Raw genomic sequence first — 72,089 nt, 5'->3', positions numbered from 1 at the left:
ATCAGTCTACTACCAGTACCGCACTGTCTGCTTTTAAAGCAGAGATGCATGATATCCCAGAATTTAATTTTAAACTTTTGCTTCTCCCTGAACAAACAGGATCCAAAGACAAACAGTCTATATAGACCAGATATAGCAGCTTTCGCAAAAACAAAAAAAAATTGACAAAGAAGAAAAATAAACCCTAAATGTTGTGATACTAAATTAGACCATAACTCTAAAAGCATATTGGAATTGAAATAAGAGATCCCAGTTGAGGAAGAAGGTTTTGACGCTGAGAAAAGAAGTAGAATTTGGCGTGGCGTGAGAATTGGATTCCCCTAATGAGTTGCACTTGCACCTGGAGGAGGGAGAGACAGTGGCATGGGTTGCTGCTGAGGTGGTGGACGCTTCCTTTTCTTCTTCTCATAGCTAATTCCTCTTGCTTTGGACTGCAGATCACGAACCTCACGAAGGTAGAGTCTCACAGCTCGAGCTCCAAAAGGGTTTGCCTCAGGCTTTCCTCCATTCTCTTCAAAAGCTGCACGCAGACGTCCAATCAGAGCGTCAAGGCTCCCCCAAGCTTGCCTAAGAGGACATGGACATGGTGCTGGAGGATTTGGGTGCCCATAAAAGGGGCAGATCGGTGTGTGCACTTTGGTCTTCCCAAATTGATCCAGGTACCTACACACACAACAGTAATTACAGAAAAAAAAAATAGAAAAAAAGGTTACATTCATTACAAACAAAGACCACATGTCCAATGGAAGGAAAACAATCTTGGTATGACCAGATGAAGAACTTTGTCATCTCTCGGTAATCTCTTATGCTATCTGGTTCGAGCAAGATTGATTCACCGGAAAGATACATGTGTTCTTCATCAGAAAAAGAAAAGAAAGAGAAAGAAGAGGTGCATGGTGTGTAAAACTAGTTAAGAGGGTGTGTATTGTATGTGTGTACCTTAGGAATTCAAGCACATGTGCACCGCTGCACCTTGAGAGGGAGAGAGGGGGTCGGTGATTCTTGAGGTATTGACCAAAGGTGTTCCAGTCACGGCGTTTCTGGTTCTCGTAGCGGCTGCTGCTGGTGATGGAGGTGGAACCAGCTGAGGAAGAGGTAGCACTAGTGGTTAGGCTGGTAGTGGTGCTATTGGCGATGAGGTTGCAGGTGTTGTCGGAGTTACATGTGTCTATAAAGTCTTGAATATTTGAATCCATGGCCCTCAGTGCTTGCTTTGCTTTGCAGATCCAAGGTTAATTGTTTTGATTTTCTCTGTGTGTCTGGGAACAGTTTATCTGGGTTGCTGTTCTAGGGTTCCCTAAGACAGTGACCAGAGTGAGGAGAGTGTGTGAGAGAGATGAAGGTTAATTGAGATAAACAATTACTATACTTATAGTTTGGATGTACAGTTGAGGAAATGTCCTTTTGTTTGAATAATTTCTTTTTTAATGTTTTTTTCCTTTTAGAAGTTACTGTAAATGAAAACAACAACCTTAAAGGGGAAAATTATTTTTAAAAAAATGAAAAAAGGAAAGGGAACAAAGTCTGATTAATTGTTGATTGGTGTTACAGACTTGATGGGGTTTTTTTTCTATTTTTTTATTCTATGGGAGAGAGGGAGAGAGAGAGAGAGAGAGAGAAATATTGGAGGAGAGAGGTGACACACATGTACCTGCAAATGGTGAAGCAAAAGAAGATTTATTGATGTTGAGAATGTGATGAGATTGATGGGAGTGAGTGGCCCGTTGGTCTTAGCTCTAGCAGCAAGTTGTAAGTATATGTGTTGAGCAAGGTCACAAGGGTAGGTGTTGGTGGTTTTTTTAGTAGCTTTGATTTCTGATAATGCTAAGGGATTGGGTTTTTTCCTTAAAAGGGTGGAGCAAACTCAAAATTTCATCGTGACTTGTTAATGGTAGTATTAATATTCTTTCTTGTGTTGTGTTAGGTAGGGGAGAGAGAGAGAGAGAAGAAGAAGAAGATGAAGTTATTAGGGCTTTGGAGGAAATTGGAAAGAAAGGTTGGACAGTAGGTTTGGATGGAGACAGGAAAAAGTTTGAAGGGGTAAAAATGAGGGAATAACATGATTCTGTTTCTTGACCCTGTAGCCTTGAATGACAGTTCCTTCTCAATTTACCCAAATACCCCTACCAGTTTACCCTTTTTAACCTTTTCTTTCTCTCAACAAAGATAAAACTTTAATTTCTGACACCACCTTTGTCCACTTCTCACCCTCATTTTATAAAACTTTTCAAACACAAACAAAAATTCAAATAAATGTTTTCAATTTACTCTTTAGCTATCTTACCAGCTAATCAAACACATCCTAATTGGTTCACACAAAAATCACGTTCGAACCCAACAAAAAATGCAGTCCAACCATCCACTCTTCTGCTTACTTTTAAATTTCATTCTGATACCATTTAGATGTCATGAGATGCATAAATCTCAACTAATTCAAAATGTTTAATCAAGTATTTTACTCCTCATTTCTAGCTTAAGAAAAAATATCACATATTTGAATATTTATCCATGTGTTGAAAAAAAATTACGAAATATAAAAGACTTAATAAAATATCAGAGGGTCTACTCTCAAAAATAATATTATAAAGTAAACTTGGATTCTATGAGATGATTAAGTTTCATATACTTGATACAATACTAAAGTAACTTACATTTTCTCCTTTGCTAGCAAACTTTTAATGACAGTTCTCTGAATGCATAATTGCTTTTCACATTCCCAATACAAATTAATTTCTTAACTCTAATATTTAGAATCAATTATAGTAAAATGTTGAAACTATAAATTTTTGTATTAAGAAAATGTGTTTCTTCTTAAAATATCAATGGTATTATTATATATAAGATTTAATGGTTTTTTTTCTTATTTAGATATATATATATATATATATATATATAATACCTTTAATTTTAAATAACCTTAATGTCGAGAATTGAAAAAAAAATAATCATAGTATGTTAGCTAGGTGAAGAACATAAGATAAGTAAACATGTACTTATTATATAAGACATATGCTTGTGTTAAAATTAAATAATGCAAAATTTAATTATTCACTATTGCCAGTGCTATTTTGATGCAATCACGTTTTCAGAAGTAAAAAGGAACATGCATGACAGTTGTTTTCTTCTTAGAAATTTATTTAAGAAGGGTGTATCTTGTGATATTAAAAGACAACAAATTTGATACATTATTTAGTGGAACGAATTTCGATAAGAGTCAAAATTTGGATTAATTTCATTGTCTTATAACCAAAATATTATATATTTTTATACATCATTTACTCTAATTACTCTCAAATGATATAAATATGTGTAGTCTTTTCATTTTTTTTTAAATTCTTATGATACATATTTTAAAATTCAAAGTAAAAAAATCTAGATATCAATTCTTTTTCTTTTTTTTTTTAAACCCTATAAGTAGTAATGTTAATTTGTACACAATTTTTAAAATCTATATTATTTTTTATGTAAATAATCATTTAAAATCCTCATTCAATTATATTCAAAACTTAAAATTATGTGAAGATTATTACTATTTTCTCCTTCACAAACACAAGTAAGTCTTGGTTAAATGAGATCGTGTTAATGTATTTGAAGAAAAACAAAGATGTTTTAATGTTTTTAGTTTTTTAACTTAATTAATGACGTGTTGAAAGAACCGCAAGAACTTTAGAAAGAATACAGGAGAGAAAGATTATTCATACTGTATTCTGTTTGGTGCAATAAATCTTAGAATTGGTATAAATATGAGAGCTAGACCCCTCATCCAAATGGGCCTGAATTAATGGGTTTGGCTTCAAAAATTCTCCAATATATCAGACAAAAAAAATTATAGACATAAAATAAAGTAATTTTTTTATACAAATGAACTTGTACAAACTTGATTTATAGGTTTAAAAAAATAATAATTATACTTTTAAAAATAAAAATATTTTAGCCATAAATATGTATTACAATTTATATATCAAAATATTATATCTAAATTTAAAATTAATTTAATTAATATAACTTAAATTTCAAACGGTTATATTTTATTTGTATTTATTTATTTATTTTTGTTCAGCATATCAAAATGACTAGTTGCACCAATACAGGATTAGATAAAAAAAAAGTTTTATTCTGAAAACCAACACAAATACATTGGATAATCCATCTTGTTGTTATATATTAGACATTAAAGAGATGAAATAACTATTCATAACAATATGTGGTTTAATTTTTTATAATAATTTTAATTTATCAATTTTACTCTTATTATTTTTTCATCATTACTTTTTTTAAAAAAAATTTTGTTATAAATTTTTTAGTATGACAACAATTATCACCTTGACACCTATATTAATAAGTTGTTTTGATGATATTTGTTAGTAATAATAAAAGTTAAGGATAACAAAATGGGTAGAATTCCACATTAGATTGAATTCCACAAAATGGGTAGAATTCCATATTTGTTATCATTACTGTTGTATTTTAGGTAAAGGAATGAATTATAGGTTTTGCATGAAGATTTTCAACCATGTAAAGAATACTTGAAATAGATGAGAATGATATACTTCATTATCTTTCTAAGATATTTAATACCAATAAGACTTCTATCATCATCAAATGACATGGTTTAAATCTGATTTCTCATAAAGACAAAAATTTATTTTAATTTTTGAAATACATAAGACAATTATAGATCAAAAACTTTAATGGTGCATAGAACACTTTAAACAAATTTCATGATTTTTAATAAAAATAAATTATTTTTAAAAATCATATTTATTTATAGATTATTATCCATGAATCTATATATGAAGATAAATTCACCATTATATACTAATTTTATCAATCTATTTATAAATAAATTCAATAATATATATATATATATATATTATTGTCAAAAATCTGTATTCACATATATATTCAATATTACAAAGGAATTATTACTCACATTTCTATTTGTCTATTCGTCGATAAATTCAATATTAGATAAATTATTACCAACTAACAATAAAAAATAATACTAATATAAATAATATTAATAATAATGATAATAATATTAATATTATTAAATATTACTATTCATAATCTTAATATTATAAATAATATTAATATTAATTTAATATAGATCTATATATCTGGAAATATTAATATTATTATTAGTATTAATGTTTTATTAATATTACTAATAATGTAATTAATATTAACAATATTCTTATATATTTATTAGTGTTATTAATATTATTTTTAATGTTATTAATATTATTTGTATTATTAATATTATTAATAATTTTCATATTATCCGATATAGATTTGTGTGAGTAAATTTACTCCCGAATATATCCATGAGTAGTATTAAAAATATTATTTTTATTAATTCATTAATTTTAATTAATATTAATATTATTTTAAATATTTTTATGAGTATTATTAATATTATTTTTGATATTTTTAATATTATTATAAAAAAATTAATATTATTATTAGTTCCAATAGTAATATTATTATTAATATTAATATTTTTAATATTATGAATATTATTATAAATAATATTATATTTATAATTATTATTAATATTATTTTGAATATAATTGATATTATTATTATCTATATTTATATTATTAATATTAAAATTATTATTAATATTATTGTAAATATTATTTTGAATATAATTGATATTATTAATATTATTATCTATATTTATATTATTAATATTAAAATTATTATTAATAGTAATGTAAATATTATTTTGAATATAATTGATATTATTAATATTATTATTATTATTTAATATTATTAATATGTTATCCTTTTTTTTCTTTTTTCTTATTTTATTTTTCAAGAGTATCCACGTATCTTATTTATGTTTCATCTCATTTTATTGTTTTTATTTTATATTTATCTTTTTATCTTTTTAATTTTTTTATCATCTATTATTTTATTATATTTTACTTTATTTTTAATTGTCGGAACAAAATTAAGTGCAGACATTTTACCTTTAAAAGTGGAAGTTACACTTTGAACTCATATTCTAAAAGTGATATATATATATATATATATATTTATTTATTTATTTATTTATTTATTTTTGAATTGTTAAGCTTTAAGTAAGTCATAATTAATTAGACTTGTTAAGGATTATCATAAACCACAAGCTTTTATGAACATAACATACACATTTATAGATTCAAGAAAATAGCTTCTTTTTTAAAAAAAATTATACCTTTCAAATTAAAACTATTATAGATTCTAAACACAACTTATTTAACAAAACAACTTCTTCTTCAAAAATATAACGAAAAAATTACTCTAACCATGATAAAAAAAAAGATAAAATTATTGAATTTTCTTTTTTATTGGGAAAGTATATTAAAATAAAATGAGATTTCATAACTATATTAAATAAAATTTTAAATGATACTTTTGTCTAACTCTTCACTTAAGAAAGGTTGTGCATTCTTTTTCCAAATGTAGGTACGTAAATAAAGAGTATAAGTGCCTTATTCAAACTCTATTCTTTGTCATCTTCAAGCTTGTGATTGGTTTGTTCAATGAATTCTTTGGTGATTAAAACAAATGGCTAAATAATTTGATTTATAAGTAGTCAACATATAGATCGTCTGCGTGAGGGTTTTATAAGAAGATATCTACTTTATTTAAGGATCTGAGAATCCGTGTACCTTATTATTATATTTTTCTCTTTTACTTATAAAAACAGTAATTTGATTTTTTTTAAAAACAAATTGAACCAGGCCAGATAATGAAAACAACATGTACTGCAATAATTTTTGAAAAAAAAAATTAACTATCTATAATGCGAAGCCATATATATTCTATCTGGAAAGAATATTTTATTTTAGTTTTTGAAAACATAATTTTGTATTATAAGCTAAAATATATTAAAATTTCCACCATCCCTGGCATTTTGATTTCTTATTAAAAAGGAAACAAGAAAGTCCAACTAACAAGCCACTGATTGATTGAATTATCCTTGCTATGACCACGTACTGTGTACTGTTACAGATTTATATTCATCACCATGCTCTCTGTTACTTCAATCACCACCATCTCTCTTATATTATTTCCAGTCAATACCCTAAATTTTACATGTTCATTATCCCTGTGAGTATCATCATATTCAGTAAAAAAAGATTAATGAACTCAGTATTGTATATTGTTAACAGTTAGATTGAATTGAGTGAGAGTAACTGGAAAAAAAAAATGAAGTACCTGTTAATAGTAATCACATTAACACAAGCATAACTTGTATGAAAACATTTGGCTGAATAAAGGGGCATTCATAGTTTCATATGATCCTTCTCATTTCATATTTTCTCCACTGCTTATAGTATTTTTTTTCTCTCTTTCCTTTGCATGTATTACAGTTCATCATGGTTTAATTGAGCAAATGGTTTTGTTTTGCCAGGACAAGCATCCTAGTGGGGCAATTAAATATTCCATAATGAGAGGGAATTCTTTGTCCTCGATTATTTTTTTAATTCGTCATGACAAAATCCGGTACTAGGATCTTAGACTGTTTTCTTGCCTTCCACACAATTTTATCAGAGTTATTATATAAATTCTTCTGTTCAATATTGTATTGGTTCATCTTCCTTCTCTTGTTCCCATCACAACAGTGCACTCACAATTTTTCTTTTCTTACTTACGTATATTCTTATCCTTCAAATGCAAAAATGTATGCCCTTGAGAAAAGAAAAACAACTAAGAAACATTATTTCAAAATTATGTGAGGGGACACCACATGTTTCATGATCATAGATTATCTCAATCACACCCGCCAAATAAGCTTTAGTGGGTGGACCATCCTAGTTAGTTGATATAAGAATTGGTATCTGATTTTTCAATTATATATATAAATTTAATGTCAAAGTAAATGTAACTTTCAAGCTTACTTGACAATTCATGAAGTGCCTTTCACATCATAAAATAGATAATCAATTCCATACAACACTTCATATAGTGTGTTGTTACTCGCACTTTTAAATTTAGTTCACATGGGATGAGAATCTGTGGTCAAATTACTAATGTTTTGAGTGGTACCAATCGTTATTGCTCAGCCACAAAAACCTACACGAATGCAATTTTATACAAACATTGCAGATACCCGCATCAATAGTTTTATCGGAGAGCGAGGGATTATTAGTAGAATCTTTTATATTTTGATATTTTTCTTCAGATTTTTCTACAAAAATTCATCAATGAGTTTTATGTATTTCTTTTTTTTTTTAAAGTTTCTTCAAAAATATTTACTGAAATTTTTTCATAAAATATGAAGCATTATAGTAATGGAGGAAGTTCTCTGGTGGTCAAACTTCAAGGCTGGATGACATTGTTCTGTCATGAATCTACTGTTATGAGTTGTGAGAAAATATAGCAGTAATTTGGTTGCAGCAAAAACAAAATTATATATTAAGAAACTATACAGTAACATCTATGTATGTTTGTCAATTTCACTCTTCTCGTGTTTGTGTGCGCCGAGATTATTGTTTGCTAAAGCAGAATTTCAAGCCCTATACATGTAGGGCATCACATTCATCCACTGTTTGGAATCTCCAATTTCCTTTGTTTCCTGTCTTTATAAGAGCTCAACATGATTTACTCACATCACTTACTTATATATATGAAAACTAAGCATCAAGGTAAAATATTATCTACTTCGTGTGGAGGTTATTGTCTCCATAAACTAAGCATCAACACACTTCTTTTAAGTCAATATTTGAATATCTAAAATATAAAGTTTACAAAACTCGATGACTATAAATAGGTTTAAGAAGTTAATAAACTTTAATATCATCGTAAGATTTAACTTTACATATTGTCAATATTGAAAAACTAGTCCATGAATTACCTCCAATTAGTCACGTAATTAAGTAATTGATATGTAATCCCCAACACTATTCTCTAACCTATGTCCCTTTGGAAATTTGGCACTGCTTCTGATGCAGCAATGGAGGATTGAAGAATGGATATCGATGTGCATTATGAGTGAAAGTATAAGTGACAGTTTAATTGTAAAGAGAGACGCATACATGGGATATGTATGGATTCAACATGAAACTAATGTCAACATAGTACAGATATGACTAAGTGACAACATAAATTTATCTAGTATTTATACTCCAATACGCAACTTTAGATGTTCGATAAGTATAAACATGATACAATATTATTATTTTATCGCATTTATATTGTCATAGAAATTGATATATATATGATATTGTTTTCATATCCAGAATATGTGTAGTTGGTACGTAGCAGGTGGAGGAAAGGTTCGTAAATTTGATGGCAATGAATAAGGGTTCAGTTTATTGATATTTTTGTCACAGTGGTGTTAGAATATGGTAGGTAAACCATTGATTATTCATAATTGAAGTAATCAGGGTGTTTGGTCATTCATTATTTGGAGGGGAAGCAGGATTTCATGATGTTGTGAGTTGAGATAACAGTGAACAGAATGAAGACCGTGTTTTCACTGCACTTGGCAGTACCAGTGATGGAACTTGAAGTACAATTTCAACCTAAGGACATGAATTTTTGCATATAAAGTTTAGTACCAATTTTTTGTAAATAATTTAGGTGAAGTAAATGAAGATTGTAATGGGTAACAGTTTGATTTGATTTGGAGACAGAGAAAGGGTTTTATGAGAAAAGGTAATGGGCTTGAGTGGACCCAATTTTAGTTATGTGATAGTACTAAGGATTCAGGGACTTAACTACAAATAGGACTCAGCTAGCCATGCTGTTGTGTACCCACAGAACAATAATACAGATCATAGACAGCTGGTTTATTCATGTTCCATAAGCAAGCAACAAGCACTCTAATTGCTGTCTAATTAAATGAATTCTTCGACTTCTTGCCACCTCCTTCACCTCTTCAACTATTGCAACATCACTCCCCAAAAGCTTATCAATTGGTTTTCCTTTTTCTTTCATATCTGGTGTACGGAATCTTTAGCATCTGGTTTCTTTAATAATTAATATTACTTTAAATGACTCACATTCAATACTTTGTACAACAATTAAAAATATTAAGTATTTTCAGTTCAAAATATATCCTTTAGAATATGTATGGTTGTTTATCTTAATCAGATATGCTTGTCTGAAAGATTTATTAGGAAAACTTTTGATATAAAGAAACTATATAAATTTAAGATTCTTCATTCACTCTCTAATTCCATCACTAAGATAAATCATCGCATCAGATATCATTGTTGAATATTTGGAGGGGATGCATAGAAGATTTTGACACTAATGAGCTATTAAGTCAATCCATATAAAAGACTATGATACCACCTTTTACCAAAATCCTAAAGACAATGACTTTGTGGGTTTTTCCTTATATGTTTATGAACTTTCTCATTTCTATTTAATGTGAAACTCAAACTCATGCTTAGATTCCTAACAATCTTCTCTTCTGCTCCATTTGGTTCTCAAAGTATACGTAGGTTCTTCTCTTGTGTTTAGTATAGTTTTACTTTATTAAAAAATTTCAAATTTACATGACATTTTACCTTAACATTATACTCTCTATAGTTTTTAAATATATTTTTATGGTATTGGAATAATGATTAGTTTGTTGAAAGTATTAGTATAGGATTTAGAGATATCCTGCCCCACTACTTTTGCGAAATTCGTATTTTAAGTATTATTCTACTGATATTTTGAAAAAATTATATGTAATTTTAAAATTATCAAACTCAAATGAGTTTCATCATCTCGTAAACTTGGAGGAGAACTTTATACTAAAAACTATATTATCCAAGATACTATGCTCGATGACCAAACATGGGAGTCCTCACGGTTGAATTTCATAAGTGTAAAGTACGATGAAGTAAAGAAGAACGTAATATCAGTCGATTCCTTTATAGTGTTATTAAAATTTATAATAAATATGTTTAAATGTTTAAGCTAAAATTAAGAAGATGGTCTTGGTGTTAAAGATTTAAAAACTATTTAGTATGAGTTTGGTAACTAAATGGAAATGGAGATTAGAAAATGAATTAAAGAGTTTATTGGAAGATATAATTGAATAAAAAATGGATAGGAGAAACATGATGAATACGAGTAAAATAAAAAAAGTAATCAAGATGATCGAAAGAGATTTGAAATATTATATAGGGAGGGAACTATAAGGGATTTTTTTAAAAGGAGAATATTGGTTGGAGTATAGGAGGGGAAATAATAAGGTTTTGAGAAGACAAGTAATGTGATGAAGTATCATTCTCCCAAAGATTTCCTCTAATATGTAGGAATACAAAATCCAAAAACATAAAACTCGATGAAGTAGGATATTGGCAAAACAAGTGATAATGATATCTTGAGTGGAGGAAGAATTGGTTTGAGTGAGAAATACCCCAAGTGAGTACATTTATGCAAGAATTCATGGGCAAAACTCTAAACATGAAGATAAAATATAAGGTTTTGGGAAGACAAGTGATGTGGTAAAGTATCATTCTCCCAAAGGTTTCCTCAAATGTATGGGAATAGAAAATCCAAAAACATAAAACTCAAGAAGTAGGATATTAACAAAACAAGTGGGAATGATATCTTGAGTGGAGGAAGAATTCGTTTGAGTGAGAAATATTCCTAGTGAGGATATTGATGCAAGAATTAATGGCACAACTCTAAACATGAAGAAAGAATATATGCGGGTATGGAAGAATTGTGAAACTCAAGTATACATGGTCAAATTAACATACAATTTTATTTTATTTTTGCATGGAGAGTAATTTTAGACCATGTGCTAAATAACTAAATGTGGGATATTTGGCCAATATGATCATAAACTAAGGAGTATGAGAGTAGGATCAAAGTCCAATTTCACAACTATATTACACTTGTTTAAAGGAACTCAAAAGGGACAATAATGATAGTAGCACAAGGAACAAGGAAGTGGGTAGACAAGTTTAGGAAAACAACAATGGTGGAACTCTTGGGAATTGAAAGTTGGTTTTATTACAAAGTGGACTTTAAGCCTAACTCAACCCCATAAAACCGGCTCAATGAGGTGAGGTTTGCACCCACTTATATACAATGAATTGTCCTCATCTCTAGTCGATGTGGAATCTCCAACACACTCCCCTCATGCCGAGAGTGACAACTCGTGTGTGGGATAACATATTATGGGTGGTCCGATAACAGCCCAATAGCGGGTGACACGATAGGCCCAACACAAACACTTGCTATGATAGGCTTGAAATGGATTTGATATCATATTAAGAAGTGGACTTTAAGCCTAACTCAACCCCATAAAACCGACTCAATGAGGTGAGGTTTGCACCCACTTATATACAATGAATTGTTCTCATCTCTAGTCGATGTGAGATCTCCAACATGTTTTTCTTTTTTTGTAGGAACAAGTTTATCAAACCTCAAAGGTAGAGATGATAAAGAACCTAATTATGATGACAAATTAATTCAATCCTATCAAGATAGAGTAGACAAAGAATGGAATGTTAAAGCATTGTTGGGTGCATCAAGTGCATGAAAAAATAGAACATTATAACACATTATTCCAATAGAAATAAGTGTTAATACAAAAGATGAGGTTGTTAAGGATAAAATGACATAAAAGAGGAGAAAAGACCATCATGCTAACTTGTCAGACAAAGATATTCGTAGTCATGGTCATCCACTACATGAAAATCATTAAAAGAAAACTAATTCTAGAGACCAAAACAAATAGTTATTATTTGAGTAAGTTAGAGACCATTTTATAAACTAAAAAAATTGTTGGTATCTAAATTAGTTTTTATTATTAATAAAATTTTATAAAATAGTTTATAAATTGGTATCTAACCCTTAACTACTAATATTTTAGCTATTACTACTTTATATTCTAAGTTAGTCTCTATTAGTTTTTTAGAGACCAATTTAGAATATAAAATACTAGTAACTATAACCTAGGTAGCTAATTTAGATACTAATTTATAAATTATTTTATAAATTTTTATTAATAATAGAAATCACTTTAGATACTAATAGTGAATATAATGATTAATTATTTTTTGTCTCTAAATTTGGTTGATATTTATTGATTTTTTTTGTAGTGCATCTTGTAATCATCACTGAAATGGAATTGGCAATGGAAGACTAGAAAGATCAAGACAATAATATACATTTGAGCTACATCATTTGAAAGATTGGGATTATAAAGGCATCATACCTACGAACACTATATGATATAACATATGAATAACAATGATAGGACAACAAGAACCCCTAACAACCAAAGCTGAACTATCTTTGCCTTGATGAAGATTTTCCCAATAGTTGTATTAGGAAAGGAAGAATAACAAGAATCAAGGAAAGAAGGGTGGTAAGATGTTTATGATAAGGTTTGATTTTGTTAGAGTATAGGACATATTTTGACTGGTATAAAATTAGACTGTCAATTCTTTTATTTTGTATTTTTAGGTTTGGTTATCTATTGGGATGTCCTACTTCATCTAATTTGTTGAACTCTGAACCAATTTGCATAAATTTATTGTAATATTGATGTGTTTATACATATACTACAAGAAAATTATTAAATAAAAACTAATTTTAGAAACAAAAAATAATCAGTTTGTCATGTAAAACCAATTTCGCGTAAAAGTACAAGATCGAAAAACATGTTTAATCCTTATTTTTATTTTTTTACTTCGTCCTCTTCTCCTTGGGAATTGATAAATATATTCTTTTAAGAGATATTTAGATTAGGAAATATTTTTTTATTGCTTTTAAATTTTTTCATAAAAAGTAAAAAATAAAATTTCACTGCAAGAAAATCACTAAATAGAAATCAATTTTAGAGACAAAAAATAATTAGTTGTTATAGTGACTAAATTAGAAACTATTTATGAGACTAAAAAAATTATTGATTTCTAAATTAGTTAATATTATTGATAAATAATTTCTAAATTGGTATCTAATTATCTATCAAAGTTTTAATTACCAATTATTTAGATTCTAAATTTGGTAGCAAAAACCTTGGTAGCTTACTAGATACCAATTTAGAAACTATTTATTAATAATAAAAATTAATTTAGAAACCAATGTTTTTTTAGTCCGTAAGATGTTCTTTAATTTAATTAATATAACAACTAATTATTTTTAGTTTCTAAAATTGATTTTTATTCAATGATTTTCTGATAGTGTTTTCTAATATTAAATAAGACATAAACTATTTCTTATTTTTTTTAACCAAATAAAGTTGAAGAAAGTTAGAAGAGGAAAAAGTAGTGGCTTAATTTAAAATTTTGAAACTTAAAACCTTAAATGTCATAGATATTTTGAAACAAGAAGTATCCAAAAGATTTTGAAGAAAGAAAGTAGGTAAGAAGAAGAAAAGATGAAAATGATATGTATAAAGATAATGGATTCAACTTTTCTCTGCTTTAAAACTTGTTTAAGTGGCTTCCCATCCCTCAAAAAAAAAACTTGTATAAGTGGAAATTTATATTTATATGCATCAAAGTCAAAAATTAAAAAAAAAATCTATGAATAGTTAATTTATTAGACACAAGATATTAAGAATAAACTCCACCTACAAGAAAAGTTTTTTGTTTGATAAAACACAACTATAAAATGGATATTATCTCTCTTAACGAATGATTATTTTAATAAACATCACTAAGATGAAGTCTTAGCAAGTTAAACAAACTCAACTATCAATAAATTATTAGAAAAAACTTTGTGGATGGAAATATTATATTTTACTTTTTAATTAACAAAGCTGACTTATATTTTTATGATTTTAATTAATAATAAAATATATTAAAAATGTCATTCTAACTTTTTACTAGTGGGAAATCTTGCTTTTCTTTTAGCATCAATGCCTTCATTGCTTGTAAAGTATAGTTAGTTTAAGTGCATTGAATGAGTAGATTTCTAATTTTTAATTGACCATACTTTAGGTAAATTCCCATCCAAATTGAATGATCAAAGCTTGTGCATATGAAGCAAATCCATACTCATTATTTTGATGTTTCTCTTTTATCAAAGAAAAGCAAAGAAGAATATGTTTGTTGTGATTTTCAACTGAGATTTTTCTTGAACATGTTTTTCAAAGATTTTCAAATAATACATGGAATATATTCCTAAGGTTAAGATTTGTGAAAACATTGTGCTTGTCAAAGCAAAGTGACACATTAATTTCTAATGAAAGCGATATACATAATGCTACAGTTTTTTTCTTTTTTCTTTTTTCCTTAGCTTTTACAGTGGCATTTAAATTTAAAGTAAAGTTTTGCATTAGTGTAAATTGTGTTTAACCATTAGATTTTTGTTTCCCCACATTAGGGAAGGATTGGTTGAACACATTGAATAACTTTAAAGTTCTTGGAACAAAATTTGCACATCTTGGTGACCTAGTAATTCACTTCAGAGTATTAATGGTGTCAATTTTATTTGTTTCCTTTTACTTAAATGATGCCTTATTGAACAAAAAATATCAGAAGTCCAATCAAGTTTTGATCGTAATCATAAATAATCCAATAGTTGATGCATATACATATAACATTATGTTAAAACTATCTTATCTGTTTTTTATAAGTTTTATTATTTTTTTATAGACAATTCATAGAAAATAAACTTTTGTTATATGTCAACATGTAAGAAATTAATAATGACTCACTGAAACTGTACATCCAAATCAAAATTTTATGCATTTTAGTTATGTTTAAAAAAAAATCTGTTAAAATATATAATAATATAATAGATCACTAAAAAAATTATAAAATAGAAACTAATTTTAGAGATAAAAAATAATTAGTTGTTATAGTGATTAAATTAAAGACTATTTTAGGTACTAAATAAATTTTTGAATTTTAAATTAATTTTTATTATTATTAAATAGTTTTTAAGTCAGGTATCTAATTAGCAATCAAAGTTTTTGCTACCAAATTTAGAATCTAAATAATTGGTAGTCAAAACTTTGGTAGCTAATTAGATACCAATTTAAAAACTATTTAACAATAATATAAATCACTTTTTTTTTATTTATAAAATGATATCTAATTTAGTTACTATTACAACTAATTATTTCTCTAAAAATTGGTTTCTATTGGATGATTTTCTTGTAGTGATCTCACTACACAAAAATTATTAAATAAAAATTAATTTTAAAAATAAAATAATTAATTATCATATTAAATAATATTTTATAAACTAAAAATTATTAATATTTAAATTAATTTTATTATTAATAAATTTATTAACTAATTTTTAAATTAATATCTAATTTTTAATAATTTTAAAATATTATTAATATTTTAGTTGTCCACTAACTACTCTATATTATAAAGTTAATAACTGAAAGTTTACTAATCTATAAATTAATTTATAAATTTTATTAATAATAAAAAATACATTAAATACTAATAATAACTTTTTATTTTTAAATAATATCTAATTTAATCATTATAGGATTATATATTAAATTAATACAAATCGGTCGTCTATTTTTAATGTAACGTCAAATTTATATATATAATAAAAAAATTTAAGAAAAAATAATTAAAACTATTATTTATTAAATAATATTATTTATTATTTCACAATAATAAATATTAAAAAATAACTAAAGGTACCAGCCTTCACGGGTCAGTTTTTTCTTTTTACAGTAAATTGCACTTCACGGATCTGTTGGTTTGGTAATTACATGCGTTGTAAAGGGTTAAATGGGTAATTAAAATGACAATACATAGTTCCACATCTTCTCTTCATTTCATGTTATATTTTAACTTTTCAAAATTTGTCTACAAATAATCTTAAATAACCTAAGTTAAATATATATTATCCTCATAAATCATCTCAAATTAATCCTCTAAATAATAATTTATAATTAATTTTTATAAATTAAATTAACTTACCATAAATTCAAAAAAAAATTGAGAATTTTATCACATAAATAATTATACCAATATTTTTAATTTATGCAAAAAATCTTTTACTTCTTTTATTAGCATTTTTGAAAAAAATTATCTTATGGAAACTGGTGCCAATGAATACCCAAATGGTCATGAATAAGGTGTCATTGATCTTCAACTCATTTTCAAGATTTGTCCGTGATGTCATTTATTTTTGTTATGAAGAAGATTCACAGAACTACCTAAACAATTATTTTTACAAAACTATTAATAACACACTCTTTTGATACACTCTTTCGAACCAATTAAAATAACATGTTGGAGAAATAATCTTATTATCTTGCATTATGACGTGGTTCAAGATTCACATCACACACAAATTTATATGAAAAAAAAAATTAGATTTTAAAATTAATGACTAAAATTTTAATAACTAATTATATTTAAAATTTATTTAATTAAAATAAAAGCTTCTTAATTTCTAAAAATATATATAATTTATTCAATATAATAATTAATAATTTTTTTATCTTTAAAATTAGTTTTTATTAAATTATTTTCTTATAATATATTTAAATATGATATCACATACAAATAATACATATGCTTTCAACAAGAAAAATAAGAAAAAAAAAATCTGAGAAAAAAAGAAAAACCTACTCAAAACTAAAAATTATCCGTTGAGATTGTCAAATAATCCTTTTGCTTTAATTTATGTGCTTTGATAAAAAAAGAATAAGATACGACTTTTAAAACTCCCGACAAAATATTTTAAATAAATGGAGAATGAGTTTGTTTTATATTATATACAAATTTGATAACATTTAATAATAAAATATTTTTTTTTTATCTTACAAAATAAATTTAATATCTATTTATTTTTTAATTATAATTTTTAAATTTATGAATATGTGAAAGTTTTTTATTTTAAAATAAAAACTCGTTAAATTTGTAAGGTAATATTTTACACCTTTAAAAAAATTCAAATTTTTCTAACAACCCTCTCATCACTTAAAAACTCTCCTAAACATTCTTCACATATCTACTCTAACATACTCTAATCCAAACATCATCACTTTCTTCTCACTTTCCTCTCACATCCTCTTACATTCAATTCCTCAAATCCCCCACACATTCCCTTCCTAATCCAAACACACCCTTAGATTGTATTTGAATTGTGAAAGAGATTTCAGTAAGTGGATTTGTAGTGATTTGATAGAAAAATGTAAAGAAAGTGAGGTTGTGAAATTTTTGTTTATTGAAGTTTGTGAGTGATATGATGATTGAAAAGATATTTTTAATTTTTTTAAAATTTGTAAAATATAAATTTACAAATTTACCCTTATCTTTAAAATATTTTAATAATAAAATATAAAATATTTTTTTATAAATCCGAACTAATTAAAATTTTATAATTTTTATTCAAAATACCATTAAATAATTATTTTCAAACAAATTACTTAACATATAAAAAATTATCATAAAAATAAAATTTTCAGTTTTAAAGTTAGGAATGCAATAAATTTTAAAAACTTTTATTTCAACTTCAAATAAATTTTGATGTACAGAACATAATTTTATTTTATTTAATAATTTTATTTTTATTATAAATACATATACGAAATATGCTCTTAAAATAAAATCAAAATTTATTTTTATTGTTATTGTTAATATTATTATTTAATAAATTTATTTTAATTATTATTAAATATTTTATTTATATTTATATTTATTTTATTATTATTTTTTATAATGTATTATTATTATTATTTAAAAGTGTATTTTAATTACTATTATTATTTATAACTTTATTATTATTTTTATATATTATTACTATTCTAACCTTATGTAAATTAAGGTAATTTGATCTTATGTAAATTTTGACTACAATAAAATCATAAAATAAAAATTTATTTTAGAGACAAAAAATAATTAGTTACTATAGTGATTAAATTAAAAACTAAAAAAAAATTGGTTTTTAAATTAGTTTTTATTATTGTTAAATGGTTTCTAAATTGGTATCTAATTAGTTACCAATGTTTTTGCTAATAAATTTAGAATCTAAATAATTGATAGTTAAAACCTTTGTAATTAATTAGATATCAATTTAGAAACTATTATATAAAAAGATTATAATAGACATATACAATGATATTATATTTTTCTTCGTCTCATTTTCTCCAAATAGACTCATTCATTTTTTAAAAATCCAACTCAAAATCAGTTTTAGCCTTGTTGGGCCCGTTTCTGTGTATTCATATGTTTTCGGCCCATGTTATTTCACAACCTTTTTCTCGTTTGCTATTAGCACCGTCTGCCTTTTTAAATGCAAGAAAACTAACAGTGTCCGAGTCTTTGCAAGTGCCTTTAATTCAGCCAGCTTAAGCATACTCAAATGCGCATGTTGTTCAACTTGCTGGTCCTCACCATGTTCATCGTTATAGAATTGTTCAGAATCAAGAGAATCATCATTTCACATGTCTGCAATCCCCACTTCGGAGAAGAAGAGTTGAGACTGATGTGAAGATCATTAAGAAGGTAGATCGGCCATTGTAATGCAGAAGTTATGGTGACAAGCATCTGATGCTTAACTTCAACGATAAGCGTGAAACTGTGCTATGTTTTTTGTTTTTTAAGATATTAAAGATTCTCTAAGAAAAATGTAGAACCCATTGAAACATTTTAGTTGAATAATAGAATCAACATGAAAGAATATAACTTGAGGTGATGATGCCTTAATGTATCTCAAACCCCTTTGAATAGCTTGATGATGGTGAATAGAAGGGGATTGAACAAACTGACAATGAAGATATCTGGTTTGATGTTGGTTAATTAGAGTAATATAATAATACGACTCTGATAAAGATTTTAGCATACTTTCTGTTAAGGTGTTTTAATGTATGTTATTCCAATCTTATCATAAAATTCTTGTCCGTTATTAGTTGTAATAATTTTGATAGTTTTATTAAATTGATTTTGAATTAGAATAACAAAATTATGCAAGAGATTTCTAGTTTCATTCTTGTTTTTCATAGTTTTATGAGATAGATCTATGTATATTTAGTATGATCATATTCAGTAGTAAGGAAATACTTGTGAGAATGTATACAAATAATGATAAAAGGTCCCTATATATTAACGTCTATTAAGTCAAACACAATTTTAGTAGATGGTTTGCATAATGGAAAATGCAATCTATATTGTTTTGCTAAATGACATAAATCACATATTTTGATTTCTATCTTTGGAGTTTTTATAAGTATATTCTAAAAATTTAATGAATCATTCATAGATTGAAAGTATTTATATATCTTAGAATAATCCAAAAATACTTTTGACTTATTGAATTGGAAACCAATTTTGTATTTTTAACTAAAAATATGAAGGTGCAGGAAAAAACTACGGAGGTGGAGAAAGAAATTGCCCAAAAGTATGCATAAGGCCCAAAAGATAAAAAAGATGAAGGTAAAAAAAGCCCAAGAGATCAGGATCTTTCTCTATAATCACATTACTCAAGGGGGGATGCATTTTCATCAGAAGAAAGAAGTTCATACTTTAACCCAGGATGTTTGTTTCTTGAGATTCATTATTTAGAGTACCATCCAAATCACAAAATTTGTTTTTAACACTTTCTCTATTTTTCCACTTCATTCAAATCATAAATTGTAGAGGATTTTTCCTTTAATTTAGAAAAGAGAAAAGTAAACGTAAGTTAACTTTTTTAATAAAAACACTAACTTATAAAAATAATTGACTTTTGATAAAATAATTTTTAATTCATAATTAGATGTTAGATAGTAAATTTATAACTTATAAATTCTGAACTTAGGCTAAAGATGTTTAACTGATCTAGTTACAAAAGAAAATAATTACACAGTTTTATTATAAAAGTAAAATTTTTGTTTTTAGATAAATATATATTATTATATAGTTATAATTTTATATTTTTTAAATAATTTTTTTTTTAAAAAGTTAGTGTTTCTATTTATTTTTCAAAATTGTATATGCTTTTTAATTTGGATAAATTATTTTATGATAAAATAGTCCTTTTCTAATTTGTATTTTTTATTCAAGTTAGTAGCACTATTTTTAAAGTTATCAATTAGGTCTCACATCTTTAGTTAAAAATAATCAATGTTTTTTTTAATTATTCTTAATGGCTTTAAGAAAGTGACCATATGGTACAACACGATAGGGACAAGACAATTAAAGAAATTTTCGTAGTGCATCTCCTCCTTAAGTAATTAGGTTTCGATACAAAATCATCCTCTAAGACAATTTTTTAATGTAATAATAGTAATATGTGTATATTTTTATCCAATATTATATATTATAAGTATCTCACATACAATAAGAAATTGATCAACTATGAAAAGATGACGAGAGTGTGAAAAAGGGATGAAGAAGAAAATTTATATCTTTGTAAAGTTGAAAACAATAATAATAGGTAAAATTTATAAATGATAAAAAATATATATTAAAATACAAATAATAAAATACCAAATAATACATTGAGTAAGGTATGTTGTGTATGATGTAATCCATAGATATGCAAAGTGAATACTTAAGTGACCTAGATTATCCTATTCACTCTTTTTTTAACATAAAAGAGAGGATTTTTTTTTTATGAAATAAGTATAATTTTTTTAAAATTTATCAAAATACACAAACTTTAAAAAAAATTATAAAAATAGAGAAGTCATATAACTTTAAAATAAGAAATCGTAATTTTAAAATATGATTTGTGCATTAAAATAGAGATGATATTTTAATTAGATAAATTTAATTTTTTATTTTTTATTTATTTGTTTTTAATGAAGTCGTATGCGTAGTGTATGAATTTTCTTTGTAAAAGTCGTGTATCTTTTCAATTTTTTTAAGGAATGATAAGAATGATTACGAGCCTTGTTATCATAAAGCAAAGAGGCAAATGAATTTCTCTGTTTTGTATTTTTTAAGTTTTAAGAACTTTATGTCCTTTATTTTTTACACTTTTTCTCATTCTTTTCAATAACTTTAATGTGTTTTTTATTCAAAATAAATTAATTTTAACAAATTTATACAAAAAGAAATTTTATTCTCATTTTAATTCTTAAACTAATTTTGTTTATTATTCACCTTAAGAATTTGATCTACACTCGAATATGTGAAATAGTATCCTTCTCTTTTTTAAAAAAAAAAATTTGAAAAGAAGGAAGAAAAATAAAACCTAGTACTATTTCGAAGGTATTTTTAGTTTATTTTCAGAATTAAAGTGAAAATACGTTTATTTGGGTTAACGGAGGGTTTATTTTGAGAAAAAAAATCCTTTATCTCATTTTCCTCTTTTATATTTGAAAACATAGATTCTACAGTGTTATTTTATAATTATATATATAATTTTTTATTATATATTATATAAAAACACTGCATTAAAATTATGTTGTAATAAAAAAGTTTGATCAAAGAGAATTGTGGGTAATTAATTTTTTAATTTTCTTTTCACACATGTTATCTTTGTTTTATTCTATTCTATTTTAAGTTGTTTTTGTTTATTTTATTTTTCATAGTGATATATTTTATTATGAATTTTTGTATTATTATTTAAAAATATTATTAAAAAGAAAAAAAAATTATAGAGACATGTGTCGTATGAATGAGATGATCTGAATGAAGAGCTAACGTATAAAGGAAGGCATTTAATGTTAAAAATGATAAGTAAATAGGAATTGATGTGACCCACAAATCCGAGTGTAGGGCATTGAAAAAGTATGTGAGGGAGCAGTGGAAGCAAATTCAACCCTTTCTTTCAATCACTGTATTCAGAACACCACACACCCTCCTTTTCTCTCTCGTCTCTTCTGCACTTTATAATCATCATCTTTTCACTCTCCACATCCATTCTAGGGTTCCCAAAACCAACAAAAAAGGCATAATTAATCCATGGAGCGCTTGAAGCTGGCGCAACTGGGGGAGAGGCTCAAGACGGGTGGGGCCCAGATGGGGCGAATGGTCAGCGGCAAGGTCAAGGAAATGCTGCAGGCTCCCACGCCGGAGTCCAAGATGGTCGACGAGGCCACGCTTGAAACCATGGAGGCTCCTAATTGGGGCATCAATCTCAGGATATGTGCCATGATCAACGCCGACCAATTTAACGGCTCCGAGGTCGTTAAGGCCATCAAGAGGAAGATCAACCACAAGAGCCCTGTCGTTCAGACTCTTAGCCTCGACCTCTTGGAAGCCTGCGCCATGAACTGCGACAAGGTCTTCTCCGAAATCGCTTCCGAGAAGCTTCTTGATGACCTTGTTCGCTTCATTGATAACCCGCAGGCCCACCACGACACTCGACGTCGGGCTTTCCAGTTGATTCGGGCCTGGGGCGACTCCGAGGATCTTGCTTATCTTCCCGTCTTTCGTCAAACTTATATGGTCAGTTCCTTTTTCCTTCTTTTGACTACCCCTAAATAAATCATCACTTTCGTTCCTGAAATTTTCTTATTTATCTTAGTTAGGCCCTTAAGTTACACAGGTAATATTTAAGAATTAGAAATTCTGCTGTATAGTATCCATGTATTGAATAATCCTTCTTTCAAATTGGTTTCTGAAAGGCACTCAAATATATCAACACGGAGACTGAATTATTATTAAGTTTATGGATATTCAATACTGTTGGAATTGTGGTTTTCTTGGATTTCATAAATAAATTACACTGATGTCTTGAACTTGTTGAGATGGTATATAATCCTGTTTTTTTTATCACTTACAACAATCTTCCTTGTAAGATACACTGTATACAGTATCTTTTTTAACAATTAAGATTAGTTGGTGTAATAGCAGGAAAAAAAATATTGGCCAAAATTTGACAAAATTTAAGTGTGATTTATTTATTTTTATTGTTTTTTTGTTGTCTTGTTTCATTTGACACTCTTGTCTTTCCGCTCTCTATTATGTTTTGTCTTTTTCATTATTTGTTTTTGGTACTCACTTGATTTTTATTGCTGTATTTAGCTTCTAGACATTGTTTGCAAAAGTGTATGATGCAAAAAATACCCAAGTGAAAGTGGAAATTTTGTCTTTTACGAACTACTGATTTTGATATGCGATACTGTATTGGGGTTTCATGTTCTCACTTATTTTCTACGCTTTTAATCAAATGCTTTCCATTTTACACTTTTTCTGTGATAGATTCTTTCGTTTCCTTCACTTTTCACATTAATTTGAATTCTATATCCTCTCTGGTTGATGGCAGAGTTTGAAAGGAAGGGATGGTCCACTTGACATGGCGGGAGGAAATTCACCACCTATTCCGTATGCCTCAGAGTCACATGCAAATCAATATCCTGTAGATCCCCCTGAAAGATACCCAATTCCTGAAGCTGAACTAGATATGGATGATCCCGCGGCTTTCTCTTCGACTTACCAACACATATCAGTTGAGGAGAAGAAAGAGCATCTTGTGGTTGCTCGGAATAGTCTCGAATTGCTCTCTAGCATATTGAATTCTGAGGCTGAGCCAAAACCTTTGAAGGTATTTTGATAATAAATAAAAGGCAACATTACCAAAATAATGAATTGGTGTTTGTATAATTTTATTAATTGAGCTAATGAGAGTACTGCACTTCTTCTTTACTCCTCAATGCTATCCATTTACCGTTAGATAATTGCCTGCAGGAAGATTTAACTGTGAGCTTGTTGGGTAAGTGCAAGCAATCACTCTCTATCATCAAGGGGATTGTGGAAAGCACTACAAATGATGAAGCAACGCTTTTTGAGGCTTTATATCTCAATGATGAGCTTCAGCAGGTAGTTTCTAACTATGAGGAGTTAGAAGCTGCTCAAATGTCTGGGACACAACAACCTCAAAATGCTGAACCCGCCAAGCATGATGCGGAAGCTGTTCAAAATCCCAATGAAGTACCTGCAAAGTTTGAAATTGATGAATCAGAAGAATCTGAAGCTGATCAGAATCTGGATCGAAAGGTGCCCCAAAAATCTAACACTCTTGAAGTCAATGCAACTGAGGCTGAGGGGAATGATGTTGCTGAAACTAAAATAGTTAATGACACAAAGGACAAGAACGGTGAATCTAGCTTCAAGCGAGATGCTGAATGAGGGAAGCATTGTTGGCACGAATCTTCTAGCATTTTATTGTTGTCTTTGTTCATATCGTGTAATAAGCTGTAGTCCAATCTTGTGAGGGTGATTTACATTGCTCAGATATGTAATGGGCAGGAGTTTCATCCCGAGGATTGTGATATTTAATCCTTGTGAGATCAGGCTAGTTCATAATGTTAATGTAGTTTGCACATTTTGATTCGCTTCATATTAGTTAATGGTGGATCTGTGTGTCTTTATTTTATTCGACACGTTGATTACATAGAAACAATATTGGAAAAAATTATTCTAATCGAGCACACTTATAAACAGATGCATTTTTCTTTGGGACGTATAGCAACGGATTTTGGAAGTTATATTATCATATTTGTCTTTCAGGATCATGACTAAAACAAAACATAGCTGTTGTTATTTTTTTGAAGATTCACAAGATAGATTTAGTCGCTTGAGAATTGAAAATTTGAAACTATTATGAAGAATTTAATCGTTTGGGTTTTGTCACTTGCAAATTTATTTTTAACACTGAATCCTATTTCTAACTTCTTAGCATGGGGGCAAGAGAGGTCCCATTAGCCAAGAATATTTACTATATCCCCTAACGAGTGAGTGTGTGTATGTGTGTTTAGTTATACTTCACAGGGCCAAATTTGAATTGCTTTTCTGATGGTACTCGGTAGATGCCTTCCTTATCCACAGTCCATGTTTTAATTGTACCTTGACTAACTGATATAGAAATCATGTTTTCTCATTCGGTGCTTTTGAGTAGCATGTTCTGTTCGGTGGATTCACTTGGCGCAATCACATTAAAAGAATAAGGTGATGTTCACGCAATGAGTTTGGAGGTTTTCAATGCCTTTATCAATTGAAAACTTTGGCTCTTAAGCGGTTCATTTGTTTCTGTTAAACACCTCAATCTGTGTTGTGGCACGAGCAATTGTTGATGACGACAACGTCAATCAGCGCAAGCAAAGTTAATCCAAGCGTGCTGCATTCTCGTGATTTATTTATTTGCTAGCGAATTGAAACGTGAATCCGCAAAGCAGCTCGTTGACAAAGCATTTGGATTGACAAACACTCCAACCACTTTTCAAAGTTTGATGAATTAAATTTTTGCTGCTTGTTTAAGGAGGTTTGTCTTGGTGTTTTTGCCTGATATTCTTGTGTCATGAAACTAAAAATATGTAACCTATGTTTACTATATACACTTTGCATATAATTTGGTGTTCATATGACTGAAATTAAAAAACAAAGGTTCTTAATAGTTTGCATTGATCAAATTTGCGTTGTTATAAGGTGATGGCAAGGAATCATTACTTCTAAAAATCTACAAGAGGCTGCTGATGAAACTGACGAGAAACCATGAAAATTTCAACTAGGAGTTACTAATTCGAACATAGAACAATGACAAAAAATACATGAAAAATAAAATAATGACAATAATGAAAAACATTTGATTACAAAATAAATAATAATACAACAAATCTCATCAATTTTGAAATTAGTTTCTGTTAAAAATTATTATATCAAGCACTGCCAATTTATTTGCACCATTCTTTATACTAAACACCCATAAGTGAACCTTTGTCACAATCTTCCATTAATATTCTCTTATTTTGCAAATAAAATATAAAATACATATAATATAAAAGAACGGAAGAAGATTCAAATTTGTTTGAAGAGTAGGAATGCTCTAACTAACCATCAGGGGTAACTTTGTGCAGAACTCTGTGAGGAATTCAAAATGCCTTCACGTGTCCCTCGAAAACAGAGTCAACAGTGGCAGTGTAACGTTCCAACAAACATGAGCCAAATCCGAAAGAAATCTTACACTCCTCACGTCTCTCACCACTAATAAATTTAGTAGCAACAGAAGAAGACAAGAATGGCTTCTTTCTGCACCACACTTCTCTTTTGTCTTCTCCTGATCCTATCTTTAGCCGCAGCTGCAGAGACGCATCGTATTCCCGGCTTCCTCTACACTCGCAGCAGAGGAAGATGCACCGCGCAGTAAGAATCTCCGTTCCGTTCTATTAACAATGTCATGAAATGAGAAAAGAAGCGATAACGGTGTACTGCTTTTTTGTCAGGTTCTGGAGCGGGAGGAGGGAGGAGTGGCCGAGGATGGTTCCGGAGACGTCGACGGTGTCGAACGTGTTCGGGTCTCGGGTGTACGAACGGTACAGATCGGATCTGACATTGGTGGAAGCCACCGCGAGGAACGACGAGGAGAGTAACGCGTTCGGAGGGTTGGTGAAGGAGGGAACCGCGGCATTGGTTAACTCGTATGCGAGAGAGGGTTTTCCTTACAAACCCTGGGAGGTTAAGACTTTGGTCATAAAGGCGTTGGTTTCCGAAGCTTCAGCTGCATCTCAAGCCAATGACTTCTTGTTGGCTAACCAGGCTTGCTCCTAAAACCTAATCCTATCTTAACTTTATCATATATGAATGCTCCTGTGTATTACTATGTTCATGATTGATTATCTTTGTTTAGCTTAGTGGTGTTATTATTGGGTAAACTCGCTTTACCCTTTTTGTCATTGGTCTTCTTGTGCTTTTTAATCGGAATCACTACTCTGCTACGTGATTTTGGAATGTTAGTTGATATGAAGGAATCATTGGAATGGAAGGAATTAGTACTGAGATTATGTATTGTGTTCTTATCAGTAGCCATGCCTTTTGCTTTATGTATTTGTAAGTTCAGGGCTTAGACATTTGGTCTATATGAAAGAGGGATTAGGAAAATTTTCTTGACATAGCAACTTTTTCCAAAACAAATACTCAACTACATTGTGCCAAGTATTTACAAAGCTAGAGAACACTTTTCTAAGGCTAGAATTCAGAGAGTTGAATTTATTTTGCTGTATCCACACCTCGAATTGGACCTCCAGATGTCAAATACTCAACTACATTGTGCCAAGTATTTTTCTGTTCTTTAAATGAAAAATATAAAGTTAAGAATAATGAAATAATTAATTAAAAGACTATACTAATTTAAAAGCTGTTAATATTGGAAATAATTTTTTAAGGGTTTAAATAAATTGTTAAACATAATTAGTATTAATATTTGTAGGACATATAGCTTCTAAATTTCATAAACGTATTAACTTATTTGATAATAAAAAGTTGTAATTTAAGTAGTAATTAAATTAATTTATTGATCTAAATCATTTAATATATGGACTAATATATACATATCTAAGAAATAAATTATAATGAATTATTGAACTAAATATTAAGAAATTTACTTAAAACAATTGTAATTTTAAAGGTTAATTTAAAGTATGTATACGGAGAAAAGACGAAAAATAAAATAAAAATATAAGGAGAAAGAGAAACTTGAATAAATTTGTGCTAATATTTAACAACAGGGGAAACCAAATATATAGTTATAAATTAGTAGTATAAACTCTTTATTGTTATTTATATAACCATGCTATTCTTCTTCTTCAATCATGTTATTTTCATCTACAATACTTGAATGTTCATATAAACTCTTAATTATTACTATTCCTTTTTAACAAAAGAAGAATGAAACACTCGTGTAGAAAAACACGTTAGCCTGTTATTATACTAATACATATCATGATTACGAGGGGTTGAAGTAAATTAAAACCGTAGCTGGAAACAGAGGATGCAATATATGGTGAGATTCTCAAATCCTTTTTACAACAATATTAATATTTCGTATATATTATGCTGTGGAATTTTCGACGCAACCTTAGAATCTGAGTTTTAAAAGGTAAATAATGTAAACCATTAACAAATGTGTAGTAAAAAAGTAGATTCTAGTTTTAAGTTAATGTCAGCTTAATAATTAAGCAAGCTAGCTCTTTGGTGGTGCTGCTTTATGCTCTTATTGTCAAAAATATTCAGCGCGTAATAACTAAGCCACCATGCACAGCATAGCCCACCTTATATGATAACAGTAATATACCATTCTGCAACATGACACTGAAAAAGGAGAAGAATCTAACCCATTATACATGTATGTTATAAAAGAACCAAGTTTCCATCTGATTTGAAGCATTGCTCTCTCCTCTCCAATCATGAAATCCTGCATAAGCCTAAAGCTAAGGCTAAGGCTTCGACCTGCTAGAAAGGCATGGAAGAGCTTCACTTCTACAATTGGTAAACTAAGTAAGTCCAAATCCAAAGCCATGAAGAAACCCAGAAAGCATTCAAAACCTACCACCAAACTTGCTACCTCCAAGGCACCTCCTAAGTTCATTGTTACCAAACGTTTTCTTCGCCACAAAAGGTTAGCCTCAGTCAGAAGTTTGATCTTGGGGTTCCACAAGAAGCCTGCACCTGTGTACATTGATAAGCTCTTTAGAGAGCCTTCATGTGACTCGGTGGGGCAGTTGAAGCCACAGACAGCACACAAACCACGAACTAAAAGGCTCTCTGAGCAAGAAGGAACAACAAAGGGGGGTAGATCTTGTGCCTCAGATGATATGTGGGAGTCACTGGCGTTGGCATCACCTCAGATGCAGGGAATAGATGAACGAGCAGAGGAGTTCATCACTAGATTCAGACAAGAGATGGCGGCGCAAGAGATGATGGCAAGAAATTTGTAGAAAGGCCCCTACCAAAAGTTCAGGATCTTAGTAAAGTTGTAGTGTAATAATTGTTAAATATGGAACTTTAGATAGTTGATGACTAGTATGTGTGGATACACTTATCAACTTGTGATTTTGTTGATATTTATCTTTTCATTCAGATGATAAACAAAATAAAAAGCAGCATGGTTTTTCTTAATTTACAACTGTGACATCAAAGATAACTGGTTTAAAAAACAACGGAGCCAGAAGGTCCTTAATTTTTCAAGCATAATTCATTATAATGCTGAAGTTATGAGCTTTTAACATTCAAGTGTAATTCATAATATTCTTTAAACAGCAGACCCTTATTCTCCTTAATACTTCTTTTAAGATAAAAGACAAAAAAGAAAAAAGAAGGGTCAAACACGAGCTAAACTAACTTGAGATCAATCCACTTAAACAAGTGAAGAAGCTGCAAACTGATCTGTAAGAAACTGGACAAAACTAATAATTATCAACTAAATGTTACTTATTACATACATTATTAACATGCAATAAACCAGATGGCAGTGAGAAAACAACAGAGATTTGTGGACTTCTAACAAAAGGGGGATGCACATCTTTTGTGCCTTTAATTGCAGGCAGGCCTCTTACATCCTTTCCAAGCTTACTGGAGAAAATTCTTAATCTGTAATACAATATGGATGTAAGGGAGAAAGATAAGAGACCTGAATTGATGAATTTTATTTTCAATATCATACAAAGAAAGAAAGGACTCTACAATATATATTGATATACTAATTAGAAAAAGAAAAGGCTAAGAACGTTTACTAAATATTACATAATTGTAATACCAGTACAACTTAGCATTTTATTAAAAGGTACATCTCATTAAAATTCTGGGGTCCAAGAGAAAGAATTTTATATGATGTTTATACGAAGGACTCGTTGTTTGAGTTGCAGAGTTGTGATGATACACGAGTTAGCATATTTGGAGACTGTGGTTATTTGGCTTTCTGCTTTTTATAACCCGACAAGTCGAAGGTAGGAAAATGTTAACTAACCTTTACTAGGATAGGAATACTAGCAAAGGAATTAAGAAGTGTTTTGGTGAAAAAAGTTGAGAACAAATAGGAAGAAGACACATTATACCTAGCCTGAATATTTTCTTAAGAAAAAGATGACAATCAAAGTCCAAGTGTTTGGTGTGTTCTGAGAAAATGGGATTGGGACCTATTTATTTGGAGATGGTTTGGTTGTCGTAGTAATACAACGACAAGTTTAGACACTTATGTAAATCATTGAGCAAATAGGCTAGTCATTGCAATTCGCAATTAATGCTTTAGAAGACAAGCATGAGACAATAGGTTATTTCTTTTTCAAGAGCTGCCAAAGAAAACCATTCCTACATTAACACAAATTAAGACATGTTGCCCAATTAACATGACTAAAAACAAAAATTTGAACTAAGAATATTCGCAAAAGAATCAAACCTTTTCTAACGCAATTTAAGATGACAAAGAATATGAGTGGTAGCTCAAAAACGATCTTGAGTAGGCCTAACCATGAATTAGCTTAATGGTTGGGTGGCAAAGGCAATGTCTAGATGAGTGGTGGTAAAATGAAACAGAGGACCAACCAATAGGTGCAGAGGATGGCTTGGAACCCAGCATGCTAGAGTCAATAAGAAGGCCAAGACAATACTTGCACTGACAAAAGAGATATTAATGTTGGAATGAGTGACTTCTAAAATGCTTTAGTAAATCGAATATATTAAATGTGTTTTAATAATTTAAATGGGGATTTGTATGAGAGTGGGAATGCGTATTTTGACGGGTATGAGAATGAGAATGATATGAGTATTTGGCCGGGTGTGTATGATTATGAGGTTGATATGTATATATACATTCCCGTGTTACCAATTAATGTGAAGATCTCTTATCAAAATCATGACAGGTTCACACAATACCCACCAACACAAGTTCATTTGTCATCTAATAACAACAATGTTTACGAAACTTGAACTATACAGAAGGTTATGATATTGTGATTTTCTCTTCAATCGTTCACAAAGAAATATAAAGAATTTGTACATTTTGATATGATAATATATCTAATGATAAATCTCATTTTGTTTTTAGAAATAATGGTCATTATGATGTATTTTGATCAATAATGATAGTTCTTTTTAGCTATGGCGGGTGTGACAATGATTAATGAGAGAATCTAGTTCAACGAATTTAAGATGAACTTGAAGGATTTTCAATTAGATCCTATTAAGATATAAGATGAGGTATTTCTTAACATGGTTGAAAAGTGGAGGTATAAATAGTTTCTAATTGGAGCTTTGATACCATAATACAATTTAAATACAAGAAATAAAATAAAAAATATGAATTAATTAATTATATTTTAATAACATTAAAAAAAGATTATACACCATATAGTTATGTGAAAAATACTAACAACAAATTCTTAATATTACAAAATTGTAACGACTAATAAAAATGAACAACTCTAGATTGTACGCTTCATTAGAAATTTGGAAGGATACAAAAGAAAAAGAAAGTACTTTTTTTTATGTTTGTGTTGGTTAAGACATTTTTTTTTTTATATTCGAAGTTGTGATGATCCATGGGTTGGTGTATTTGGAGAAGGTTCCGTATTGAGTTTTTTGTGTTTTGATAATTAGATCATCATCATGTACTTTCTGCATTTTGTATGGCTTCATCTCCTCTCCAGTAATAATATAGTCCTCATTTAGACATATAAAATAAGATTGTACAACTTGTATCTTATTTGAATTAGTGTAATCATAAAGTATTATAATTTTCTTAATATTCTAATTAATTGCACTTATTTGTGTATAATTACCCTCCAATAAGTAGACTATACATGTTATATTTTTAACAAAGAATGACTATACATTTCCATTCATACTTCTAAATCTTATTTCGGAATAATTTTTGGTTTTCAAATGTAATATTTCTGAAAGCAAAATCTATTTAGCAAATTTAGGGCTAAAATGCTCTTCAGCCCAAATTCAAAATACTTATAGTTTTTTTTATATAAAAAAAAAAACTTATAGGTTGTTCTCGAAACCAAAAGAAAAAGTTTTATATATTGTTTTTTATGTTCGTAAATCTTTATGTCATTTTTGTTGTTATCGACACAGAATGAAAACTTACTTTTGTTGTAGATCTCGACAAGATACTCAATGAAAACACATTGGGGCTGCGTTTTGTAATTTAAAAAAGGAATTTATGAAAAGCAGAAGGTTTAAATAGCAATTTAAAATGTGTAAACTGCAATCTTCTTTCAAGATTGCTGTAATTTGGGCTCTTATTGGACCACTTTTTTGTTGCTCGTTTGTTTCGGCTTTGCAACATTGAAGAGCAGAAAAACATTGTTGTTGTGGGAATTGAACAAAAGTAAATAAAGATGGTGCGTTGCAGCTTTTTTGACTTTTGTCATTTGAAAAGTTATAATAGAGAAAAGTGATTTTAAACCTTAATCGGTAAAAAAAAGTGATGATACAGTGCTAACATAAGGGCCTTTTATTCTTTTATTATGTAAAACAGCATTACATGTTTTCCCTTAGCATATGATAAACCTTTTTATTAGATAGATCGATAACTCCAAATCTTTGGTAAGATATGATCATGAGTTATGTTAATTAAACTGTAGATGGTGGGCGGCGTGTGATTAATGGAAACTACAAAAAATACACAACAATATTCTGCAATCATATGGGAACAAGAAAAAAAGATTATTGAGATATAACAAATTATGTCATGAAAAAGTGGCAATACATGGAATTGTGTATATATGAATAGTTTTATATTGTTATTTAATTATAAATAGTTTATAATTTATACAAATCATGTGATATCATTTAATAAGTTTCGCAGTTCATAAAAATAAGTTTGTTGATTTTTACTTTAATTATTTTAAAAGTTATATTAAAAATATTTTCTAATTAACTGGCCGTGGAGAAGATTTTGACCTATTTCTTAATTAAAAATGGAGAAAATAAATAAAGATTTTTATTTATTTGTTTTTTTATTACAGAAGAGATATAGTTGGAAATATTCGGTACAAATGAGACATTAGCTTTCATTATCTTAAACTCAAAATCTTAACACAATTAACTTTATCATTATAATAATTATCGTGGAACTTTGATTCATACTTAAATTTTTAATCATACTAAACTCAATCTTATTTTTTTTATCAATAAAAAATAAATAGATTAAAAGGACACTTAATTAAAAAAGGCCAATACTTGTACACGTGCACTGATTTTTAAAGCTGCACTATGCATCAGCTCTGCATAATTCTACTGCAGCAACGCTGCATAAATTCATCAAATTTCTAGTGCAGCAACGCTGCATAATTCTAATTTGCAATGGAGCAGAACAGTTCTAATAAATCACAGTGCTATTACCTAATCAATATTGGTTCATATATTGTGTAAATATGAGACCAACTTACAAGCTGTGTTCAATTTAATTTTATTCCTACCAATTCTGCTGTGACAGAGGAGCAAAACTCTGCATAGTAGTGCCCCCTGGCTTAAAAAAACTGAATCTTATAATATTAGCCATTTATAAGATAAGATTTATACCATATTTATATAATATAATTTAGTCTAATATTTCATTAACTTGAGATCTCTGACCCATATATTAATAATTTAATAAAATTTGTTATTTGCTACAAATGGTACAAGCGTATTAAGGTGCCCTAACAATCATCAATGTATACACAATTTATTAGTAGTTTCTTTCTAGTAAACTACGAATTAACTTAGGACTGAGATCAATTAATCCAAATCCAAACAACAGAACAAAACAAAAACAAACGTTTGTTTTGCATTGATCGAAAGGATTTGGTAGTAGTAGCTAACATCATAATTCCAATAACTGGTTGAATTCCTCAGCTCTAGCGTAAACGTTGCACCAAAAGTCCATGCCATCGCACATACTTGACGAACTACCATCTATAAGCACCCCTTCTTTGCTAGACATCGGTTCAAACCGACCATAATCAATGCTCGGAAATCCACTTGTCTCACCGGAATTATCATCAGAAGACAAAACTTCAGACCAGAAATCCTCGTCCAATGCAAGATTGTTCTCCGGTGTGTCGATATCATTAACGTGCAAGGACATGTCACAGTTATTAGTATTATTATTAATGCTGCTATTGTTGTCACTAGTGGTGAGGGAAGACATGTCGCTAGAACATTGGGGAGGAGAAAGTGGCATATCCTCTGTGCCATTATCTTCTTTGGTTGATGCATGACTGTGCATGTTGTTCACGGGCTCATCTTGTTGTTCTAGTTTGGCGTCTTGGTAATTGGTTTTGGAAGCGTCCCCATCCAACTTTGCTTGTTTTTTGCTTCGTTTTTGGTCGTGGCTTTGTCGGTAATTTTGTGGCAACCTCTTCTTCAAGTGGGTGTGCCACACGTTTTTTATCTCGTTGTCTGTTCTACCAGGTAATCTCGCTGCTATAGCCGACCATCTGCACGCGATTTTTATCACAAGATTAGTGAACAAAATCGATGTTGGAGGAAAAATTCATTAAATAAAGGAAATAGGCTTCATATAGCTGGCTGCTCCAAAGTCACAATATACAGTAGTAATAATAATGTTATGTGATGTGTGTTTAAATACTGTGTTATTTTCTAAAAATTTAAGCACGTGAAAATGTTGCAGCAAAAGGAGAATCTTTGCAGACCGACATATATCCAACAGGGTATGATTTTGCTTGCCTTAAAAACTAAGAAAAAATCAAAGTGCAAATGGGCCCAAATCATTCATTATTTGAAAAAAAGAACAGTAACTAAACTATTCCTCTCTTCAGAAAACAAGAATAAAGAAAAATAAAACGAGGCTGGCGAGAAAGAATTTAATATGCGTTTGTATTCTTCCAAGACTCAAGTTTATGAAGTCACATGCATCTGCAATGTCCATCCATCAGTTAAGAAAACGACCAAACATATAGAAAAAATGAAGATATTCGGGAATCTTTGCTTCACTGTTTGACCCTTAATGGAATCGTTTGTGGAGTCATTCAACCTATTTTGTTCTTGGTTTTGGGTAAAAAGGAATCTTGTTTCCATATAAGGAGAAGTTAACATGAATTAAACTACCTCACTAGAAATTATAATGTGAGATGCAATGTTATATTATTAGTTTTACCTGTTTCCCAACATTTCATGCAAAGTGATTATAGCATCCTCTTCTTCTCGGGTGAAGTTGCCTCGTTTGATGTCTGGTCTCAGATAATTTATCCACCGGAGTCTACAGCTCTTTCCACACCTTAACAGCCCTATTCATCAAAAACAGAGAAAGAGAAACTTGGTTAATGGTAGATTAATCACTCATGAGAAAGTTAAGGAATTTGAATAAGAATTGGATTAATCTGTAATCTAGATTTGATACGTACCAGCTAGTTTGGGCAGTGAACGCCAATTAGCATGGCCATAAGTGTTGATGTAAGTGATGAGAATTTGATCTTCTTCTTGAGTCCATGGCCCTCTCTTCAACCCCATTTTCTCGCAGCATGGAGCTCTCCCCATTTTGATCACTGCTTCTTTGCTTCAAAACTCAAACTATTGTTCAACGCTTCAAGTGCGAAGTCTCTTGTTTTTATATATATCCACACACCAGATTAAAGTACAGACAAATCTCACTCCAGCTATATGTGCTTTAATATATATATATATATACAAGATATTAGCACGAATGGGGGAACTCAGTTGTATTGTACATAACAGTACAAAACTCCATATTATTATTATAATCATGCTACTCACCATCATTTTTTTTATTAATCTGTAAGGTCTCTTTCACACTATTATTTTATAGTCAAATAAAACATGGGTTTTGCCTAATATATTTGGCTGAACAACAGCATGACATTAACTAGAGTGCACTTATTTTGATCTTCTCTCAATATCCTTTCATCATTTCACCATGTATTCCTACTTTGTCTGACTGTCCTTTAGTCTTAACTAGTTCAGTTTTCAACGTGGTAAGTTGCTGAAAAAACTTATTCACACGAATGAAAAGACAATTGAACACATCACTATCTGAGCAATTTAGATAGACTATTATTTTATACATTCTATTATAATATTTTTAGCTTTCTTTTTATGATATATTCATACAGTTTTTGGGCTACCCACCCAATACTTTAATATCTATATACAAGTGCTCCATTAAAATTGTTTTTTGAAGAAAATACGAGTGAAAAAAAAACTAATATATCTGCAATATCTTAATACAGCTGACTATTCAAATTCAAATATGAATGTGGTTTGAATTATGCCACAAAGAGTTTATTGCACCTTAGAACTGACATATATTATAGTGTTGACAATTTTCCTTTTGATCAGCAAAAAAAAAATTGAAGTGTGGATTAACAGAAGTACTCGAATACAATTTTTTTATCGGTAAAATAAAGAATAAATAAATATAACTCTATTTTAGGTACCCTACATAAAGGGCCATACTAATAAATTCGTAATGCATTATCCCCTGCAACAACAAAATATGCCCTTAGAACATAATTCACGCCTATGTCCGTTGGTACAACCTTTTCCATAAGATTTTTTTATAAAAGAATAACTAAGAAGATTTTTTTCATAATTAAAATTAACTTAGACATAAATTAAAAATAAAAATATAGAGAAAATTATATGAAACCCTTTTTACAAATCAACTTGTTATAACTTAATTTAGCACTAAATAAAATCATTAAATAAAAACTAATCTTAGAGATAAAAAAATAATTAGTTGCTATATTGACTAAATTAGAAACCATTTTAGAGACTAAAAAAATTATTAGTTTCTATTATTGATAAATAGTTTCTAAATTAGTATCTAATTAGCTACTAAGACTTTTGTTACCGAATTTAGAATTTAAATAATTGATAGTTAAAACCTTAGTAGCTAATTAGATATCAATTTAAAAACTATTTATCAATAATAGAAACTAATAATTTTTTTTAGTCTCTAAAATGGTCTCTAATTTAGTCAATATAGTAATTGATTGTTTTTTGTCTCTAAAATTGGTTTCTATTTAATGATTTTTTTTTGTAGTGTAACTTATATAAAAAAGAATAATGTAATTTTTTTCTTATACAAGTCTTGATAGAAAAATTTATCTAAATTAAGTACGTTTTTGGGTCAATATGTTAATAATTCTAAGAGTAGCTTTTTTCATCATGGATAGTTCTGCAAGGTTTGTTACCAAAATTCAACACCTTTTTTTTTAGTCATAGTTGTTTAACTTTTAATTATTTAGAGATGTCTATCTTTGTTGGTGCTCCAAAGTGTCGTTTTTCTGCAACCTCTAACTGATAAAGTCAAATTGAAGCTAATATCTTGGAAAGGAAAATCTCTTAGCATGATGGGTTGTACTCAGTTGGTTAATACGATCATTACTGGATTTCTAGCTTATAGTTTTAATATGTATAAATGACCTAATTCAATTCTTAAGCAAGTCGAGGAGTGGTGTAAAAAAATTCTTTAGATGTGTGATATATTAAAAAAAGGCATAGTTATAGTTAATTGAGATAAGATTTGTTCTCTTGAATTCATTACTATTATAAATTAATAATATTATTTAAATTTAATAAAAAATATTTTATAATTATATTTTATAAAACTGTGAATATTTGAGTTACTTATTTTTATCTAACAATTTTAATTTTTTACATATATTGATATTTTTTCATCTAATTTTTTTTACAATTATGAATATTGTTGGAGATCCCACATCGACTAGAGATGAGAGCCTTTCATAATATATAAGTGGGTGCAAACCTCACCTTATTGAGCCGGTTTTATGGGGTTGAGTTAGACTTAAAGTCCACTTCGTAATATGGTATCAGAGCCATTTCGAGCCTATCGTGCCACCCGCTATCGGGCCGCTATCGGACCACCCAAAATATATAGTCTCACGCACGAGCTTCTATCTATCACTCTCGGCGTGAGGGGGGTGTGTTGGAGATCCCACATCGACTAGAGATGAGGACATTTATCGGACCACCCATAATATATAGTCCCACGCACGAGCTTCTATCTATCACTCTCAGCGTGAGGGGGTGTGTTGGAGATCCCACATCGACTAGAGATGAGAGCCTTTCATAATATATAAGTGGGTGCAAACCTCACCTTATTGAGCCGGTTTTATGGGGTTGAGTTGGGCTTAAAGTCCACTTCGTAATAAATATCTTACAATTAAGAATATCAAAATTTAAATTTAAATACTCATTTAATTTTAAAATATATTAAAAAAATTCATAATAATAAAGAAAATCATCAATAATATTAATATTCTTATATAAATAAAATATATATATATATAATATAAATAAGATAATATAATACAAATGAAATAATCATTTTGAATATTAAAATTATCTAAATACATAAATTAAACTAAAAAAAATATTTTAATTATATTATTAATAAAATTAAATAATATTAATTAATAAAATTAATAATAAAATTGAATAATATTAATTAATAAAATTAATAATAAAATACAATTTTAATATAACACAAGATATTTAATTATATTATTAATAAAGTTAAATAATATTAATTAATAAAAGGAATAAGTTGGCTAATTTATGATTTCTTCATAGAAAATATTTTCATTGGTATAATAGGCTACCATCTAGTCTGTTCTTAGAATTTTTTATGAATAGGTATAGTCTATTTGTGTATCGTTTTTGTTAACATATGAGTTTTAGTCTAGTCCCCCATATTTTTGTATTTTTTTTTCTTTTTTAATAATACTTTTTTTCATATGTTGACAAATGATTATTGTTACTTGAGGTGTCAGCATAGCTGAGATGCTATGTTGCATAGACATTGACGCGGACACTGATACGACACAGACATAGATACAGATATACGTAAGATCTCTAAAATGTAGGACACGGGGACACAAATCTATATATTATATAAATTGACAATAAAGATTTATGTGCACAAGTATGTTGTAAGGATCTAGAAAAATTACTTTAGAGTAGAAGTGGTATATTTTAAATGACTCTTGAATAATTTTAAATGAAAATGGCATATAAATAGAAATTCAGTTATTCAGGTTTCATTTTAAAAAGAACCACCATCTCTCTATAAAGTTCTTTTCCTTTCCTCTCCCTTCTCTCTACAATTCTGACTTCCTCGTTCATCTGTTCGACGATCAGAGTCTATCATCAGACTCCTGGCAGTGAGTACTACAAGACTGCCCGATCAGAATCTCTGATAGAGTAAGTTCATTTTTGCTCTTCTCTTTGAGTCAAATTTGGAACTTGTTAGGTTGTTTTCTTCCTTGCTTGCATGTGACCCTTTTAGCTTTAGGGTTAATCTCTGTTAGCTCAGGGTCTTAGTGATATAGTTAGATTTTTTATTAGGACTTTGTGTTACAGGTTAAGTTACCTTTGGGTTCTTGGTGGTTTTGGAGCTCTTAGTGAATATCTTCTAATTTTCAGGTAAGGGAAGCTAGCCTTAATTTCCAATAAAACACTAGGTTAGAAGATTTGAAGGTGAAATTGGATATATGGTTGCTGTTATACAATTATAATGTTGTTGAGTATTGGTTGTTGATGTTGATTAGAGTAATTTTTTAGCTATAGCAGCGACTTTGTTAATTTGGGTGCTCTCTGGTGTGATTTCGATCAACCTAAATTATTTTCGTTCAAACCAAAATTTCTGGGTGCTCTCTGGTGTGATTTCGATCAACCTAAATTATTTTCGTTCAAACCAAAATTTCTGGGTGCTTTCTGGTGTGTTTTCGATCAACCTAAAATATTTTCGTTCAAACCAAAATTTCTGGGTGCTCTCTGGTGTGATTTCGATCAACCTAAATTATTTTCGTTCAAACCAAAATTTCTGGGTGCTTTCTGGTGTGTTTTCGATCAACCTAAAATATTTTCGTTCAAACCAAAATTTCTGGGTGCTCTCTGGTGTGATTTCGATCAACCTAAAATATTTTCGTTCAAACCAAAATTTTGTATACAAATATGAATATTGCTATTTTTATTATTTTAGCATAGTTTATTTTAGATTACTATTGTTAAATAACTTTTTGGATATATTTGGATTATTAGAAAGTTAAATTATATGTTATGATTGTATGGTGTATTGATGTGTTAAAAGAAGTGTGCAATGATGTGAAAGTAAGATCAAGACATAGTATTTTCAGGAAAGAAAATATCGTGTTAAGATTGTTTAGGATGTGCATTGACTAGGGATTCGTCTAGAAGGAGATATCCTGACTCTACTGAGATAATGGAATCATATAGATGAAGTTATTCAGGTGGTGAGAGTCGAAGGAGGCTCATATGAATGTGTAAGTTGTTTGAAAGATAACTAACTTGACCTGTTATATGAGTTAACCCTGTCATACTAGGAGAGAGATGATATTGAGATTATATATGCGCATAGCTGTGTGGATTTCACAGTGATATAGTATGACAGGTGGCGATCTCTGAGTCTAAGTCAACGCACGAGTCTTCCGGAAGTAGAGTCAAGTGTCTATGTTATATGAGTCAGTGGAATTCTGACATGTGAAAGATGAATATAGAATTTGTATGACACTTGATGATTTGAGAATTTGTATGAGACTTATGATTTATGTTTTTTTTTTATTTCAAAGTGAAACTTTATAAAATTTTGTCTTATATGGCTAGCTTACCCTGTTATTTGGTTGTGTTGTTTCTCTAACTGTGATGATCGTGTATTTCCACGGGAGCAGATGAGATTGCAGGTAATAGAGCTCCTCAGTGAGCAGCAGAAGGATTAGATAGTTTTAAATTGAATGCTTTGCTTTGTTTTGCTTTTGAACTATTTGGATGTATATATTAAATCCCTATGAAGAGGGATATATTTTGCGATACAAATATGAGAAAACAATATATGTTTATTTGTTAATTAGATATTGCATGCATAATATATTAGCAAATATGAGTAAAATTAGGGATGTTACATATGTTCCAGATTATTTTTTGGAGCAGAAAGATGTTTTTTATGAGTGGTTCACAAGAATTTGTTTCTTACTTTTATAATCATAATAACAATTTATACAATAAAGTTTTAATTTTGAGAAAATTAATGTATTTTTCCTTTTTAAAATTGTGTTAGAACCGTACTAGAATTGTCAGAAATCTAACAAATACTTTTTGAATTTTGCACTTCACGTATACGTGTCCTACAGGTGTCATACAAGTGTCGGTGTCCGGTACGAGTATCAGACACCGATATATCATTTAAGAGAGTGTTCGAGCTTCATAGCTGAGATGTCAAGTTGCATAATGATACCTAACATGAAAGCTTTTATTTAAAAAATTAATAAAATGAATAATAAAATAAAATTTTAATATACCACAAAAATATTTAATTTAATTTATTCATTTTCATTTTACATTATTTTATTTTTTATTTATAATTTTAATATACATTATTTTAATTAATTAAAATCTACACACAAATAACTCATATTTTATTTTTCCATTTTTTATACAAGAGAGTAAATTTTACATTTTACATTTTACACTTTACATTTTACACCATTAAACATAATTCAAAAATACTCTATCAATCATCATATCACTGACATACTTCAATAAATTTTTCTCACACATTCATACTAATATACTACAATCCAACCTTACAAACTTTCTTTACACTTTCTTTTTAAATTCTCACATTTGTATTTTATCAAATCCTCATATTTTCACTCCATAATCCAAACACATCATAAATTTCTTCAACCCAACGCTTCATAAAGCAGCATAAAGTTAAGGAGAAGTTTTTAGTGAGAAAAAGAGACTAAGAATCACACTACTCCTATTGAATTGTGTTTTTTTTTACTGTGTATAATTTTGATTGTATTTTATATATGTTGGAGCACTCAACTACTCCCATATTTATATATTTTTTCAGATAAAAAATATTGATTTTTAAAAATGCAGTATACTTTTTAAAGGTAATAATATAAATTAAAAAAAGTCAACCTGAAGTTTACTTATTTCTGTTAAGCAATTGTTACAAATTAAGTAGCACATGAACTACACTAAAAAAAGGCGTGGAATTAAACATGTTTTAAATCATCGAACAAAAATTTCAAAACTCAAACGCGTGAAAATGAGCTTAATATATTAGAATGGGACTATAAATTTTTAGAACGACATGGCATGGCATGACACCCTAACTAGTCATGTTGAAATTGGATAAATGTTCTATAACAAATCTTAAAAAGAAACAAATATAGTTTCAAAAATATATTTTTCACTAAAAAAACATTAAATATAAATTAATTTAGCAGAAAAAAAATAATTAATTACTATATTAAATAAATTATAAATCATTTTATAAACTAAAAAATTATTAATATATAAAATAGTTTCTATTATTAATATAAATTTATAAAATAATTTTTAAATTGATATTTAATCATTAGTTACATAAATTTTAACTATTAATTACTTTATATTTTAAATTAACTTTTATTAGTCTTTTAAGAAAAAAATCTATAATATCAATCGTTAAAATCTTGATAATTTAATTTAAATATTAATTTAAAATTATATTATAAATTTTTATTAAAAATAAAAAACACTTTATATATTAATAATTTTTTTAGTTTTCAAATTAATATCTAATTTAGTTAATATAATAATTAATTATTTTTTTAAAATTTGACTATTATTTAATAATTTATTTATTTACTATAGTGTTTTAACCAATTGTATATGTAGAAAGAATAAAAATAGACTATACTCTATGAGGTAAAGTCGTTAGATCTCTTACCTCTATTCATTTCTAAAATGGTATTATTTTATGGAAAAAAAATGATAATCAATTCCACGATTTCAAAAAATATTAGTAAATAGAAATTTCTATTGTTATTATAAGAGAAAGTATAGGGTCATAAATCCTTTCATTTCATACAAAAACTTATACATAAAAATATAGTTTTTAAAAATATTTTTCTATCACAAATTATGATAGAACCATTCATTTAAAAAAATATAGTTGTTTAAAAAAAAATATTGTTCGTAAGAACATATATGATTTAACATTTTTAGCGAATTAAAGAGTGGAAGGTATACTTTAAGCAATCTTGAGAGCATTTTATTTAGGCAAAATATTACATGGTTCGAAAGAAAGAGAGAGGGTGTTTGTCTTTATTGCGAATAAACGTTTAAAGTGAGGTTGAATGTGTTGATTAATAAAGTGACAAATCCTTTACTCAAAGTCATCTCTATTGATATGATTGCTTAAGTGCGACAGCATGCTCACTTAAACCAGAGCAAATGATTTGTTTAGTTCTACTTTTATATGTTTATTATCTTGTTTGTTTAATATGATAAATATATATAATATTTAATCGTCTTTTAATTTAATTTTCAACCAAAATAATATGGTTTTGTGTGTGCATATGAAGTGTAAAAATATTTTACACACTTTTTGCCATCACTACAAGAAAATCAGGAAATAAAAACTAATTTTAGATAAAAAAAAATAATTAGTTGTTATAGTGACTAAATTAGAGACCATTTTAAAAACTAATTTTTTTATTTATTTTTAAATTAGTTTCTATTATTGTTAAATGGTTTTTAAATTGGTATTTAATTACCTACCAAGATTTTTGGTACCAAATTTAGAATCTAAATAATTGGTAGTTGATTAGATTTGTTTTAGCTAATTAGATTTTTTTTTTTCAGTTCAAATTTGTCTTGCCATTGCTAAGTCAACACACAATTTTTTCTTTGTGGCTAGCGGGCAACCCGTCCTGCTGTTGGATCACGCGGGCTGTAGGTTATGTGGGGTGAGCTAAAGCGGGTTAGCGAGTTAAAAAACTGAGCCCGTCCCGCATTTTTTACTAGCAGGTCGCGGGACGGCCCGTCCCACTTTGCCATCCCTAACTAAGACTTTATCTACTAATATCTTAGATTATAAACTAATTGAGACCAATTTAGAATTTAAAATATTAGTAACTAAAACTTGGTAGATAATTTAGACACCAATTTAAAAATCATTTTATAATTTTTTATTAATAATAGAAACCACTTTAAACACTAATAATTTTTTTAGTCTCTAAAATAGTACCTAATTTAGTTAATAGAGTGACTAATTATTTTTTACCTTTAAATTTAATTGCGTTATTTAATGAATTTTTTGTAATGTAAAAAATTAAATACCAATTTAAAAATTATTTATAATTTGTTATTAATAATAAAAAAAATTTAAATATCAATAATTTTTTAATTTATAAAATATTTTTTAATTTAATCAAATAATAATTAACTATTTTAGTCTCTAAAATTAATTTTTAATTATTGATTTTAGTGTAGTGAGAACAATAATTATTGATTAGAATGTCACAAATAAGTATTCTCACCCTCTTTTATATTTTTTTATATTTTGATTTAAATATTCAACATAACACAACTATATATTTAAAATTTTAATTCAATAACTAATTAAATTAAAATAATTCTAAAATTATGTATTATATTTTGTCGACATAACGTAGATATACATAACTGTGCCTTAAGTAGAAGACAAATTAGCAGTGTAGGGTATGCATGATATGAGAGAATGTAAAAAGAGTCAAAGAAGGAGGCTAGTGGCAATGAAGTCGGTAGATAAATTATTTGTTTAAATAAATGAATAAAAGACTTTGAGACATTTTGTTTTATTTGTTTTCTTGAAATAATTTGGAGGAATGCTGAGAGAATGAGTGAAGTATGAAAAAAGTGGTCAAAGGCAATAGACTTTGGGCAACCAATGTTGACTAACCTTACAATCTTCAAAACTACACTTATCCAATTTCCAATTTCCAATTTCTGACCTTATTCATTGCATTACTTCTTTCATAATTATCTTCAAACTTATATTTATAATGCTATATTCTAAGAAGATTTTTAAGAAAAAACACAATAGTTTATTAAATAGTAATGAACTATACTTTCTTAAACAAGTTATTAGAATGTGAATCTAGATCTTTGTTTTTTTAAATAAAAATTTTCATATTAGAAGAAAAGAAAATTAAAAAAAAAGGATAGAAAAAATATTGTCTTGCTTTTTGCTTGGAAGAAAAGAAAATCTAAGTTCATAAAATTAAAAATAGAGATACATGAAACACTTTTCATATACAATAGAAAATAAAAGTGTACTAGCTACATAATTAATTATGTTTGAACATTGAAAAAGTTAATTATGTTATAATTATTGATTATGGTTTTTTTTTGTCAATCTTACTTTTTATAATAATAAATGCTTTTAATTTATTTTTCTTTTCTTTTATCAGTATAAAAACCTTTACTTTTATTCTCCTTTTTAACTTTTTCTCTTTTTATTTTTCTATTTTTGAAATAAAAGTTTATCACTATAAAAAAATTATTAAATAAAAATTAATTTTAGAGACTAAAAATAATTAGTCTCTATATTAGTTAAATTAGATATTATTTTAGAGACTAAAAAATTACTGGTATCTACACTACACAAAAAAGTAAAATTAGCTGCAAAAGAAAGTGAAGGTGATGCTAGAAACTCTAAATAATGTCCACTAAGCCTTCATTATTAAAAAATAAAAAAAATAAAGTGTGGGTAAGCATGAGTTATATGGACATAAACTAAAAAAAAGAAAAAAAAATGTGTGGGTCAAATGGTCACAACTGAAACTATAAATAATAAATAATAATAAAAATTTAAAATTTTGTAGGTTAAGCCCACGCAAACATAATATATATATATATATATATATATATATATATTTAAATTAAATTTAAATATGTAATAAAATTATGAAGGTTAAGTCCACGCTTGTTTAAAAATTGTGTGTCCAATCCGTTGACTAAGTTCACGCTTCTTTGAATAAACAATATAAAATATAATTTTGTATGGGCAACATGTAGGCTAAACTCACCCTTGTTTAAAAATTATGTAGCCAAGTAAGCTAAGCCCACGCTTCTTTAAATAAACAATATAAAATATAATTTTGTGTGGGGAGCATGTAGGTTAGGCCTACGCAAAAAACGTGTCCTACACACCCGCCACTATTTCTATGTCGAGGATATTAGTTTCCAAATTTGAATGATAGCTAGTGTCCCTTTTTGACCCATGCTAATAAACATATTTTTTGTAGTGCTAAAGTTGTTTCTATTATTAATAAAATCTATAAATTTAGTTTTTAAATTGATATATAATTAGTTATCATGATTTTAGTTACCAACTTTAAATCCAAATTAATTGATAATTAAAACTTAATAGCTAGTTTGATATCAATTTATAAATTTTATTAATAATAAAAATTACTTTAAATACTAATAATTATTTTAATCTCTACAATATAATAATTAATTATTTTTTATTTTTAAATTTATTTTTTATTTAATTATTTTTTTAAGTGCATATAAAAATTGTGACTAAGAAAATAATCCATATTTAAGGTATTGAAAGTTTTTTTTTTTCAAAAATACTTACCTAGAAGAAAAAAAAATCACAAACACAAAAAAAAAAATTAGATAAATTATTCATAACATTTTTTATAAATTATTATTTCTTAACCTATTTTTAACTTATGAAAAAAGTTTTTTCTCATTATTATTATTTTTTTTCATCTCAAACACTATCTTCAATTTCCAAGTGAAATATTAATTTAATAATTGCATATATATAATACAAAGTGTAGCAATTATCTTGCTTTTACATTCATTTATTTTCCAGGAATTTCCAATTATTATTTTGAATTGCATTTTCTCATTTTAAAGTACATGTTATTGTTTTAAAGATTTTAGGACTTCTTTAACTTGAAAAATAATCCTTTCTATTTTTAATTTTTTAAAATAAATTTTAAAACATAATTTTTTTACTTTATGTTTATGATATATATATATGTAACAGTGATGTAATTAATAATAACGTCACTGGAGAACGTGCAGAGAGATAAAATAAGCTGCGGAGGCGCGATTAGGGTTTTGCGGAGGCGCGACAGTGCTCGCTTGACCAGTGCGAAGCGGCGATCAGGGGCGGCGACGACGGTGTGCATCTCGTGCGATCCCGTTTTTCACCAGCGCGGCAGCTCCGATCGCGTTTTGCGCGAATCTTTCCACCAGGTGCAGCGGGTGACGTCGACCAGGGGCATAGCGTGGTGCGGCGGCGGCAACGACCGGGCCTGTGCGCAGTGGTGGTGTGGGGGCGGTTGTACGTGGCGGTGATGCGGTGAGTAGTGGCTTTTGGAATGGCGGAGGGTTCTAATAGTTTCATCATCCCATGGAATTGTTTGAAGAATAGGGAAGTATCTCCTGCGAAGACGGTATATGCTAAGTCTGGACAAAAGAAAACTTTTGCTCAGGCTTTGGGAACTACATGCGATATTCCTTTGTCCGAGTTACCCACTTCCGGATTGATGAGACAGAATACTTGGCTGGCCTTGAGGAATGCAAGACTCATTTACATGGGCGGGTTATTCTTTCTAAGGGAGATAAACCTCTCACACACCTGGACTTAACTAAAAAATTGCAGCCGGTGTGGAAGGCTCTTGGACCGTGGAAAGCAATTCCTCTCGGGAAGGGTTTTTATGAGTTTGAGTTTGCTTCTTTAGAAGACATGCGGTGGGTCCTCAGGATGGGTTCCTTGAAGCTATCTCCGGGTTTCTTGAGACTTTTTGCCTGGCCAAAAGATTTTGTTCCAACTACCATGAAGAGTACAAAAACTCAGGCCTGGGTTAGAATCTATAGTTTGCCTTTGGAGTATTGGAGGCCACATGTGATTTTTTCAATCATAAAATGTCTTGGTACTCCTTTGGTTTTGGATGAGAATACTATGAGAAAGAAAAGGGGTATGTTTGCTAGAGTGCTGGTGGATATTGATATGTTGTCTCCTCTTCCTGATCATCTCTGGGTTGAACGCTCAGACTTTACCTTTGTAGCTGGTGTGGAATATGAATGGCTCCCACCTTTTTGTTCTCACTGTAAGGTGATAGGCCATGAGCTTGCTCAGTGCCGAGTGCTTCATGATCAGGGTCGTGCTCCTGTGTCTCAACATAAATCTTCTCATAAGATAATTTTTGATGAACGAGATCAGGACTGAGGTCCCAAAACAACGTAAAGAGTATCGTAAAAAAGATCCGCAGCCGACGCACGTGGAAGGTTGCACTGATAAATTGACCATTAATGCTTCTAGCGGAGCTAAAGCAGGGTCACTCTTGGGTCATACTGCTCTTGATAAATCAGGTGGAGTGGAGGATGATTTTGCTAATATGCCTTCTCTTGAAGATGCTTCGGATCATGAATCCAGGCAGGGATTGCCCACTCACACTTTGGATTTCCCAGAAACGGGGACGCTAAGGAATTCACCTGGCCTTATGCAAGCCAAGGGCTCCGAGTCTCATGCTCCTTTTGATGCTCATCATGTGGAGGTCTTGAATCCAGTGGTGGTATCACCTCAATTACGTCCCATCTCTCCTCAGCGGGAAAAATTACCTGTTCATACTACAAACCTACCCAATACTCCAATTGGTTGTCATCAGGAGGTCTCTGCTATTGTGACTGTACCATCCCCGTCGTTGGTGCTAAAAAATCACTTCTCCTTTCTTGATGGTTTAGACACTACAGATGTGGGAGGTGATCCTTATATTGGTACGTCTACTGCCATTGTTGAACCTCAGAAGGCTAAATCTTTTGCGGATGTTAAAGCACTATCGTTGGACCTGCAAAATCACTTTTCCTCTCTTGATGGTTTGGAAAATACAAATGTTCTTTCAAAATTTTGGGTTGATCCCAACGAGATGGAGGAGGATGACAGTGATACTGGAGAGGAAATAGTTTGCACTAAAAGAAAACCAGGGAGACCACCTAAGAAGAATGGTAAATCCAAAAAAACTGCTAAGGCAGTTCTCTCCACAACGTCGCAATGAAAGTCTCTTCATTTTTCTGGAATGTTAGAGGATTGGGAAACCACAAAACTGTGGAGATGTTGATTAGTTTACTCAAACTACATAAACCTCTTTTGGTTTTTCTTGCTGAACCTATGGTGCCGTACACTAATGCTTTTGAAGTTATTTTCAAATCTGTTAATATGCATTTGGTGGCTACGTCTCCTATTGTTAATAAAGCCGCTAAGCTTTGGTGTTTGTCGGTTCCTAATTTGGTCCGGAATTTCTTGGTAAATGAACAATTTATTTCTGTAACTTGTCATTTGCATGATAAATGTTTTAGTTTTGCAGGTGTTTATGGTGCTACCACATACGTGGCTAGACGGGTTTTGTGGAGGGATCTTAGTTCCTTCATAGGGCCTTGGTGTATTATGGGTGATTTTAATGTTGTGCTCTCGACGGATGACTGTAAAGGAGGGGTGGCTCCTAATCAAGTTTCTTGTAATGAATTCCTTGATTGGATTAATACTAATGACCTTTCTTGTATGCCTTTTACTGGAACTTGCTATACTTGGTGTAATGGAAGGAGAGGGCTCCATAGAATTCATAGAAGATTGGATAGGGCGTTATGTAACGGAGTGTGTTTGGATGAATGGGATTCTTGTACTTATCAGGTTCTTGTTAAAAATTGTTCAGATCATTCCCCTATTCTTACTAGTCTTGCTAGTAATTCTTTGAGGAAGGTTAACAATTTTCGTTTCTTTTCTATGTGGCTTCAAGACGCTTCATGTATGAAGCTTATTCATGATTCTTGGGCTAATAAGGTTGTTGGTTGTCCTATGTTTATTTTACATCATAAGTTAAAAAGGTTGAAAGTTGAGCTACGTGACTGGAATAAATTTTCTTTTGGCAATGTTCACAATGCAGTTCTTCTTAAACAGGGTCTTCTCCTTGGTATTCAACAAACCTTAGAGACTGCTAGTATGTCTGATATTGATGGGCTTCTCTATCAAGAAAGGATCGTTAAGGAGGAGCTTGATCATGCTCTTCACTGTCAATATTTGTTTTGGAAAGAAAGGGCTAAAATGCTTTGGTTTAAAGATGGGGATAGAAATATTGCTTTTTTCCATGCTGTGGTCAAGAGGAGGAATAATTCTAGTGGAATTCATCGTCTACGAATTGATAATGTTGTTACTGAGGATCCTACACTCATTGAGGAACATATTTTGGATTTTTATAAAACTCTTTATGCTGAGTCTATTTCTCATGACCTGAATATAGACAATATGGAAGATTTTATTGGTACTTATATTCCTGAGTTGGTTTCCTCTGAGGAGAATATGATGTTGATTAAGTGTCCTGATTTTTTAGAAATCAGGAATGCTGTTTTTAACCTTAATGGCAATAGTGCTCCTGGTCCTGATGGCTTTGGTGGTGTTTTTTATCATTCTTGTTGGGATATTATTGGGACAGATGTTTGTAAGGCAGTCCAACAGTTTTTTAAACAAAACTGGGTTCTCCCTAGAATGAACAGTAATGTGGTATCTCTTATTCCTAAGATTCAGGGTGCTGAATCTATTAAAGATTTCAGGCCGATTGTTGTTGCTAATTTTAAATTTAAGATTATTTCCAAGATTTTGGCAGATCAGCTTGCTCTTGTGGCTGCCAGAATTATTTCTCCTAATCAGTATGGGTTTGTACAGGGCAGACAGATTCAAGATTGTATTAGTATTGCCTCTGAAGCTATTAACTTGCTTTCTAAAAAGGTTCACGGAGGCAATGTGGCTTACAAAGTTGATATTCACAAAGCCTTTGACACTCTAAGTTGGAAGTTTTTACTATTAGTTTTGTCACGCTTTGGTTTTCACTCCTCGTTTGTCGGTTGGATTAGTACTATTCTCCGTTCAGCTATGCTTTCTATCAGAATAAATGGTAGTTTGGTGGGTTTTTTTCCTTGTAGTAGAGGTGTTAGACAAGGTGATCCTTTGTCTCCTATACTTTTTTGTCTTGCAGAGGAAGTTCTTAGTAGAGGTCTCTCAAAGCTTGTGAATGATAAGAAGATTCTACATATGGCTAGTCCACAAGGTTTTCTCACTCCCTCTCATATTTTATATGCGGATGACATTTTCATTTTTTGTAGGGCGGATAATAAATCTCTTAGAAATTTGAGTAATTTTCTTAAAACATATGGTGATTTCTCTGGCCAATATGTTAATAATTCTAAGAGTAGTTTTTTCACCATGGATAATTCTACAAGGTTTATCACCAAAATTCAGCGTATTCTTTCATGTAGTCCTGGTTGTTTGCCTTTCACTTATTTAGGAGTGCCTATCTTTGTTGGTGCTCCAAGGGGTCGTTTTCTTCAACCTTTGGCTGATAAAGTCAAATTGAAGTTAGCTTCTTGGAAAGGTAAATCTCTTAGCATGATGGGTCGTGTTCAGTTGGTCAATACGGTGATTACGGGTCTTCTAGCTTATAGTTTTAATTTGTATAAATGGCTTGTTTCTCTTCTTAAGCAAGTTGAGCAGTGGTGTCGAAATTTTATTTGGACTGGTGATATTTTGAAAAAAGGTATAGCTACTGTTAATTGGGATACGATTTGTTCTCCCCTTGAGAATGGAGGTTTGAAAATTATTAACCTTCACCATGAAAATAATGCATATCTTCTTAAGCTTGCTTGGATCTTTGCTTATAGCAACAAGCCTTGGTCTTTGCTCTTGAAAGTCAGGGTCCTTAAATCAAAATACGAGTTTCGAATGGTTTATAGATCGTCATCTCTTTGGCCTGGAATTAAGCAGTTTTATTCTACTATACTTGATTATACTTCTTGGACTGTTGGTACAGGTTCTCTTATTAATTTCTGGAATGATAAATGGTGTGCTACTATTTCTTTAGCAAATATTGCAGGATTATCTGATGGTGCTAGTAGTTCGGATACAGTCTCTCAGTTTTGGACAGGTGCTGATTGGAATATTCCATTGTCTTTACAGCATATGCCTCATCTTTTTAGTCATATCATGGTTAGGGCAGTACAGGATATTCCTAATTGGATTCTAGATGAGTTTGATCGTCTCACTCTTAAATCAGCTAGGACTTTTTTCTTGGATCCAGGGGTTTCCTGTGGTTGGGGTAAATTTATTTGGTCTTCATATATTCCGCCTTCCAAAACTCTTGTCCTTTGGAAAGTTTTTCATGGGCGGCTTCCTACAGATCAGCATATTCAAAATAAAGGTTTGCATATTTGTTCTATGTGTACGCTTTGTGAAAAGCTCGAGGAATCTATTCAACATTTATTTTTTGAATGTGCTAATGCTTTGCGTATTTGGAGTTGGGTTCAACACATTTTTCCTACTTATCATTTCTCTAATAAAGATGATCTTCTTTCTTTTATTAAGAGTGATGGTAGTTCGTTGGTTAAATTGATTAAGCTAGCTGTGATAACTTTTTCTATTTGGATGATATGGCGTATGAGGAATTATGCTCGTTTTCAGGATAAGATTGAGGTTTCTAGGGCTATTTTGGTTATTAAAGATTTAACTTGTCTAGTGGGTAATTAGTCTAAAGCTTCAATGAAGAATGATATGTTCGATTTCAATGTGCTCAAGTTTTTTGGTATTAACACTCGTACTGGTAAAGTTTTACATCCTCTTCCTGTTAGATGGGAGTTTCCTTCACCAGGCTGGGTTAAAATTAACACTGATGGGGCTGCTAGGGGTATCCTGGTCTTGCTACTTGCGGAGGTATTTTTCGTGGGAGTATGGGGGAATTTATTGGAGCTTTTTCTGCATTTCTTGAAGTTCAAACTACTCTGGTTGCTGAGTTTTATGGGGTTATACATGCTATGGAGGAAGCTCAAAAGATGGGGCTTACTAATGTCTGGTTGGAATGTGATTCTGCTTTGGTTTGTGCTGCGTTTACTGCTAGGACAACTGTTCCTTGGATGCTTCGTAATCGATGGAATGCTTGTCTTACTTACTGTGGGAAAATTAAGTTTACGGTTACTCATATTTTTCGTGAAGGAAATGCGTGTGCTGATAAGTTGGCTAATTTATGATTTTTTTCATAGATAGCCTTTTCTTTGGTATAATAGGCTTCCACCTTGTCTATTCTTAGAATTCTTTATGAATAGGTATAGTCTACCTATGTATCGTTTTTGTTAACATATGGGTTTTGGTATAGTCCCCCGTATTTTTGTGTTTTTTTTTATTTTTCTTTTGTTCAATAATATTTTTTTCATGTGATGGTAAATGATTGTTGTAACTTGAGGTGTCAGCCTAGCTGAGATCTTAAGTTGCATAGTGATACCTAACATAGAAGCTTTTATTTAAAAATATATATATATAACAGTAAAAATGATTTTTTTTAACATTTCCATATAAATGTTTAAACTAAATTATAAAATGAGATAATGAGCTATTTTGTTAATATATTATATAAAAAAATAGAAAGTGTTTTCTGAAACAAAAATAATTTATTTATTTTAAATTATTTATCATTTTAGAGAATTAAGAATAATAGTAATCTTTCTTTTCCATGGAGTAAGCGTTAAAACATAATTAAATATTTTTTTTCAAAATAAATATTATTTAATAAATTTCGTAACTTTTGTACAAAATCTTAAGTGGCAATTATTTGAAAGGGGGAATAATTAATATGATTCTCTAGATTTTTAAGTAAGTTATTTATCTTAATTTTATAATGTTATTCAAACATTTTATATTCAATTGACTTTAATATTGAATTGCTGATGTTAGTGTTGAACTTAAATTTATAGCTACATACCATTAATATTATATATATATACATATAATGATTTTTAATAATATTTCTTATTCATATTATAAAAAATTATTAAACCGGTTTAAAACTATAAGTAATCTTGACTATTATATACTCGAATCAATAAGGTAGCTACTACTCTATTAAATTAACTTATTTATTATTAAAACAATATAAAATCATTTAATACGTATTTTAAAATTAAATTATGAGTTTTTAACTTAGTTATAAACTATAAGCTAGTTTATAATTTTTTTTATTTCTATATTTTATATTTTAATATTTTTTATTATCTTTAATATGTTTTTATTTATTTATTAGTATATATTTCAATTTTATAGAGAAGATTATATATGACACTATTTTTTAGTATTTGCTCACTTATCACTACAAAAAGATCATAAAATAAAAACCAAATTTTAAAGACCAAAATAATTAGTTGCAATATTGACTAAATTAGATACTATTTTATAAACTAAAAAAAAATTGGTTTCTATTATTGTTAAATAGTTTCTAAATTAGTATCTAATTAGCAATCAAATTTTTAACTACCAATTATTTAGTTTCTAAATTTGCTAACAAAAACTTTGGTTGCTAATTAGATACCAATTTAGAAACTATTTAACAATAATACAAGCTAATTTAGAAACCAATTTTTTTTAGTTTCTAAAATGATCTCTAATTTAGTTACTATTGTAACTAATTATTTTGGTCTCTAAAAATTGATTTTTATTTCATAATTCTCTTGTAGTGTATATTTCTTAATTTTTTATGTAGTTCAAATTAAAAAAAAAAATTATAAGTCAAAGTAACTATTTTTTTATTATACGATATTATGTGAAAATTAAAAAATAAAATAAAATTTAGTGTAATAGTAGTTTAAATTAAGAAATTAAGAATTTAAATTTTATTTTTTAAAAAAAATTATTAATACCCAACAAATCGACTCATTTTAAATAAAATAACTTCTCCTAATACAGAAAAACTATAAAATTTTAAAGATTAAATAAAAGCAATAAAAAATTTAATAAAAAATAATTATTTTTTAAAAACAAAAATTATAATTATATAATAATATTTTTTTTATCTAAAAACACAAATTTCACCCCAAATATATATATATATATAATAAATTTACGTAGTTATATTATTTTACGTTATTTTACATTTACCAATTATTTTATTAGTTAAATATTTTTAATCCAATAATTTAACTTTTCACCTTAAAACCTATAAACTAGTAGTTAATTTATGAGAGTTAATTTATCAACCATCAATTAGTTTCGTCAAAGAAACCATTGATATATCAACTAGTTAGGTAAAAACAATTCAAAAAATTTGCATTTTTATTTTCTAAAAATTTCTCTAATTTTTTAAATAAATTTATTTTTCTGTTTTTAAGATGTTGGACATTTTGTAACACTTTTCTTACAAATTATTTAATATTATTATTATTATTAATCTTAGCCAAAAAGGGGAGAAATATAGCATAACTGAATTTTTATTATATATAACGAAACCATCACATTCATTTAGCATGGATAATGTTTAAACCTTGTTTAGCAAGTTTGTCCACACTTTGATAAGTGACAGAAAAGTAAGCGTCATAATTTGAGGAATTGGTCAATAGGAGCATAGAGTCAACCTCTTCATGCTCATTTGTACAATATTAGTTGAACAACATTATTATTGAAGAATCAACCTTGAAGAAGAATGTCGACAAGGACATTCCACATATAACTACAAATCCCTTCACCATTCACCTCCTTAATTACCTAACCTCTACTTTATTACCATCACTATTTAGCTTAAAACTCCTATTACCAAGTTTTGGCCATCTTTAAAGACCAAATTTTTGTGTTCATACACAAGAACTTTTTCAAAACAATTCATTTATCATTCATTAATCTACTCTATTAATAAACAAAATTTATTATCTATTTACAGAAAGAAAATAATCTAACTAAAGTTATCCATTTGTTAATTGACTTATCTACTATTTCTAAAAATCCTATAAATCTTCTAATTGATCAAAACTAATTACCAAATCATTTTCATAATTAATTTTGTGGGTAAATTGTCCCTTTAAAATTTAAATATATTTTTAATCTTTTATTAACAATAATGATAATTAAAAATTATATGATAACCATTTGAACACCTTGAATTTTATAATCAAAAGATATTGATTAGATGTATAATTAATACCATATAAAGTCTTTCATCAAGATTAAGAATAAGAGAGTAAATGTTGCATTGTGTCAAAATGATGTTAAAATCTCTTGTACCTTTACAAAGGTTCAAATAGAGATCTTCATGCTAAAAATAGAGAATTTGTCATATCCTTAGATCCATAAAAGCTTAATGGAGAACATTGCGAGTGTTCAAATAACTACTTAGGAGTGAGTGTTTATCCTTGTATACGTTGAAAGACACAATTTATCCTTAGTAAGCTTATTCAATTATATGAACCTTGTATTTGTCTAGAGATATAAACACTCCCTAGTAGACAAACTCTATAATCTAATGATCATGTAAATACTTGACCTTCATACCTTAGCTAGTAGTGGGAGTGGTTGTTTGGTAAACAATACTCGTTACGTCAAGAGTGAGTTACTAAAAGATACTCAAGGGAGTATCCAGAAGTGGTTAAGTATCCAAAGAATATTCGGTTTAGCTAGGAGTGACTTGGTAAAGAATACTCAAATTAGTCAAGAGTGACTCAATAAAAAAAATACCCAATTTAGTCACGAGCCAAGAGTGACTTGGGAAAGAATACTCTATAATGTGATCAACCAAGAGTGACTAGGATAAAAAATAATAATACTTAATTAAGCCAAGAGTGACTTATGTAAAAATTATTCAAGGGATTAACCAAGAATGACTATGAGCTAAAGAATACTCCAAATGTATTTCACAACATTTGTTTGCCCAGTGAAACTCAATCTATTGATTGAGAACTGGATGTAGTTTTTTGTGATAAACAAACTATTTTAAATTGATGTGTCCTTTCTTCTTTTCCTATTTTCATTGTATGTTCTCTTCGTCATCGTCAGTAATAACCTAGGAAAGAAAATTCATTATGAAATAACTTATTTTAAAATCATATTTATTAAAAAAAATTTCAATCAAGATTTTAGGTTGCATTTATTATATTCCATCAGACACAATAAATAGGATCTAATAATTTGTTGAAACAAACTAGAAAACAGCTAACTCAAAATATCTTATATTTAAGTGATTATCTTATCAAGTAGATTAAGACATCAAGTGGTGATTAGATAAAAGAAATTGATGTGTCAGGTTATGAAAATTATGTGTATTTTTTGTTAGACATGTTTAATATAAGTTTTCTGCCAAAAATTAATTGTGACAACTTACATTACTTCATTAAAATGTGATTGAAAATTTCTACATCTTATTGACAATAATTCATTCGTAATTTATGGCATGTGATGTGCTGATAGAATAATAAGATTGATATATATATTTGCTATGCATATCATAATTTATTTTTTCTTTAATTAGTTCACTTTTATATATGTATATATATATATTATATGTATATTTGTAAATATATAATATAAAAATAAATAATATTGCAGGTGATTGAAGTAGAAATATACAAAGTTAATTAAATATTTATTTTTGCTTTATATTCTATGTATATATTTGTTAAGGAACTTGAAGTTTGAAGTTTTATTGTTGTGTAATATATATTAAGTACAAGTAGTTGATATGTTCTCATTTCTAAGTTTTTCAATACATTTTCATATCAAGAATTACACAATACATAACTTTATTTTCATTTACATACACACTTAAATTTTAGCCGTAACCATTAATAATGTTTATAAATTTCTTATTTCTAACATAAATATAATATGTGGTTTGATTTCGTGTCCAATAAAGTTAAATGTTGATTTACATCTAAGATAAAAGAAAAATATTTTGAATGAAATGCATTTATTATATTCAAATTGTGAATACAGAGGGTCCAAAACATAAACTGACATATAATTAAGAGATGTGATGACTGCTTAGGGTTTTTAAAAATCTCGCAACATATTAGTTTTGTAATGTTCTTACTTATATGCAATCTGAGTACGTAATTTTAAATTATTTAACAATTATGGAGGCTACAAATAACTGTCTATATTTCTAAAAAATTATTTCTCACGATAAAAATAAGTTTCAGTTAATACACTTTCTATATTTTTATTATTTTAAATGTTCATTTCCCAATATAAATTAATATAAAACAAAAGGATGATATCCCACATGATATCTTTAAAGCTGTGGATAATGATTTCGTGATATCCATGAAAAATATGATAAAATGATTTCAATATGTTTAGTATGCATAACAAGTCCAACTCCACTACGATGACATCTTATAAGTTAAATAAACATGTATACCTAATTACTCTATGAGAAGATGAAGACGTCTCACAATCAAATTATTTGAACCCTACTTTTGACTGTTTTGATTATTGAAAAGTGAGTTTTTAAACTTTTTCTTTTAAAGGAAAAACTTTTAACTTGACTTCTAAGCAAAGTACGAATTTCGATAATTCTAATATTGTTCAACTAACAATTATGTTAATATGATGTTTGAAAAAACCTTTTTCCTTGCTAGTTAAATGTACTTGGACCAAATTTTGATTCAGTATTCCTACTTTTCTTCGTTTGGGTAAACCTGCCTCTTATATTTTATACAAAGCTGCAAAAAAGTGGAATGGATTGCTTTAAAGTAGCAAAATTTATGTCGACTTTAAAATATAAAATAATACAGAAAATTTAATCTAAAGAAGAAACTTGTAATTATTTAAATTAAAAAGTGAAGGGTATGATATAGTGATTTTACTTTTGTGAATTATCTCAATCATTATTTGTTGTATCATTAATGAATGTCTACAAAATCTTGAACTCTCTTGGGTTGTACATCTCTTTTATATCTCATTACATAAATAACGTGAATTTTGGTTTATATAGTGTTTGATGACTCTAAATTTTGTATAAGAAACTTAGAAAGCTCAGTCGAATAATTAGATTATTTATTATAAATCATTTGGTAGTAGTATTAAGACTAGTTAGATTATATAGTGCATCTTGTTAATGTTTTTTTTTAACGATTTTTCTGTTGTTCCTTTAACTTAAACTTTATATATAGAGGTCGTTATAGGCTTACACGATATTGTGATAAACTCTCTATGTATAGAAGTTTTTAGTGTTAATAAAGTATTTTCTTTCAATCTTTTTTGTGTGTTTCTTGTTTATTATTGTTGAGAACTCAACAATTAGCGTCGTCTATGGGAACAAGAAAAAGAAAGTTAAGAAGTTGAAGACATGACCACTAAATTTGACATCGAGAAGTTTTTCAGGAAGAATAACTTTGGATTGTGAAGAATTAAGATAGGGGTCATCTTTATACAGGAAGGTTGTGTTGAGGCTCTGAAGGTTGAGGCGAACATGTCAATGTCTATGTCTCAAAAGAAGCAAACTGACATGATCAACAAAGTCAGGAGCGGTATAGGTGATAACACTGAAGGTGGTTACTAAAGAGAAAATCATTGTGTTAATGTGGGTGAAACTTGAGTCATTGTATATGACTAAGTCTTTGACATACATACTATGTTTGAAGGAACAATTTTATTCATTCAGGATGATTGAGTTAAGAACGATGGTGGAGCAGCTAATGGATTTCAACAAGATTTTGGACCCGGAGAACATTGAGGTGAAGCTTGAGGATGAGGATAATGTTTTACTTATTCTTAACACCTTGTCTAAGACGTATAAACATTTTAAAAATGCTTTGTTGTTCAGGAAGGAGTAGACCATTATTCTTGAGGAAGTTCAAACCTCAAAAGGACTAAAGAGCTTTAGAAATTTCAAGAGTCTAAGAGAGAGGATAATGACTAAGTCTTTGGCATACATACTATGTTTGAAGGAACAATTTTATTCATTAAGGATGATTGAGTTAAGAACGATGGTGGAGCAGCTAATGGATTTCAACAAGATTTTGGACGGCCCGGAGAACATTGAGGAGAAGCTTGAGGATGAGGATAATGTTTTACTTATTCTTAACACCTTGTCTAAGACGTATAAACATTTTAAAAATGCTTTGTTGTTCAACAAGGAGTAGACCATTATTCTTGAGGAAGTTCAAACCTCAATAAGGACTAAAGAGCTTTAGAAATTTCAAGAGTCTAAGAGAGAGGATAATGAGTTGAGTCTGAATGTGTCAAAGTTGAAGAAAAAGAAAGAAAAAAAGTTTAAAGGAAAGAAGTTAAAACAATACTCGTCAGACACTCTGGTAGAAGTTGAGTGCTACAATTGCCACAAGAATGTTACTCCAAGTTGAGTAATCCACAAAAAGAAGAGAAATGAAAAAGGCAAAAAATCTCATTTCAAGAAGGAATTTGCTAATGTTGTTGTAACGTTTAATAGCTACGAGCCTACCAAGTTGTTGATGGTGTCTACGTCTGATACACAAAGGAGCTAGGTCAATTGACTTAGGAAACACTTATCATATGTATCCAGTGAAAAAATTCTTTGAGATCTTGGAATTGAAAGAAAATGGAGTAGTCCTTCTTGGGAACAACAAAACATGTATGGTGTAAGGATGAAGTCTATCAGATTAAATATGTTTGATAATCAAGAGATGTTGCACAACATGAGGTATGTTCAATAGATCTCAAAATGAATCTTTTGTCAACCAATATGTTTGATCAGATTAGTTTAACAAACAAGATTGAACAAGGTGTGACAAAGATTATAATAGGAGTGTCTATAATTGCTAGAAGGGAGAAAAAGAATGGTATGTGTATCTTATATGATTCAACAGTGATTGGGCATACGTTTATGCACAGTCAAACAATGTAGGATAAGGCGAAGTTGTTGCATCTGAGATTGAGACACATCAAGGGTTTGGTGGAGTTGGAGAAGCATAACTTATTATGAGGTGATAAGATGGAGGGATTGGAGTTTTGTGATCACTAAGTATTGAGAAAGTCTCATAAATTGAAGTTTGAGATTGATAAGTATATGTTTAATAAACCCTTTGAGTATGCCTAGGTAGACCTATGGTATCCAACACGAGCTCAAACTCATGGTGGATGGTCTTATTTTCTCACCACCATCATAGACTATTACTCAAGGAGAGTGTGAATCTATATCTTGAAAAGTAAGACTGGGACTTTTTACAGGTTTAAGGAGTAGCACATGGTGAGTAATCAATAGAAGACCAAACTAAAAGTGTTTAAAGAGTGAATTGAAGTTTGTTTCAGGGGAAGTTTAATGAGTTTTGCAGGGTAGAAGATATAAAGAGACATAAGACGGTTGCAGGTACACCACGACAAAATGGATGGTTAAGAGGATGAACAAAATAGAAGTATGTTGCTGGGAGCTAGATTGACTAAGTCCTTTTGAGGAGAAATTGCAAATACTGTTATCTACCCAATAAATAGGAGTTCGTCGTCTACTCCAAATTACAAGACTCTTATGGAAGTTGGAATGGAAGGCTAGCAGATATGAGAATCTGAAGGTGTTTGACACCTTGACATTTGCACATGTTAGAAAGGATAAACTTGAAGCATGGACTAAAAGATGTATCTTCATTGAAACATGGAAGGTGTGAAGAGGTATAAGTTGTGAGGATTGGAGCCTGGGAAGGCTAGATGCTTTATTATAAGGGACATCGCATTTGATAAGACTAAAATGACTATGATGTGTAGAGATTTAGAGAAAGAAAATGAGAAGTTCATGTTTAGGTGGAGCCTTTTGATGATTTAGTAGACCATATAGAAATGTCAGACAATAAATTTTTTTATAAATCATTTTTAATAAATTATTTATAATTTATAAAAAATTATTTATAGATTATTTGATGATTAAAAATTATTTATAATCATTTTTTTATTTGTAGAGATTAAACAGTAAAATAAATTTAAATTTTATTATTAAAACCCTCGAATATAACAAAAAAAAACAAAGCATAACAATATCCAAATATAATATTAAAATAAAACATAATTATAAGTCATAATTAATAAAATACTGTAAATATATTTTGCTAGAATGTGTAGGAATTAAATAATTTTTGTCATTGTAGTCACTACTTTAGTTTTACCCCATCTTGCGTGTGCATCTTCTAACCTTATGCTAAGTTTTCCCTAAACCTGATTATTAATTAGCATTTGAGAAGAATCTCTTGAAAAAATATCTGAGAATATTAGTCAGTGCAAACTAGAGAAAAACAAACACGGGATTTCCCAACAACAATGTTTAAATTCGTTAATAAAATTGAAATATCAAACTAGTAGTAACGATGAGAATCTCCAATCAGTTAGCAATTATTAAGTCTGTGTTTAGCGAAATAAAAGTGATTAGTTAGATCACTTTTAATGGAGTTATTGGTCAAAAATGTTGTTTTCACAAGCATAACAGTCTGTTTCCACTAACTATTTAAAAGGTGTCAAGCAAATTTATTAAATTAAAAGTATTTCATCAAATTAATTGTTGAACTAATAATAACATGGGTGAAAAGGTACGAAGAGCAATAAAAACTACTTTCTAGCTATTAAAATTCTCAAGTTCTATCATTTTTCCTTACTGACTAACAAATATAACAATACTCATTTGAACAACTTTAGTATTTCTCCCGTTTGAAAAAGAATATGAACAAGTAAATAAGGTGTTACTAAGTTTGAAATCAAATAGACCAGATAAAACATTTGGCACAATTATAATATGAATTTGTGACTTGATGGTGTGCAAAATGGAACTTTTAGGAGCACTATAATGCAAAACGGCTCCCAGTTCCATCCAAAAACCGATCAGTGTACCACCCTTTGTTCTGTAATTCTTTCAAGAATATAGGAAACACACCATTCATTTTCTCATAAGCCTCATGCAGAACACTAGCACTGAGCTCATGACGAGAGGAACTCACAAGTTGTGCAGCATATGCAGCAACTAGCCACCCTCTCAGTGCATCTTCACCACTAGCATCTTGCTCCAATACCATGTCAATGCATTTATTCCCTAAGTTTAAAAGAAACTTCTCATCATGGAACACTTGTTTTAATTCAAGAAGCCTGGAAGGCTTAATGGCCTTGTGCACAGCCTTCCCTACTCTTACATTTCCCGTGTCTTCTTTCAGTTGCAGATTAAACAGCAGATTTTCCCTATATCTTAGATCAGAAGGGCTTGAAACAACTCCTGCCTGCATTGGAATTCATCAAACAGGCGAACAGTATTTCAGTCTTTTTTCTTGTTACAAATAATGGACAGGAAAAGTTTTCATTTACTTCAGTAGTTCAAACTAGACCTTGAGAAAATCATCCACCACCATTGCCGTTCTTCGTGGATTCAAGGTATTGATAGGAGTTGCTCTCATTTCTTCAGACACACTGTATAAATGTATAATTGAAAGGAGAGGACCCGCAACTAACTGACAAAAATTGTCTCATAATTCATCAGTTTGAATCGTAAGACATCACAAGTATATTATCATTAAGACATGTAACATGATCAATTATATCTCTATAAAGTAAACTAGGAAACAATACTTGTTTCCTTTTACATTCCGAGTAATGATTCTGAGTGCAATAAATACGACCAAGATGGAAAGGATAGTGAAACCACAACCAACTGACCAAAAAAGTTTCATATTCCATCTGTTGGGAACTATAAACTAAATGAATACTTATGTCTAGAAAGTGTTTCCTTTCATATTTTGAGTAATGGTTCTAATTGCAAGTAAAGAATGTATACGACCTACATGCCCTTGACTCCATTAACATTTAATTCATATCTTGCCATCAGCTATAACTTTTGGTTTAAATTGCATACATTAAATTTTCAGTTAACTTTAACACTGGCTATTACTATTTATTCGATAAGTTCTGGTTAAAAATTACATATTAACCAGAGCAGTTTAACAACAATTTTCAATCTAGCCCCTCGAATTGAAGTTTCAGTTTATTTTACAGGTTATCCCAAAAAAGGAAAATGAAACCTTGGGGTTTGATAAAAAATAAACTGCAATTAAGCATAATTTATCCTAATATTTTTTACAGAGCCTAAGAATTAATAAACCGAGTAGTAGTACAAACTTGCACTGTCATGAAGATTACAGGGAGACTTAGCCTTACGTTGGTGCTAGCTGGAATATAATCATGAAGCTTAAATCGTGAGTTCTTTTGAAAGCTCATCAATAGTCCAACTTCATGGAAGATCTCTCCTAAAAGTGAATTATGTCCCCTCTTACCCATTTCTATATAAATTGACATACATTTTATGCGGGCGAGAGGTGTTGAAATCGCATGTAATATTGTAACCAACTTCAAAAAAATTCACAAAATGCATAAATATTTCAATTCTAAAGCCTTTCAGTAATAACCACGTCCAAGAACATCATTACATATATTGTTAGCACAAATTAATTGCAAGAGTAAGAAACCACATTTAAATGAACACCGAGGCCCAAGAACAAAAAATAAAAGCTCTATACCTTTCCCTGCATTGATGCACAGATAGTAGATGCTAATTGAATTCCAACTCCAATTCCTATAACATTAAAGAGAGTTGAAAAAGCCTCTCCTTTAGCAAATAGGTCGCTGAGATTTCCTTCTTTAGCAAATGAAGAATATATAGGCAATCTTGTTGCTCTTGCTGCCACAACTGCCATCCCCTGTTGACTCCACAATAACAGAAAGAGAAGTAAGTTGCCTAAAACAAATGATACTTTTACTCATAATCTAGAATAGGATGCTAAAGACCCCAAACATGACAAACATAGGGTTGAATGAACCATTAGCTGTGAACCAACTTTATATTGCAAACACTACCAAAATGTGTAATTATTTTTTAAAAACTTAAACCTTTGCAAAATTTCCTAAGCCTGCCACTTCAAGAAAAAGATGTGGGCATAATGGAGAAAGCACTTCCAAGCCAATGCCTATATCATAGAGAACATCAGCTGCAAAAAATGTAAAGCTAGTTGTCAGACAACTTGAGAACTTAGCAATTAAGAGCTAACATAATATATCAAGGAGAGAAGGCGGTGAAGAAAAGCACCAGCCCACATGCAAACCTAGCAGTCTCCAACGTTTAGGTTCAGAATCCATTCTAGCACCCCAATTGCTACAGATCAACTTTCCTACATGTTGCATTCCATCCTTCAAAATCTGGTCATAACCCGCACAAAACATCCAGTTCATATATCAAGCACATTCCACGGTTATTGCTGATTTGAGAAATTATCAATTTGAAATTAATATCAAATTACCCAACTAACAGCTGTCGCTTGTGCAGGTGTGGGCCGCAACCCTGCAGCAAATAGTAAGGACTGCAGAAGAATAAGCATAGAGACCAAGGACACCCACTCAATTATTTCATGATAATCAATTCATGAAAAAGATTACATAATACATAATTACAATTAAATTAACTAAAATTACTAAGAATGAATAAAGAGTACTCTATATTTCAGTTGTCAAGAAAGCAAGTTTGATTTTCCAATGTCAAAGAAAATAACATTTTCCATTACATCCTTTACTGAATTTTCGTGTTACCGGAAGAAGACCTGAGTTGATAGCACCGATAGCGCTGCACTGGTAACATGTTGCAGAGCTCGAAACTGTGTGTATCTAAGATAGCCTTCATTCACACTGCAAGAGAAACACAGAAAAGCTCTATCACTGAACAAGCTTTCCTAGTTTCTACACCATAAACCATAACATATTTTCAGGAAAAATAAATAAACCTGTATGGATATCCCGAGGGGAAAAATTTATTCATGAAAGATCCCACCACCCTTTGGTAGAAAGGCCTGGAATCATCAACAATCACAACCTACAAAGAAACTAAAACCCTCGTTAGGGTGAAGAAAGTCACACAAACACTTTGAAATTCAAACACAAACAATTTTAGAACACGACACATACGTTGCTTCCTTACATAAACATAAGATATCATATCACAGATTTGAGAGTCAAAGAGCTGACACAACAGGAAGAAATCAACACCATTTCCACTTGTGTTAACATCAAATTATAAATTTCAACATCTGAAGTGAGTTGACGTTGACCACATTCCAAGCATACAAGTTATGAGGGTTTAGAAAATAACATGTTTGTTACAAACGGAGAGTCGAAAAAAGAGACATTGAAGAGAGACATACGGAGAGTCGACCATCGGGTTCAAACTTGTGTCGGCTACAAACAGAGTCCGAGGTTTCGAACCACAACAGGGAGGCTTCACCCTCTTTCTTCTCCTGTGTTTTCAATAATCAATTTGAAAGTTTGAAAACCCACGTAAATAACCCAAATAATAAAGAACGAAAAGAGAGATAATGGGTGCAGAACAGAGCACCATATCCATGGAGAATTAAGGAATTGTTTCGCCGGCAACCCCCAAAAACCTCCGCTACGCTATTACAGCGCTTAAATTTTTATCCTTTTTGTCTCATTCTTCATTTTTTTTATCAGACTAGGTTAATAAGTGGTGTGTTTTCGAGAGAGGAAAGGGTCATGTTTAACTACATTATCAATCAGCACAAATTTATTATTCTTTAAATTATATCATCTCATAACTTCTAATTGACTGATAATTTAGTTTTTTTTTTTTCGTTTTACATAGAATGTTTATTTCTATAAAATTAAAACAGTGAATAAAATATTTTAATTATATAATTTTATTTTAGATTTAAAATCAAAATTTCAATTTCAATATAGAAATTATTACTTTTAAAAAATATTATTTTTAAATGACAACTTAAGAAAAAAAGTATTTTACTCTTCCGTAGAATGCTTAATTATAATGTTTAATAATAAATTATTTTATTCATAAGTTATATCTGATTCATATCTTTAATAAAATAATATTAATATATAGTTTCGAAATAGTCCTCTAATTTGTAGAGTGAGGAGTGTTACTAATTTATAGAATATTACCATACTTTTCACATATTTTTTATTTATTTTTCAATACAGTCAATCACTTGATCTGTTTGTACCAATTTGTCGGTATCATGTCAATACCTAATAATGTGACTTGTTCGGTTTGTGCCAGTACATCAACAAATTTTTATTATGTAACCTTTTAATTTAAAAGGCTTTACTACAATAATCACGCAACTATTACATTCAAAATTATTACTAAAAATGTATTTAATTTATAGTTTCTCATTATAAAGGGCTTTTACAAAAATAAATATGTATCACTGAATCTTTTAAAACTTCTATACTCACCGCAAACAAATATCTTCAAAATAACAATTACGAAACTTTATTTTTAATCATAACTTAAAGTAACTCTTTGATCGAAGTAAGTCGGTATTAAAAGTTATAATTTGAATTGCAATTCCAACTTAAGAAAGTGTAAAAAAATAGTTAATGATTATATTTTAAATAATAACATACAATAAACATATTTTAAAATATAGATAAAATATTAATAATTTAACACTAAAATATTCTTTAAGAATTTAGTTACATGATACATTCTTTAAAGTTTGTAAAATGAAATAACGTATCTAAAATAAAGATAAGTATTTTTATTTAATATTATCTTATGACGAAAGAGATTCTTTATGAAAATACAAACAAAATAATGAATCAAACACTATAAGAAGGTATATTTTGATATATAGTTTTATTTATCTTCATTAAAATGTAATTAATATAACTTAAAGACTTTTTAATTTCTAGCATTGATTATCTTTTGAAAATCTCAAAAGTAAAAAAAAAAAAAAACACATCATGCAAATCTATTTTGAGTGTGATATAAGTTTTGCTAAATATTACGGTAACTTCTCCTTGGAATATTTTTTAAGAAAATTTAAGCTCAAATATTTACATATTTTAGGGTTTGTTAAGAGTAGAATAAGACTCTTTTGTATCTTTAGAATTCAAATCTATATCTAAATGGGATTCGAAACCAAATTTCTTCCGTTACTAAAGAAACTTTAATCACTATACCAAACAAATTTTTTAGTATTATTATGATTTTTATTATACTTATTAATAATAATAAGTATAATAAAAATCATAATATGACCAAAGAACCTGTCTCTCGTCTAGTGTTAATGTTTATCTAGTCACTAGAAAGACTTGGGTTCTGGGAATTTGTAAATCCACTCTTAAGTTAGGATTTTGTTTTATGAGGTTGAATTTATGGAAACATAATAAAACATATTTGTTTCTTGGCTAACTTGATTCCTTTCTCTTTAATTCTTTATTGGCTTTCTCTATACCTTCAAAGTCTGCGAAAATCTTTTATAAACAATTAATTCTCTCCCTTGTTTAAGGCCTACAATTGTAACATACTTTCACGGTAGTCTCGTCCTTCGTCAGCAACCATTGGATCTCATCCGTGATGCGCGCATACACGACGATTGTGTTGTCGCCCTGCTGAGGCGGATGACAAAAAATTCACCGCATGCAAGCTCCACATTGTATTCCTTATCAACGAAGTTGAGGATCACTCCGAGGATGCGGAGGAGGATGCATCATCGAGGAAGAGATTTTGAATGAGGTCATTATAATCCATGGACGGGTAAAGTGTGATCTCCGAGGATGAGTGATTGAGATAAAGCAACAACGAAGGAGAATCGGGATTAGTATAGTTTACTTGAGAATAGAGAAATTTTTTTCAATTAGGGTTATTGAAGAAGAGTGAGTGTTGCGTTAAGTTTTTTAGAATGCTGAGAAGAGAGGATAAAATCAATTAAAAATAATAAAACTAAAATAATACATTTACGGAGATTTATTAGAAAATCCGTTAACACTTAACCGGATTAAAAAACCTTAAATAATTGGATGTCGTTGTAACCTCTCTTAATATGTTAAAGTTAATTTTTTTAGTGATATGTGATAGAAATACTCATAAAAGAAAATCTTAGTTTGAAGAAGACTCGCCAAATTTAAGGATAGTTTTTATAAACTATATATATTCAACAACACTAACATCGGATTAGTAGTTGTGCTAATACTTTCAGTTTCTCCTAAAATAATTATTTTATACCATAGGTTGTTAATTAAGTAAAAGCAAATTATATAGAGTACATAGTTATTTGAATTATATAAAAGAGATATTATAGAATGTTGCCTTGAAATGATCCAAATTATAATTCAATCTGGGTTTGAAAATTTATTAACGAATATTACATTCATCTCACAATAATTACAATTTTAAAGTTTTTTCACATAATTAAGAACAATAATAAATATACTATATTTTGAAAATTCTATTAAAATAATATCATTTTCTTAGCAATTGTATTATTTTTATAGAGATAAAAAAGTAATTAATTTAAAGTACAAAAGTTAACGTTTCATTAAATTTTGAAAACATAAATTATTTTTTTAAAGTTTAACACTAGCATTATCACATCAAGTAAAGATTAATCTCTTAAGGATAAGTTTGCTTAAGAGAATAGGAGATGAAAAATATAGATAAACTTATACAAGGTATTTGATAAAAGAGAAAAAAGCTATCGTTAAAAATGTTGTTATATGTATTATTTTCATTAATCTTTATTCAAGTCTTTCTCTCTTTTCTTATGTCTTCTTTTATACTTTTAAACCAAACATCCTTAATCTTCATTTTATTAATAATTTTTTAAATAAAAGCTTTTCTTTAGGCATCACTATGCAACTTAAAATCTCAGCTAGGCTAACACCTCAAGTAACAACAATCATTTATCATCACATGAAAAAATTATTATTAAACAAAAAAAAAAAAAAAATACAAAAATACGGGGGACTAGACCAAAACTCATATGTTAACAAAAACGATACATAGGTAGACTATACCTATTCATAAAGAATTCTAAGAACAGACAAGGTGAAAGCTTATTATACCAAAGAAAAGGTTCTCTATGAAAAAATCCTAAATTAGCCAACTTATCAGCACACGCATTTCCTTCACGAAAAATATGAGTAACCGTAAACCTAATTTTCCCACAGTAATTAAGACAAGCATTCCATCGATTACGAAACATCCAAGGAACATTTGTCCTAGTAGTAAACGCAGCACAAACCAAAGCAGAATCACATTTCAGCCAGACATTAGTAAGCCCCATCTTTTGAGTTTCCTCCATAGCATGTATAACCCCATAAAACTTAGTACCATTCAACTTATTTTCACACCATTAACAAAAGAATGAAGATTTTTTTTTGGGCAAATTCCATCAGACCTTCATCGCTTCTTCCTCCACCTCCATATTTTTTTATAAAATTCTAACTATACCATTCTTATGTTATAATTTTTGTATTGAAGAAGACTGTGATGGTTTATTTTTCATCAAATGGTTTTGGATATTTGTGATAGTTGATTGTGGTTGTTTGTAGTGATTGGTGGTAGTTGGTGGTTATAATAAGTTTTATTGTATTTTTTGAGTTCTTTTTACTTATTTTTTTATCAGATTGTACAATTTGTAATACCACTTAGTGTATTATATAGTTTGGATTGTACAATTCAGAAGATAAACCAGAATCTGAACTTGCCTTCTAAATCGTCCAATATGTAACAAATTTTGAACTTTCAATCTAAAAGACAATTATGAATTTAGGTTTACCTTTCAAATTGTACAATCCAACAGACATATTATAGTAAGAAGTGTTACGAATTGTACAATCTAAAATATATTTCTCGATATGAGAATACATTATGGATTTTAATCCAATTTTTTTTAAAAAAAATTAAATTATAGAATCTGAAAGATATTTTTAGATCCAAAAAGACCTTTTAAATTTTACAATTCGAGATTTATAAATAGAAAAATACGCTCATATTTGCCGCCCCTTTATTATTTCAAATATTAATCAAATAATTCTTTAAAAAAATATCACAACAAAAGAAATATATTATTATAAAGATTTCAATGTCAAAAGGACACATTATACTTTACACTATTGTACACTTGAAATTGAAAGTTAGATATTTTCATATGAAAATAAAATAAAATATTAAAATGGAGTTGAAATAATCAAATATAATATAATTTATTTAAAATAAAAAGTAATATAATTTAATTTAATAAAAATAAAATAATATTTAGAAAATGAAATATTAATTCAAAATAATTATTTTCTAATAAATTTATTTTCTCACAAATTCCAATAATCTGCATTGTTTAATATAGTTTTAAAAATAATATTTTAATAACAAACAACTAAAATTTACAAATAAATAAATCATATTTTTTAAATTATATTTATATAAATATGATTTTTTTTTATTATTTTTATAACAACTTTACATTTTCCAACAATGTTATCCGACAATGTTATGTAATCCATATTTTTTTTAAAAGTATTATTTTAATGGTCTTAAAAATAATTTTCAAAATTGAAATTAACTCAGATATAAAAAAAAATACATCATATTTTATTATTTATAAATTTCTAATTATAAGAATAAATTTGTAAACTTATATTTACATCTTTAATTTTTTTTAAAATATCTTCTTATAAAAATTACAATTTTTAATAAATTTTTCTCATTCATCAACTTAAAAATACTCACTACAAAAAAATCAGTATTATCTACGGATTTTTACCCACGAATCTGAATCCGTAGGTAAATTCAGCATTACCTACGGATATTACTTACGAACGACATTATCTACAGATTATGAATCCATAGGTAAATTCAGCATTACCTACCAACTATTACCCACGAATTCTGAATCCGTAGGTAAATTCAGCATTACCTACCAACTATTACCTACGGATATTATTACCTACCAACTTTTACCTACGGATCTCTATTACATACCAACTATTATACATATTATTAATATTAATATAATAATTTAAATAATATAAATAGTATTATATTAATAATAATAATATTAATGATATTAGTAATATAACAAAATTAATAATATCAGTAATAATAACAT

At 29.1% G+C, this 72,089-nt stretch overlaps 7 protein-coding genes across 12 annotated transcripts in view; 4 read left to right on the top strand and 3 right to left on the bottom strand.

Moving 5' to 3' along the window:
• The window catches only part of LOC137814295 (protein LIGHT-DEPENDENT SHORT HYPOCOTYLS 4-like), a 2,247-nt gene extending 231 nt beyond the window's left edge, over nt 1-2,016 (bottom strand). The window contains exons 1-3 of the mRNA XM_068616939.1: nt 1,652-2,016; nt 940-1,297; nt 1-663 (exon numbers count right to left, since the gene is read on the bottom strand). The exon at nt 1-663 is cut by the window's left edge and continues 231 nt beyond it. Of these exons, the coding sequence (XP_068473040.1) occupies nt 321-663; nt 940-1,196 (600 nt within the window). The 5' untranslated portion in view covers nt 1,197-1,297; nt 1,652-2,016 and the 3' untranslated portion in view covers nt 1-320. The remainder of the gene's footprint in view (nt 664-939; nt 1,298-1,651) is intronic.
• A 20,529-nt stretch (nt 2,017-22,545) lies between these two features.
• Nucleotides 22,546-25,191, top strand: LOC137814293 (TOM1-like protein 2). The gene is made up of 3 exons (XM_068616937.1): nt 22,546-23,261; nt 24,082-24,360; nt 24,504-25,191. The coding sequence occupies exons 1-3, from the start codon at nt 22,776-22,778 to the stop codon at nt 24,942-24,944; spliced, it is 1,206 nt and encodes a 401-aa protein (XP_068473038.1). The 5' UTR covers nt 22,546-22,775; the 3' UTR covers nt 24,945-25,191.
• A 1,427-nt stretch (nt 25,192-26,618) lies between these two features.
• On the top strand, nt 26,619-29,705 carry LOC137814292 (uncharacterized). The gene is made up of 2 exons (XM_068616936.1): nt 26,619-26,954; nt 27,035-29,705. Exons 1-2 carry the CDS (start codon nt 26,830-26,832, stop codon nt 27,357-27,359), a joined length of 450 nt encoding a protein of 149 aa, XP_068473037.1. The 5' UTR covers nt 26,619-26,829; the 3' UTR covers nt 27,360-29,705.
• LOC137814291 (uncharacterized) lies at nt 28,994-29,705 on the top strand. Its single transcript, XM_068616935.1, has one exon. It carries the CDS (start codon nt 28,994-28,996, stop codon nt 29,522-29,524), a length of 531 nt encoding a protein of 176 aa, XP_068473036.1. The 3' UTR covers nt 29,525-29,705.
• A 4,440-nt stretch (nt 29,706-34,145) lies between these two features.
• LOC137814294 (transcription factor MYB13-like) lies at nt 34,146-36,230 on the bottom strand. Its single transcript, XM_068616938.1, has 3 exons — nt 35,942-36,230; nt 35,695-35,824; nt 34,146-35,014 (listed from the first exon to the last, which is right to left on the bottom strand). The coding sequence occupies exons 1-3, from the start codon at nt 36,072-36,074 to the stop codon at nt 34,399-34,401; spliced, it is 879 nt and encodes a 292-aa protein (XP_068473039.1). The 5' UTR covers nt 36,075-36,230; the 3' UTR covers nt 34,146-34,398.
• An 11,659-nt stretch (nt 36,231-47,889) lies between these two features.
• Nucleotides 47,890-59,737, top strand: LOC137816056 (uncharacterized). Its single transcript, XM_068619157.1, has 5 exons — nt 47,890-48,557; nt 48,607-49,388; nt 49,748-49,831; nt 50,093-51,162; nt 59,612-59,737. Exons 1-5 carry the CDS (start codon nt 47,890-47,892, stop codon nt 59,735-59,737), a joined length of 2,730 nt encoding a protein of 909 aa, XP_068475258.1.
• A 3,065-nt stretch (nt 59,738-62,802) lies between these two features.
• LOC137814290 (protein root UVB sensitive 2, chloroplastic-like) lies at nt 62,803-66,726 on the bottom strand. 6 transcript variants are annotated; one of them, XM_068616930.1, is made up of 10 exons: nt 66,554-66,726; nt 66,363-66,455; nt 65,946-66,034; nt 65,766-65,850; nt 65,469-65,528; nt 65,274-65,367; nt 65,062-65,159; nt 64,692-64,871; nt 63,507-63,629; nt 62,803-63,401 (listed from the first exon to the last, which is right to left on the bottom strand). In XM_068616930.1, exons 1-10 carry the CDS (start codon nt 66,560-66,562, stop codon nt 62,973-62,975), a joined length of 1,260 nt encoding a protein of 419 aa, XP_068473031.1. In that variant the 5' UTR covers nt 66,563-66,726; the 3' UTR covers nt 62,803-62,972. The 6 variants fall into 6 exon arrangements, with proteins under 6 accessions (XP_068473031.1, XP_068473030.1, XP_068473033.1 ...); XM_068616929.1 differs by having other exon boundaries at nt 65,062-65,176; nt 65,258-65,367; nt 66,554-66,695; XM_068616932.1 differs by having other exon boundaries at nt 65,946-66,045; nt 66,554-66,687.
• Nucleotides 66,727-72,089: the final 5,363 nt, after the last annotated feature.

The sequence above is a fragment of the Phaseolus vulgaris genome, chromosome 1 (genome assembly GCF_000499845.2).
Source record: "Phaseolus vulgaris cultivar G19833 chromosome 1, P. vulgaris v2.0, whole genome shotgun sequence".
In the NCBI taxonomy this organism is placed as follows: Eukaryota; Viridiplantae; Streptophyta; class Magnoliopsida; order Fabales; family Fabaceae; genus Phaseolus; species Phaseolus vulgaris.
This window is presented reverse-complemented; position numbering and strand designations above follow the sequence as displayed.

Coding starts and splice junctions, on each gene's coding strand:
- LOC137814293 (XM_068616937.1), top strand. CDS start 22,776: ATGGAGCGCTTGAAGCTGGCGCAACTGGGGGAGAGGCTCAAGACGGGT. Junction 23,262..24,081: donor TCTTTCGTCAAACTTATATG/GTCAGTTCCTTT, acceptor GGTTGATGGCAG/AGTTTGAAAGGAAGGGATGG. Junction 24,361..24,503: donor CTGAGCCAAAACCTTTGAAG/GTATTTTGATAA, acceptor AATTGCCTGCAG/GAAGATTTAACTGTGAGCTT.
- LOC137814292 (XM_068616936.1), top strand. CDS start 26,830: ATGGCTTCTTTCTGCACCACACTTCTCTTTTGTCTTCTCCTGATCCTA. Junction 26,955..27,034: donor AGAGGAAGATGCACCGCGCA/GTAAGAATCTCC, acceptor CTTTTTTGTCAG/GTTCTGGAGCGGGAGGAGGG.
- LOC137814291 (XM_068616935.1), top strand. CDS start 28,994: ATGAAATCCTGCATAAGCCTAAAGCTAAGGCTAAGGCTTCGACCTGCT.
- LOC137814294 (XM_068616938.1), bottom strand. CDS start 36,074: ATGGGGAGAGCTCCATGCTGCGAGAAAATGGGGTTGAAGAGAGGGCCA. Junction 35,825..35,941: donor TTCACTGCCCAAACTAGCTG/GTACGTATCAAA, acceptor TTTGATGAATAG/GGCTGTTAAGGTGTGGAAAG. Junction 35,015..35,694: donor CATGAAATGTTGGGAAACAG/GTAAAACTAATA, acceptor AATCGCGTGCAG/ATGGTCGGCTATAGCAGCGA.
- LOC137816056 (XM_068619157.1), top strand. CDS start 47,890: ATGCGATATTCCTTTGTCCGAGTTACCCACTTCCGGATTGATGAGACA. Junction 49,389..49,747: donor GAGACCACCTAAGAAGAATG/GTAAATCCAAAA, acceptor TTAGTTTTGCAG/GTGTTTATGGTGCTACCACA. Junction 49,832..50,092: donor AGGGCCTTGGTGTATTATGG/GTGATTTTAATG, acceptor AAAATTGTTCAG/ATCATTCCCCTATTCTTACT.
- LOC137814290 (XM_068616929.1), bottom strand. Junction 65,851..65,945: donor CCCTCGGGATATCCATACAG/GTTTATTTATTT, acceptor TTTCTCTTGCAG/TGTGAATGAAGGCTATCTTA. Junction 63,630..64,691: donor GTGCATCAATGCAGGGAAAG/GTATAGAGCTTT, acceptor AATTTTTGTCAG/TTAGTTGCGGGTCCTCTCCT.